This window comes from Wolffia australiana, chromosome 9 (genome assembly GCF_029677425.1).
Source record: "Wolffia australiana isolate 7733 chromosome 9, ASM2967742v1".
NCBI lineage: Eukaryota > Viridiplantae > Streptophyta > Magnoliopsida > Alismatales > Araceae > Wolffia > Wolffia australiana.
The window spans coordinates 13165143-13232487 of record NC_135843.1 but is presented as its reverse complement, the minus strand read 5'-3'; the positions used below and the strand labels follow the sequence as shown (position 1 = coordinate 13232487).

The 67345-nt window shown below is 38.8% G+C and overlaps 5 protein-coding genes across 14 annotated transcripts; 3 read left to right on the top strand and 2 right to left on the bottom strand.

Moving 5' to 3' along the window:
- The first annotated feature begins 7582 nt into the window (after positions 1 to 7582).
- Positions 7583 to 14454, top strand: LOC144707468 (putative protein phosphatase 2C 62). 4 transcript variants are annotated; one of them, XM_078580584.1, is made up of 6 exons: positions 7583 to 7694; positions 7739 to 7991; positions 8884 to 9135; positions 12347 to 12623; positions 13949 to 14103; positions 14209 to 14454. In XM_078580584.1, exons 2-6 carry the CDS (start codon positions 7953 to 7955, stop codon positions 14344 to 14346), a joined length of 861 nt encoding a protein of 286 aa, XP_078436710.1. In that variant the 5' UTR covers positions 7583 to 7694; positions 7739 to 7952; the 3' UTR covers positions 14347 to 14454. The 4 variants fall into 4 exon arrangements, with proteins under 4 accessions (XP_078436710.1, XP_078436711.1, XP_078436712.1 ...); XM_078580585.1 differs by having other exon boundaries at positions 7622 to 7694; positions 7819 to 7991; XM_078580586.1 differs by having other exon boundaries at positions 7647 to 7774; positions 7907 to 7991.
- Positions 14455 to 23007: 8553 nt separating this feature from the next.
- On the bottom strand, positions 23008 to 26864 carry LOC144707727 (putative pentatricopeptide repeat-containing protein At3g11460, mitochondrial). The gene is made up of 2 exons (XM_078580958.1): positions 26788 to 26864; positions 23008 to 26562 (listed from the first exon to the last, which is right to left on the bottom strand). The coding sequence occupies exon 2, from the start codon at positions 25916 to 25918 to the stop codon at positions 23273 to 23275; it is 2646 nt and encodes an 881-aa protein (XP_078437084.1). The 5' UTR covers positions 25919 to 26562; positions 26788 to 26864; the 3' UTR covers positions 23008 to 23272.
- A 5140-nt stretch (positions 26865 to 32004) lies between these two features.
- On the top strand, positions 32005 to 39073 carry LOC144707705 (putative beta-1,3-galactosyltransferase 2). 6 transcript variants are annotated; one of them, XM_078580920.1, is made up of 12 exons: positions 32006 to 32245; positions 32409 to 32638; positions 34292 to 34388; positions 34470 to 34537; positions 34636 to 34850; positions 35064 to 35127; positions 36108 to 36180; positions 36341 to 36461; positions 36837 to 36924; positions 37022 to 37147; positions 37228 to 37337; positions 38657 to 39073. In XM_078580920.1, the coding sequence occupies exons 2-12, from the start codon at positions 32529 to 32531 to the stop codon at positions 38806 to 38808; spliced, it is 1224 nt and encodes a 407-aa protein (XP_078437046.1). In that variant the 5' UTR covers positions 32006 to 32245; positions 32409 to 32528; the 3' UTR covers positions 38809 to 39073. The 6 variants fall into 6 exon arrangements, with proteins under 6 accessions (XP_078437049.1, XP_078437048.1, XP_078437046.1 ...); XM_078580923.1 differs by lacking the exon at positions 32409 to 32638 and having other exon boundaries at positions 32005 to 32245; positions 34473 to 34537; XM_078580922.1 differs by lacking the exon at positions 32409 to 32638 and having other exon boundaries at positions 32005 to 32245.
- LOC144707706 (RNI-like superfamily protein) lies at positions 36630 to 55235 on the bottom strand. Of its 2 annotated transcripts, XM_078580927.1 has the most exons (9): positions 55169 to 55235; positions 54483 to 54612; positions 49576 to 49688; positions 47716 to 47885; positions 42881 to 42958; positions 41439 to 41583; positions 40494 to 41013; positions 39735 to 39803; positions 36630 to 36964 (listed from the first exon to the last, which is right to left on the bottom strand). In XM_078580927.1, exons 1-7 carry the CDS (start codon positions 55211 to 55213, stop codon positions 40564 to 40566), a joined length of 1131 nt encoding a protein of 376 aa, XP_078437053.1. In that variant the 5' UTR covers positions 55214 to 55235; the 3' UTR covers positions 36630 to 36964; positions 39735 to 39803; positions 40494 to 40563. The 2 variants fall into 2 exon arrangements, with proteins under 2 accessions (XP_078437053.1, XP_078437052.1); XM_078580926.1 differs by lacking the exon at positions 36630 to 36964 and having other exon boundaries at positions 39640 to 39803.
- A 4119-nt stretch (positions 55236 to 59354) lies between these two features.
- LOC144707490 (vacuolar protein sorting-associated protein 28 homolog 1-like) lies at positions 59355 to 62451 on the top strand. Its single transcript, XM_078580619.1, has 2 exons — positions 59355 to 60643; positions 62075 to 62451. The coding sequence occupies exons 1-2, from the start codon at positions 60233 to 60235 to the stop codon at positions 62294 to 62296; spliced, it is 633 nt and encodes a 210-aa protein (XP_078436745.1). The 5' UTR covers positions 59355 to 60232; the 3' UTR covers positions 62297 to 62451.
- Positions 62452 to 67345: the final 4894 nt, after the last annotated feature.

Here is a 67345-nt window from a genome sequence, read left to right as displayed (position 1 = left end):
GAGTAACAATTCAAATAGTAAATAATAATAACGAGCAAAATTAAGTTTGAAGTTAATATTTCTGTGGCATAAAACTGTGGGTGGGATATTGAGATATAACAAAATCGAATCATGGTATTATTAAACAATATACAATGAATTTGAATTATTACTCAAGAAAATAGAAATGGTGTGCGACTTCTAGTAGAATATTGAAGAAAGCATTTTGGCTGCTTGAATGTAATGATAAAGAGAAATTAGTAATATTAATAAGAAACCAGTAATAATAATTAGAAATTAATTTAGAAACTAGTAGGTGATACGCATAAGATTTTGGCAACTAGAATATTAAAATAAAGATGAAATAAGATTTGGCTGAATAGAAGTAACTTTTTTTCTGAATGAGCTCCTGGGAATATGAAGTCGACAGAAATGAATCTTGTGTTTATCTCAAAACCCATTAATAAGTGCATAAAATAAGATAAATCAGGACTCAGTAAAGATTTTAGTAATGAATTAATTTAAGCATAAATGATGATTGTTTTTTTTGCATAACTAAAACTTAAGTTTATAAAATATATTATCTCACAAAGTCAACAATTTTTTGATGTTATTAAGTATCCTTTTCTGATGTACCCCATGTCACATTATTGATTGTGTTGTTCTTCTGGTGTTGGATATGTTTGTCATAAGTTATGGATGACAATGGCATCTTAATTCTCATCAAGCTAGAAACCACCGAAAACCTTGTTTTCTGTCTTAGTCGAAAAAAATTGGATGTAGAAAAACATAACTACGTTTTCCAGATAATTTTTTGGCACCTCCCCACAGGACTGGCCAATGTCAATGATAATATTCCTCTTAAGAGGTATATTTAACTCCTGTTCACCAAAAGTGTGTTCATATTAGCATGTTAAAGGTGAGAGCATGTTCATATTAGCATGTTAAAGGTGAGAGCATGAAATTCCATCAATACACGAGAACCAAAAATAGTAACAATGGAGATCAATGTATTCAGGGTGAATAAATGAGGAAATACACATGGTTATCCACTTCGCGGGTATTAGACATCTAACCATTTCTCGGGCATCCCAATGCTTATGGCTTCTCTACATTGTATTACCTCGATTTGAATCCAACCCAGCCTAAAATGATATTTAAAAGAATTCAATGACGGTCTTTATGTTTTAGTTTATGGGATTGATAAGTTCTGAAAATTTAAATATTCTACATTTAAATAACCATATTCATTGGTATTTAGTGGCACAGAAAATCTGACCATAAGATTTAAAGTAACAGGTTGTCCATCGGCTTTGACCTCACTGTGCTCAAAGTACACATGTTTGATTCCTTGAACCTCCTTCTGTTGATTGTGCCACTAAATACCAATGAATATGGTTATTTAAATGTAGAATATTTAAATGCACCTGACTAGGTGCTAGTATATGTCACTTTGTCCAAGAATAATTTTGGCCACCTGATCTTGCATGGCCTTCGACCACTTCCTCTTTGATGGCTTCAGTTGATTAACCTCCAGATTCATATCTATAATCAATGATGATAAGCTTTTTGTGTTATTGTACCATCAATGAATTAGAAGTTAGTTTTTAAGTTAACTTTACGATATTAATAGCATTTTGACATTTTTTAAAAGTAAAAATGGCTGAGTGATGTGGTTGTTAGGATATTATGGAGCCAAAGTAGAAGCTATGTCAACAGAAGTAGTTTGAGCCTCCATAATAGTGACATATTGAAGCTTATAAACACTGGATAATTAAGAAAATAAAATCATCAAATTGAGACGTGATGGAATGAAACATATACAGGGCAGATGAAGCCAATTTTCGCACAGCTGAAGATAATTAGCAGCACACAACCCTTGGTCTTAATCAGCAAGTCAATCATCCTTCGCAATCACAACATGTCTTTGAGTATATTAGAGTGAAAGGTGAAGCAGGGGGGTCGACACCTTGAGAGAGAATAATGTGAAATATATTTCCATGAAAATTTACAGATGGGGGGAAGGATGCACTCCAATGTCTCCAGATCTGTGTGGGACACTGCTAGGAGTATGCTTAGATGGTGCCTCATCACCATGCGCAATGCTACCAAGGGACACGCCTGCTAATGCCCCGGGCCTCCACGTGGCAGCCACACTGCAGGTGTAGATGTTGGCTACAGGGCCATGATGATTCAGGATGAAAATAAATTCATAGAGGTTTGTAATACAGACATTTTAATGTTATGTGATAATAGTCATAATTTATGAAAAACCTAGTAGAATTAGTGGCATGAACCTAAAAATTTACCTTTTCGTTTAATTTAAGTTTACTGTAAACTATATTATTTCTATGGAGCATTTCTACTGGAAATACCTTTGTTGCTTTAAATCCATCAAAAACTCATTGTAGGGGAAAAAATATTGTCATAACTACTATTCTGTGGACCAAAGTAAAATGACATCTTGATATCCTCATCAAATTTTTGGTTCGGTTTCATTGATCCAGTCTCTGGAGATAAAAATAATATGATTTCATCAATTAAGGTGGCAAAATAATTTTGACAGCAACGATGGTCCAGCAACAATGCAATAGTTTACAAATAAAAAAAAACATATCTCAAGCACATCTCATGTATATGAGTCATAGAGTTTTAACTTAATTTTGGGCATCAGTATGCTATTATATTTCATGTATACTTTTTCCTATGCTTTTATTGTACTCAGAAGCATACCTCATATTATACATGATAATGTTGATACTATGTATCATAATGTCTAAGATAAGTCATAAAAATGATTTATTTAGTGACAAAAATACTGACTCCTAGATTCCTTTAACATCATTATCTTCATTTTTAAAATAAAATAAGTAACTGCTAAAAATATTAATCATAAATTCACATAACCCGCTTTATTTCATGTACATAGGGAATCTTTATTTTATGATTTTTTTGTGTCTAGGTGATCCAAATTCTTGAACATGCATGTGTTCAATGCCATATGTGCTTCTTCCTTCATGGAGATATATATTTTTCATGTAATAATGTATTTTGTTATCATTAATGAATATAATAATGCTTACTATTTGAAAAAGGGTTTTATAATTAATCTCAATATTTTTCGTGCACCTCATTATCACAGCCTCAACAACTTTTCCTTAAGCTACATTTGTGTTCCCATGATTCTGGACTACCGCTTTTATGATTTATGATCAAGAATTTTGAGAAGACATACCAAAACCTTTATCTTAATAAGAAGTAAAGCATAAGGATGCAGATGATAGTTTATTTCACTCTGGGATGAAAATATTTCCCATTTGGGGCCTCTAATATTGGAACAAATGAAAATTTGTCTATTGTGTTAAAACAATGGACGTTTGATGCATTTTTGCAATCCATGTTTTATTCATGGGAGAGGTAAATTTTATTTTTAGTAATTTCAGGAAACATAAAGAAAGAAGCTTGACAATTTCAAATTCATTTAAATTATGCTTTTTTACTTTATTTTTAAAAATTATTTCAAGGTTTCTACTTAAGTTATTCATAATTTAAGGTTATAATGAGAGAATTATAATTAGTTACTGTATTTTATTGATTCTGAGACTAACCCCACTGGATTCTTTAGAGCGAAGTGCATTTTTCTAACATCTCATTGAAGCTTTATTTGAAATTTAGGGCTTAGGTGAATAAGATGATGAATTTTGGTTGCAAAAAAAGGAATAGAGAACCCCAAGACACGTCCTGGACCATAACAAGAAATCCGTTCTATGTCCCAGATTATAAAAGGAGGCCCAATACACAAGAAATCGCTTCTTCAAGCCCACTTAAACACAAGAATGGTGGAACTAACCTAAAATTTGAATTTGGAACATAAATTTTGAAATATGGGAAAGAAATCATGTGGATTAATTCTGGTAATCAAGTAATTCTAGTCCTTCAAAATCCTTGGAATTAAATTCAAAGGCTTGATGAGATAGGACACTCCTATTTACAATCTTCCCCCTTCACTTTGTGTATTGTCTTGGATTTCTGCTCACAACATGCTTTTGGTGTCCTAGTACATCATATTTCTTTGATCCATTCTTGTTATGCAATTTTATAGTTCAGGTTATACCAAGATTCTTAGAGAAAAAGTAAAATTAAGCCCTTGGGGGGAAGTGCAATCTCCTGCATGTTTGAATAAGTTTTTTCACCTTTTCCTCTAGGTAAAAAAATTCCAGTAAATAGCCTAGATAGTAATCTTTAAAATACATAAAATTATGCTAAAACTTCTTAGATGATGGCCAAGATGTGTGTAGGTCACCATATCATTACTTACATATGTGGAGTAAATTTTCAATCATCATATTTTATGTTATATTATATTTATAAATAATTTAAATCTGCATATTATACACTTTTATGCCTTAATCATGTCATATGAGTCCATATATGAGCATATACAAGCATAAAAATTGATATCCATATATAATATGTGAGAATATTTATATCACATTTCTCCAGTTACCTTAGATTTTCAATACATTATCTATCTATGTAAAGGGTGCTAATATGAAACCTAATTTAAATTGCTTCTATATAAAACAAATAAAAAGTGGGAAAAATATTGGAAGATTAATCAACCCTAGTAATATTTTTTCATGGTACATATCATTTGTGTGTCAGCTCTCCAAGATCTTCCAGCCTTCCACGTGAAGGTCTATCCAAAAGCTGCTCAAGATCTTGAGCTCGAAAGAGGCTTTTCCATAATTTACAAACTGGTTTGGACAAGATACATTATCTTTTTATTTACATCAATTTTTATATGAACAGCATTAATTTTCTCTCTATTGAGATTAATCAGTATTTTAATGAGATTCATTCTCTTTATTTAGGTAGTTCAATTCTTTCATTCCAATTAAAAATGGAAGTGTTCAGTATTAGTTTCTCTTCGGGACAGAGTGGAAGAAGGGATGAGATTCTTGAATGAGAAAAATTATCCAATAACTTTGAAAGAATTGAACGAGGTGCCATATGAGGTGAAAATCTCATGTATGGTTATGTAGAGTGACAGGAAGGGTGACTTATCTGTCAACTCTTCCACTATCACCCCAAAAAAACCAAACTCAGTCTTACATAAAGTTTCCCAAGTATGATTAACCTCTGGATTTGAAATCCCTGCTTATATACCTTATATTGGCCATAATTTACAAGAACATTATGTAGTATTAATAAGAGGATTTTTGGACACCTTTTTTTAGTTTTATCTGCACTATTCTGAATGTTTGAGGGTAGTCCTCTTCAACCAGATCTTAGTCAACTAGGCATGGTCAACCCAGTCTTAGTCCACTTGACCTAATTAAAGCCAATCAAACCAAGGATCTAGTAAAAATTAAAATTCAGACACCTGGTAAAATCAATCTTATTCCAGAGTTGAGTCAAATGAAATGAAAGGGTCTAGTGAAATTCAACTGACGTCAAGGATATTCTCTAAGTTAACTGAAATCGAAGTTCTTGTCAAAATTGAACTGTCTAGTCTAAGTCAACAAACGTCAGATGTCTAATCAAACTTAGACCAAGTTTATATAAACCCAAGATAAGGTCAACCAAAGTAGAATTCAACGATAGTTTGGATCAATTAGTGTAGTATGTTAGGTGACACGTCTGATTCTACATTGTTTTTTGTATTGACATCTAGAAGTAAGATGCATACTTTATTTCATATGGTGACTCTTTTTGAGCTGGAGGATCAGTGGATTGAAAATCCAGAGTCTAGAAGCACACCATGAGGACGTATGATATTTTGTAGATGATATTTTCCCAAGTTTTTCTCCCACAAACGTGATGTGTCTGGAGTGATGAACCAATTAAATGGAGCAAAAAACCACCATTGTAACCAACTAGATGGTGTGACAAACATGCAATGTTACCAGTCAGATGGATTGATGGACCACCATTTTACTGTATCGATGCTAATTCAAATTTAAAGTTATTTAGTACTATTTATTTAATGCAAATAGTTCAAAAAATAGTTACGGGAACTGGTGCTCTTATTTTCTTCTCAGGATCAGGGATTATCGCCATGTTCTTCTGAGACATATAGCTTATTTTTAATTCAATATTTTTTATAAATTAAAACACTAATTCAATTACTTCACATTGATGGGACATTTTATATTGAATTCACCTACAATATGTGAAACTAATAAAGGCTGAATCTGTTAGTTCTCAAGTTCTGAAATTTTTAATATTTTTTTTCTTTCTCTCTTAAGATCTTCTCATTTTGTGGTGTAATTAATTAAAATGAATGAATAATTGAATAGACATTATTGCCAAAACACACCCATCTATCCAAAAGATAGCCGATAAACATGAGTAGATCCAGACGAATGTCTATAGGATCAATCATACTCATCATATCACTGAGATTATAACATTAAGAACACATATTTTGACACCAGTGATCTATGTATTATGACTGGATCATAATTCACCCAGTCATTTATTCAAGAACTTCATTATTAACATTTGACTATAATAATAATGAATAAATTCTAATTTAATGGACATAAATGAGGCATGGGAGTGTGATTGGCATGAACACCACATAAATATCCATCAATTTCACCCATATACAACCACGATATGAAAAGCATAATAACTATGGCATCGAAATCTTCTTGTATCCCACTCTTTTATTCTTCAGAAACGACTGACCATCTTTTCCTTTAACGAGAGTTGGTACATGCTGTTGGCAAGACTTTCCTAATTGGTTCCTTGGGGCATAAATAACAATATCATAGAAGGAACAATTCAATTACATCTTTGGCTTAGCAGAACAACTAAAACCTTTTACCAAGTATGTGCACTTTGCCCTTGCATACATGTTGTGGGAGTCAAGAAAAGGATAAATGGTTTTTCTTTTGAAGGCAAATTATGCACATCCTATGTAATCATACAACAATTGGGATGGTGTTGTAAGGCCATTTCACTATACTTTAGAAAAGGAGATACCCCTCCTAGCATCAAATTCAAGCTACAAGGATGTCACATGCAAAGGCAACATGACACCTAATATTTCATGTACAAATTATCTGATGCTCAGATAGTGTTACTTGATTACCAATACGTTATATCAGTTTATAATCTGGAACCAAACAAATTCCATTTCCTATACTGGGTGATTCCATATAAATGGGGTAATTTAATGTTATAAACTTCTGTAACAATTTTTAGTTATGAATATAAACCATGATAATCCATTTGAGAAAAGTTCAATTCATTTAGACAATACAAATGAAGAGACCCATAAGCAAATAACTTCCCCTTTCAATAAAGTTAAGGTTTTCTGTTAAAATAAGGTAGAAGCAAAAGAAATGAGAGTGATTAATAGTTTAAACTGAAGAGTAAAAAAGCTTGGGAATTTTTACTTTTATCATATTATAATCAACAGTAAGAAGGAAGCAAATTGTACTTGTTATTGTAATGGAATCAGCCCCCATTTGTAGAAAATCCAGAGAGATTTCTTGGAGTATGGAATAGTTTATATGGAAACGCGTCAAAGATGAGCTGTTGATCACATTTCTTGGAGCTTTCGTGGACTTCAGACGCCTTCTCTGAAGCGTCGCCGGCGCGGGCCCCCGTTGAATTTGTTTCTACAACTCCCCATTATTGCGTCGCCGGTGATTATTGATCACTTTCGTCGTCGATCTTAGTTCTCAGCTCTTCAAATTGAAGTGGGTCTAAGCTCTTTGGGCAAAATTTCTGTGTTTTGTATCAGAATTCGAGATCTAAGCTCTCGTCTCTTCAAATCGAAGTGGGTCTAAGCTATTTGGGTGAAATTTTTGTGTTTTGTATCAGAATTCGAGATCTAAGCTCTCGTCTCTTCAAATCGAAGTGGGTCTAAGCTATTTGGGTGAAATTTTTGTGTTTTGTTTCTGAATTCGAGATCGAGAGAGGTCCTCTGGTTTCGTTGATTCCTTGCGCGAGGGAAAATGTCAGAGGGCGGGATATTGAGCAAGATTAAAGACAAGGTACGTTTCAATCTGATCGCTTTTTTATCATGGTTTATCCTCTTGATGTAGCTCGATCCATTTCCCCTTTGTTTTTTGGATTTTGCTGAGTATTAGCTATTTGGGAATCTTCTATTGAAGATCGTGTTTTGAAGAATTGACGAGGAAGATCACCCAGTGCGATCATCTTTGCTGGATTGAAACAAATTGTCCTCCTGACCTCTATAACGATGATGGAATTGACTTGCATGATTTTGTTCTCGAAAATTGCATGTTTTTTCTTCCGATTACATCCTGTTTTTGGGTTCCAATTAGAAGCATTCTAATCGATCATCAATTGCTTATATCAGTTCTTCTTCAAGTTCCTCATTTTTCTTCAAATATTCATGTTCTTTGACCACGATGAGAGACTTTGTCCATGTATTGCGTATTTTTCAGTGGCAGAGCAAATTTTTGTTCAAATCTCTGAGTTTCCTGCATTCTTATGTAGAAGAGTGGAATAGGCTTCGGCATTCAGGATGATGATGACAACGACTCGCCATGACTATGTCAACTCATTTTTTGTACACTGATGGGTCGAAGTCATCCTCATCATCACCATCACCATCATCATCATCGCGTTTCTTATAAAAAATCATCATCATCAGCATCATCATCATCCCTCCCATGGATTAATACCATGATGATGACGATGGATAATGAATACAATTTATGGAATTTATAGTTTTTACTAATGCTGTTATCTCTATCTAGTCTCTGTCAGATGATGAGAGAACAATTACTACTTGTCATTATCGTAGTCATTCATCTGTGTAGATTACGATGATGAATTCATCATAAACCTCCAACCCGAGTACTGAATAACATTATTCCAGTATCATCAATACATCCCTGTTATGTGTTTCTCTTTTAGGTTATGAGCGGATTTGTTTCTTCGACACCAGAAACGGGGAAAGGAAAGAGCAAGATATCTGGAAAACATATCAAGCATGGGTTTCACTTGGTGAAGGGAAAATCACACCATGACATGGAGGACTATGTTGTCGCACAATTTCGACAAGTGAATGAAGTAGAGCTGGGTCTTTTTGCCATTTTCGATGGTCATCTTGGGCATAATGTTGCGGACTACCTCCAATCTCACTTGTTTGACAATATTCTACAACAGGTAGGTGTAATCTCTCTTTCTTCTTTTGAGATCTGAATATATTCATTTTCAGTCATATTTCAGAATTGCAATGAGCGATATGGTCATGAGATCATTTTTTTTTCATATGGAGATATAATTATTTCTTTTAAATGTAATATTATGATTTTTTTTTTTAACAATAAAGAAGATCACCCAGCTTGGTGAACCTCCGTACACGTAGACGTGGAGGGGTCTAGGCCAAAAAAATGGCCCATCATTCACCCCATACCCACCGCCTCATCTAGGACCAAACCAACAAAATACAAGTGTCTCCACATCATTAATAGCCCTTTCCACCAACATTGCCGCCCCCTTGAATAAGACCTCGTTGTGGTGGGACCATATCGCCCAAAGCACCGCGAATCTCAGCCCCCGCTCCTTGTCAAACCCATGCTGACGCCGCAGCAGTGTGGCCCATAAGACCGAGCTCGACGTAATCACTGCTAGCCCCTGGCTAGACCATAGCGCCCGAGCAAGCCGACATTGGAAAAAGAGATGCTCACACTCCTCTTCCTCCTCCGTACACAAAAGGCATAATGAAGATTCAGCAGGAAAAAACTTTCGCCGTCTCTCGCGGGTCATTGTCCGCTTCCTGGCGAGCAACCATGCAAACACCCTAACCTTTAAAGGAATCTTTTGCCTCCAAATTGAGCAACATGCCCCTAAAATGATTGGGTCCTCATAGTGGTGTGTTCTCAAACTCTGGTAAACTCCTCGACTAGAGAACGCACCCGATGCCCATACCCACCCATCTGTCATCCCCTCCATTGGCCTCCAGTTGCTCAGTGTTTGCTGAAGGCTTAAAAAATCCTCCACCCGCTGACTAGATAAGACAGCCGCAAAAGTTGGACACCACACTCCATCCCAACATTCTTCCACCAAAGCATGCCGATGACGGGCTAGGGCATATAAGCAAGGGAACAGATCACGGAATTGTCCATGCGACGTCCAATTATCCTTCCAAAACCTAAAGCCGGCGCCATTCCCCAATTAGGCCCGGAAAAACTCTCTGACCAAGGGAAACACCTTCCTCATCCCTCTCCAAAAAGCCGACTCCCCCCTCACATTGTCCATCAAATTCTCCCACCCCAAATTAGAGCCGTATCTGTCCCTCACCACATCCTTAATCAAGTCATCCTCCGGTCCCACGATCGGTCTAACCCATTTCGTCAGTAGCACCACATTCAGTGTATTTAGGTCAGGTACTCCAAGTCCACCCTGTTTAGTTGGCGTGCAGATGTCATTCCATGAAACCAGCGCCATGGCACGCCCTTCCCCTGCATTTGCCCCCTTACAAAAGAATCTCCGCATGATCCCACTCAGGCGTTTCTCAACACCCACCGGAATTTAAAACACGGATAGATAAAAGGTTGGTATTGCTGATAATACAGATCACAATAGCACTAGTCTCCCCCCTCGCGACAAAACTCTCTGTTTCCATCCCTCCAAACGTCTCTCCACCTTCTCCACTACTGGTTGCCAATCTGCTTGTTGTATGTTACCGACAGATAGGGGTAGCCCCAGGTATCTCATAGGCAGTGATCCCACTGGCGTTTCAAGCGCACTGGCACACTGGGTCTCCTCATCCGTCGATAAACCAAAACCCACAAATTCCGATTTTCCTCTATTGATGTGCAGTCCCGAACAATCTGCTAACACCCGCAAAAGTGCCGCCAAATTCTTGGCCTCCTCTACCGATCCCTCGACGAAGAACAGTGTATCATCGGCATACTGTAACAGAGGGATGCCCAATGGCTGGCTCAGCGTCTGGAAACCTCTAATACAACCCCTTCCACATACCAAGGATGTACTTATGGCAAGTACATCAGCTGCCAGAACAAAAAGCATCGGTGCTGGCAGACACCCTTGTCTAATCCCTCTCTGTGGTCTGATCCACCCCGCTTCTGGGCGTCCATTTACCAACATGGCAAACAAATGAGACGTCATGCATCGCTTCACCCATTTGATCCACTCCTCCGAGAAACCCCTCCTTCGTAACGCTGCCCATAAGAACCGCCAATCCAAAGAATCATATGCCTTCGCAAAATTTACCTTCCACATGAACCCCTTGGTCCCATTCTTCTTCCACGGTGCAATAATCTCCCCTGCCAAGACTGCACAGTCAACAAGCTGTCTCCCCGGAACAAAAGCAGACTGAAACGGCCCAACCAAGTCCCCAAGCACCCCTTGTAACCGATTAGCCAGTACCTTTGCAACTATAAGATATATGGAGTTGGATAACGATATGGGCCCGTAGTCGCCTACATTTTCTGCACCTTGCCGCTTCGGTAGTAAGAAGAGGAAAGATTTATTTATCCTTTCCATATTTGCTTGAGGATTTCTCAATTCCCCCAATGTGGTTATCACATCCTCTTGAACCTCATTCCAAAACTCCTTGTAGAAAAACACCGGTATGCCGTCCGGTCCCGGGGCACCTTCGCCATTCAGCCCTACCATAGCTGCCCGAACCTCTTCCATATCAAAAGGCCGCACCAAATCATCACTCTGCCCTTGAGTTAATTGAAACGCCCCGTGGCCCGTCCCCCGCCAACTGTTCGGACCCCCCGCCGTGACATCGAACGAAAGTGCTCCACCAATGCTCCACCCAGTGCCTGCATCCCAGTAAACCTCTGCGATCCGACCATCACTGATAGAATCTGATTCACTCTCCGTTGTCCATTTGCTACAAGGTGGAAAAACCTTGTGTTGGCGTCCCCCTCCTTTAACCAGAGCTGCCGAGACCTTTGTCTCCAATCCATTTCCTCCTTCCTATCCTCCTCTCCCACCACACATCTCCACCTCTTTCGTTCCTGAATCTCCTCAACCATTAATGTCCGATTGTCCTCCAACTCATCCAGTTCTCTAATCCTTGTGAGGGCCTCGATTCTCACTCTACATCTCGCCTCCCTTATCCTCCTCCTGTAATATTATGATTATTAAAATTAGTTATGTTATAGTTTTGATGTTTACTAATATACAAGGTGTGCTTCAGATAATTCAAATCAATGCAATTTGATGTCTCACTCTGTCTTGTATTATATGAAAATGACCGATTGAAAGAAGTACTCTAATCCTCCATCTTTGCCATCTGTGTCATAGTCTTGGGGCAGAAAACCATGAAAAAGAGTAATTTTTTTTATTTCTTTATAAGAGCAAAAAATTGATAACTAATTTTTTTTATTTTTGGCAGCGAGAGTTCTGGAACGACATACGAACTGCAATCAGAAAAGCATATAAAATAACTGACAAGCACATTCTACAGAAGGCTGCAGACCTGGGACGAGGAGGTTCAACCGCAGTGACAGCTATCTTGATTGGTGGAGAGAGGCTAGTCGTGGGCAATGTTGGGGATTCAAGAGCTGTCCTCTGCAAATCGGGTGATGCAATACAACTCTCTGTTGATCATGAGCCAATCACCGAGAGGCATACCATCGAGAGAAAAGGTGGCTTTGTGACAATCCTTCCTGGTAAGATGCTCTCTCTCTACCCTTTGCGCTTCTATTTCCTCTTAAACAACTAAATAAACATAATAATAATGATATATCCTTAGTTTTTCCTATATATTAGTGGAAAATGCGTTCTGCTTCACCCAAATTATTGTTTATTTGATTTCCCTGATAGAGGATTCCATTAATTAAAGTGCCGTTGCTTCACGAAAATACAATGTAATAAAATGTAAATTTTATTCTGAAATATCAATTATATTCAATTTAATAATCGACTATATCAAATTAAGCATAATGTATCACAGGAAGAAAAGGTTTTAGAGGTCTGTTACTACTCTGGAAAGATGTCTTAAGTTATATGGAGGTGACTAGGAGTCCATAAATGTTCAGGAGGAAGATCAAAATAATAAACAAGGTCTTGACTCTTCGCAAGCAACTCAGTTAGCCTAAGATATGCAGGGTCATACTTGTCTCTTTTCTTTGATCAATTTAGCTCTTCTTACTTCCCTTATTGCCGACCAAATTTAATCTGTTTTATCTTTCCTAATTACTCTTGTCTGGCTATATGATCTGATTGAATCCCCAGCCCTTGTTGGGTTATTTCGGCCGTTTGACTCTAGGGTTGTTTCCCTTAAAATATTTGTAGCCCTCCTCTAACCATGCCAGCAGCAATTTTTATATTCCTATGTTTTCTTCTTCTTCCCTTCCAAGATCCTTCTTCAATTAAAATCTCCAAGTCTATCAAGATCCTAACAAGTTCATCGTATCCCTTATAAAATTTATATTTGAGAGCTCCGACAAGAACAGAGTAGCGTGGTCCAATATTGACAAATCACGAGATGCCAATCTAGATGACTGATAGAGTGAACTTTAAATTTTCAAATCAGAGAGCCTGTGAGGTTAATATTCCGTCCAGTTTAGATTATATTATAATTTCATCATAACTTCCAGTTTAAATTCCAGTTTAGATTATTTTAATTCAAAAAAAAATTATAATTTCATCATGTATAATCTAAGTAGGTTGAAACATGAGCTATCCTTGCCATCGAAGATTATTCTTGATGCAGAAGTTGAGGGGAAGTCTTAGGCACTGTTGTTGTGGGAACTAGAAGTTATTTAAGTGGTGCATAATAACTTGTGATGTATGCATCATAAGTCATGCATTTATCATTATATTCTCTGACAAGAGAATAACACGTCGAAAACTTTTGGGCTCACAAACGTGTTTGATACGTTATTTCTTTCACAATTTTTCTCTATTATTGCATGATATTGTGTTCTCCGAGAATTTTCCAACATTTTTCTTCATCACGAGGCTTAAATATTTATAATATTTGTCAATTCAGGCGATGTGCCACGAGTCGATGGAAGACTCGCTGTTGCCAGAGCTTTCGGGGACCGCAGCTTGAAAAGGCACCTCAGCTCAGACCCAGATGTCGTTGAAGCAATCATTGACTCTGATGCAGAATTTCTTATCCTTGCTAGTGATGGACTGTGGAAGGTTTGAACTTTGTTCATTCAAATCCTTGTCTCCTCCTGAAGTTTATTTTTTTCTCAAACTTGGTAAAGTGTTGTACTAAGTACCATTTATTTTTATTTGGTTCAGGTGGTGTCAAACCAAGAGGCCACAGATGCAATTAGACACATTAGGGACCCACAAGCTGCATCAAAGCATCTAATTGAGATGGCGCTTGCAAGGAAGAGTAAAGATGATATCTCATGTGTTGTTGTCGCCTTTCGCTGAAAACTTCTCCTGTGCTTTATTATCATTACTTGTAAATTTGAAAATAATCATTACTATTCTTTTGTAATTTGATTAATGTTATTTCAATGAAGAGTGTGAATGGCATCACATATTTTTGCACCATGCACCCTGATGAACTTCTTTGGAGAAGGATTTTAAAGTCCAACAGGGGTAAATTACCTAGTGGGTTCTTTAAAAGTATATAGTGATAGAAGTTATAAGGGAAATTACAATTGTCCGTGTTATACTTTTCACTATTCTTATGTTGTCACTGTATACCCAAATAAATGTGGTCAATTAAGTATTTTTTAATGTGGCTAATAAAATAAATGTGGTTAATAATATTTTTTAATGTTTTCCATGGGATGCCCATAAAAATGAAGTAGCTTTGTGAGTAATGTAATGCACTATGTGGCGCTTAGATATTCTTCCCCTGAGAATTGAAGGTGTTTCTTTAGCTTTAAAATCGGCAAGGTTACTGCACCAAAGTTTGGCAGTCATAGGAGATCATCAATTTCACAAATACTATCAAATGGAAATAAATTCAAAACATGTGTGTCGATTCACTTTATATGTTTCCATAAATACATTATAGTTGGACTATATAGTTTATACTTATATTCATTGATGATAAGCATTAAAAATGCAGATATCTAATTATGTCTCAATTATTGCATTGAAAGGTCGGAAAGACCGTAATTTAAACGCTTATGTGAACACAATATGAACCATCTCACCTATCTAAAATTAGAATACAAAAATCATTTCCATATTTCATTAAAACTTTATAAACTCACCGTTAGACTCTCAGTAAGTCTTTATCCTTATTTTCATTACGCAGAATAAGTTCTAACATTAATCCAAACTTAAGTCTCCAAGTTAAAGAAAAATTTATAAAACATCATCAAAATGCATATGAAAAGAATAAAATTAACATTTTTGGATCAGTGAATATTTTATTATAATATTCAAACCCTTTCTAAAATAATTAATTTGCAGATTCTCCGAATCGACTCAATCATTGTTAATCTTATGTCTACCACTCACCTTCATACATGTTGGATATTTTAATCAATAAATCAAAATATTTAATTATAATAACATAACGAAATAAATAACACTTAAGATGTGAAATCAATTTCGAATTTCTAAAACATCTTAATAAACCAATAATAACCTGATTGCATGGATCTGAAGTGAGAGACCTTAAACAAGAAATATTAGAATGTTAGTTAAAAACTCAATAAATATGAATTTTCACTGAATCTACCCTTATGAATCCCTGATTGGTGCCTAATTAATAATCAGGTTCATTCTTCTCAAGGTTATGTAAGTAATATTTAGATATGAGATACTAACGATGTCTTGGGGATGGACAGTTGTATTATGACTATGGTTGATGAGTTCCAAATTAGGGAAATACAAACAGTATTAGCTTGGATGAAGAAATAAGTATACCAAGATGATTGAGTGTTCCAGATGGGATCATCCACCATTGGTATAAGAAGATATAGTTAAAAAAATTTTAATGGAATAAATCCTTGGATGGGATAGTGTAAAAATCAGATAACACACTTTGGTTGACCGATAAGGGTTTTACAATTGACCATGTCTCAAGTAATGTTTGGAGTATCATGCAGATGAAGGATTAAAAGTACACAGAAACTAATGACAAGTAGGTTACACGAAAGAGTCAGTAGACTCTTGTGTACCTTCTAGAGCTCGTGGTGTAGCTTGTTCCCTCATGTGTTGGCAACTCGGCTTTCGTATTGTGTCAAATCACTCCATGATTAATTAATCTAATGTATTAGATATTTTTAACTAATTGGTCAATCAAATAAAGAGTCATTGATATTATTGAGTTATTAACTAGACTGATATATGGGCCTAGAGGTCTACACATATAAGGTTAATTGGACATTAGAGGATACAATTCAAATGTAGGAGTTTTACAAAAATAAATCTTGTTTAAGTATAAAAGGGAAAACCCCCCCTTTGAGAACACACCTAGGCGAGTTCCCCAAGAGGGCCCCCTTCTCCTTGTTTCTTCTTGATTGCTCTCTCACCTTCTAGTTGTTGGAATGGTGAGAGGATCTTCATGGATCTCTAACAACCTTTTTTCAAAAAAAGACGATGATATTCAACTTACTGAGTTAATTTTAGAAACATCAAAATACCGCACATATATATGCAGCTTAAGGAGACCATTACATGGAACCAATCAGCGAAAAATTCAACTCTGCACAAGCTGATTTTATCATTAGTCGGTCATTTGGTTTCCTTGTTCTCTTTAATTCATTTTATTATGTAGTATTAATTATTTCAGATCCTAGGTCAAAGCATAGAACCTTATTTATGGCATAGGTATTTTTATGTTGGTTTGACCTAACCCATCATCGTGTATTAGGTACACTTACCTAGAACCTTACTCGCTATACGACATTATTTATAGTTTTGCCATTCTAGGCCACAAGTATATCAAATGGGTAAAAATAGGTTTAGAAATTATTTGAAATAATGCATCAAATCCTTGGAGATTTATGTTCTCCAATATGTAAATCCTTGCCTCAACTTAGATGTATGTTCTTCAAGTAATTTTCCTTAAAATATTCAGTTCAATACCATTTTTAACACTTCTAAGAAAACTATTTATGGAGAGTTATTACAAATTATCAGCTAAATGTTAAATATTTTTTTATATTTGTAAGTATTGGAAACCAATTGGTATGGTATTAATATGTTTCCCTAGATACCAAGTCAATCCAAATATCCTAAAATTGGCTCGCTTCCTTATTAATATTCAACCTTTGGTTTAGATAGTATACATCAATCATTATTTCTCAAAATATTTTTATGCAATATCTCTTTAAACTATGATTGAACTCATATCACCAATATCATCAATGATTATAACATTAAAAGACTCATTAACTCCTTGATGGAGACAGATACATTCAGGAATGTGGATTCAGGGGTGTTGCATAGTTATCATTGGGTCATGTCGTAAGTTTCTTTGGTTACATCTTTTGATTTATCAGAAAGTAATCAGAACTTTATTTTTAGTTCATCCTTCGATTTAAAAATGGTACCCTTTTCCAGAAAAAGTATTTGACCCAAATTTTCCCATTTTATATTCTAGGGTTCCTCTAACTTTTGAAATTACAAGTAGGTTTATGTGACCAAATTGATATTTGGCATTTTATTCTGACACATAAAATTCCCAAAAAAAGACATGTTTCACTTTATCGTAACTACAAGAATTTATCTTATAACGTTTATCTATGTACTTTTATATAGCCAGTTACTTATTTATTCCACTAAAATGATATAAAATACTTATTCAAAAATACACTCAATATTACCTCAATTTTCTCAAAATATATCAACATCAGCCCATTAAATATCATCAACCTCCCCAGAAATATTTTTAATTTTCCTTAGTATAAAATACAAATTTAATTTTGTACCTTTAGGCTTACGGTTTCTCTACATCACTTTATTTTTATATATCTCATTTTATTTATTCATGGTGATCAGCTAGTAAGAAATAAAATTATAATATAGAACAGTTTGACATAATAAAATGTGTTGGGAATAAATATGTTGATAATTTATTGTTCTCTATACTAACCTGGTCTTCAAGTTACTATACAATATAGTAGGATACGCAATGAAATAAGGAAACTTAAAACCCCACTCATAATTTGCTTTCAAAATTTTTCTAATGAACTCAATTTTTGGGTATTAATTTTTTTCTGGCATCTTATTTCATTAATAAAATGTATAAGACAACGATTGATAAAAAAATATGATTAGATAATGATGAGAAAGTAATATAATCATTCATCACTACAGGGAATGGATATGATTATTTAATACTTTTAAAATATTAATTAGGGGATTTATTAGAGGATGAGAAAGATGTTTTATAAAATATGAAATATGATGAGATGATAAGGATGACATGTGCAGATAGAATATGTAATAATCAATGTATTTAAATATTTATAAAATGGAATAAGGGGGAATGAGAATAATGATCATGGGTAAAATAGATAATGATGGGTGACAGCTATGGACCGAGCCAAAAGGGGCCTTTAGGTATTTTTAGATTTGGGTTCGTTTTGGGCTAGACTGGATTAATTATTAGCTCCTATAATTTCCAAAATTCTAACTGAATAGAGTAATAATAAAATCCATTAAAATATTAATTATATTCATGATGAATAAATATAAGTCCATTTTCTTAATTACGCATGTACATGTTGGGAATTTAGGGGCTTTGATTGACATGATCTGACCTTGATTGTGCAGATGAATATCAAGTCAAAAATAAATCTGAAACTAAAACACAGGAAAACCACAAACATCATATTTGCACGAATTGAAGCCGTGATTTCTTTGTTCCTTGAGTGAGCATCTTCAAGCCATTCAGATGTCCAATCTTTAGGCATATCCACCCAATCTTTAGATCCCTGGGTATCCAATTATTTCCACAAACTCTGACTTTTAGAAAACTGATTTTGCACTCCATCCAGCACCCACTAGAAGCGACACTCGGGAAAGAGGAAGAGAAGAGTGAAGGGGGGCACTCAAACTAACTCGCATGGGTATCAAGTGAGGGTGTCCCCTTCTATTTATACTGTTTGGGAAAGTTTTCATGAAATTTTGTCCTCAGGAAAAATTAATCGAAGTCCCCAAACTTTGAATATATCCACCAACATCCAAAAACCATGTGAGTGTGACCCTCTAGACCCATGTATCAGTCTAGTTAATAACTTCAATGGCCTAATAACTGTTATTGGGTTGACCCTTTTAATAAACTATATCTCATAGAGATTAAATAATTAATTAATTGATGTAACCCAATCAATTGGTTAACTTTCTTGCTCGCGGGGTGTTGAGCTACACTTCGTGCCCTAGAAGAAATAAAGGAGTATGTCAACTCTTTCATGGAACATTTACCATCATCAGTTCCCAAGTATGTATAATCCCTCATCCGCACAAGAGTCCTGCATAACTTAAGGTAATGGTTAATGGTGAAACACCATTCGGTCATTCTTGCTATTACCGATGTGTGGTGAAATCACTGGAGGATGCCTTCTCCAATATTTCTAGTACCCTGGGTAGGGATTTAACTGCATCATCTTCCTTGAGTCAATATCCTCTAATCACCTTCATGGACAATCACCTTGAAGGTATAGTCACCTTCATGGACTTGTTACTACGTCTGAGATAGGACAGTTTGGAATCCCCTGATTAGATACCCATAATGCAGAGTCAAAACACAACCATCCATCCACAAGGCATCTTTGGTGTCTCAGGTCTAAGGACCACTTACACAACCTTGACATGAATCAACCTGATTAATGATAGGGGTAATACCATTCAGGGATCCATACTTATCAATTCAGAGAACTATTTCCCTAAAGAGCACCCACTATATGTCTGTAATGTATCCACACTGGTTATGGGATGGCCATACTCATCAGATGAGTAGGACTAGATAATGTTATTCTATTTGGGTATTTCAATGTCTTTCTCAAGTACCTTTTGAATATGAATATTTAAATAACATGTTTACATATTAGTGATCTCCGTATTACGATCTCATCATGAATATGTTCCCTTTGTCATTGCACGTAGTCATGGACTTCAATTATAAGCATCGCATGTGCCCAATTGTGTATTTCTAAAAGTATATTGTGTATCCATAAACCAGATGTGGAATGTGTGATTAGCTTTCAGACCACATATATGTCGAACACATGTTTCCTAGTAAAATGATATTTTTTAAATAATATTTCTATTTATATGCAGGATATCAAAAATACTGATTCCAGATATCAGTAAAGACATATATCGAATATTCATTTTTGGTATCTAGTACACCATCCATCCTAATATCGTCATCCGATATCATGCTTAGGACTGATGAACATTGGCTCATAGTTCTCTCCTCTATACTTTTAGAAATACACAAAATATCTATTGTTTATTCCTCAACTATTTACTCCAAGAACCCTAATGCTTCATTTCCTTGGCTTCCAAAAATGCCTTTTTTGGGCAAAATCTCAGATCCCAGAAAGAGTTATTGATCTTTGAATGGTCATACATAGTTCTCTCCTCAAGTCCTTTTAGAAAATACCCAAAAATATCTAATTTATCCCATTTTTTAAGAAGTCAAAAAACCCGAATGTTTGATTCCCTTGTTACCAACGTGCCCAATTGAAATTTTCTACCAATCCACACTCCCTATAGCCACTCACAATTTTTCCTCCATTTCATGTTGTCTCATGCACAACATGCACTGCATCAGTTTGCTTCCACCATGCACAAGCCTATTTTTCACATGCATTAACTCGACCATCTGCCTGCCAATCATTTGACAACTCCAATGCAATTTTCACAATTCTCCCTTACCGCTTGCATCTTTACACTATTTCTTTTAAACTGTTTCTTTCCTATTGTTATTATAAATATATTAGGAAATAATTTCCAGTACCATCTATGCATTGAGTCTTACTTTCTCTATAGTCAATATAGAGCATCTATGGTAAATTCTATATAAAAATATTAAGCCTACATTAAAATAAAAACTAAATATATTTTATTTTGGATTAGTCAATCGCCAAAGTTATCACCCAAAAATGAGCTTTCTCAAAGAACAAAATAAACCAAAAAGAAAAATATGAATCTATTGGTTAAAGAAATGAAATAAATACATCTGGTTTATTTCAAACCTACCTAAAACGTGGTTTTTATGTCAATAATTCACAGAAACTATGTAATGTGCAGAAAATATTGCCATAGCAACAAAAGTTTTGTAGAAAATATTGGCAAAGCTTGGGGAAATTTTTGAGATGAGTGGCTCGCACATCTTTAGGGCATCAGTATCAGAATATCTCAATGGCATCCAACTATATTTTAATATTTTAAAAAGCATCATTAAAGAGAAATATGATATCCAAAGTTTCCTATAGGGAAAGGTTGTTATTGCACGATCATCTCAGAGGGCTTTTCATTTACGATATTCTCAAGTATTACTACTATATATAATGAATGATCACGAGAATACAAATTTAAAGTTTTAACTGAGAATGATGATATAGATTCCAGATGGACATCTGATCTTGGGTTACCCATTGATGCTCCCTCACCAACATAATTACAGTCCACTAGTAGCACTGTTAGTAACTGGGGTTTCTCACAAAACTTTTAATTTTCTCTAGTGTTTGGGCTTCATCAGTGATGGGTGATTTGTCATGAGGGTAATAAAGTATTAGAATGAAAATTAATTCTCCCACATGTCTAGCATTTGGTTGGATGTCTTCTAATTGCATTGTATTTTATGTGTTATTGCAATTATTGAAACAATTGTACCAAAGGTTTTCCTTTGGATCAGACCTATTTCTTGTCTTATAAATTTATAACATGGAAGCTTTCAAGAGTTAAAATTCCCTTCCCAATCTTTTCTATATGGAATTTGTATAATGATGAGATGCCCAATACTCCTTTGGAGCATTTCGAACAACTTCTTTCGTGAATTTTCATGAATTGGTTTTTTCCTTGAAAAAAATGTTTCTTCGTGAATAACTGAAAAATGGTATGATAAAATATTTTATTTCATTTAAAAAATTATACTGATAATTTTTTAACTTAAAACATCATCTCTTCAGTAATTTCTATACACAAACTGCGGACTGTAATTCTGTCAATAAAGTAGACTGTGTAGGTCATCTATTTTGAAATACACTATGTTGGTGATATGGGTGTACTTCCTTCCATATTGCACTGATAATCCTATACTTTATTATTTTAATCACATCATGGGGATTATATAATACAATGGACAGGAAGTCAGGATAGGTATCAAAAGAATTCAGGATGTCTGCAGTATGAAGACCTGTCTGCTCTATTGTTTTGAGGAACCTTAAGGTGTAAATTCCCTTTTGAGAATATGTTTTAGGATGAGACTTTAGAGGTTTCCATACTTAGGAGTATTTAATGTGAGAAGTGTCCAAATAGAATGTTGTATCACTATCGCCCCCCTACAGAAAATTATTTTGGAGATTTTTCTGGATAGTCCAATTTAATCTTGATTTTGTTATTTATTATACAGCATTACTTAATACACAGTTGATATTCTTCACTTATTTCATGATGATCCATTCTGGAAATTATCGCGCTTAGTAACTTTTCAGCATTTGATTGCTTGCAAAACATTACTTCCAAAATCTGACATGTCTACTTGTGCATGTAAGAAAGCAGTCTCTATGTTTAAAGCAGAAAGAGGATACCGTGTTAAGTGGCAGTCTCAGTTGAACCTAAATAATACATTTTATTTTCAGGAAGGGAATAGTCTTCCTTCTTGAGCAAACTTTGATACATCTCATCTCAGAAAATGCAGATAAACACTTAATTTTGGCTTTAATAAGACAAACATTTGCAGATACATGGAGGCAGATCAAGAATGAATAAGTTTTTTTTTAATTGATGAGCTGCTTCCAGAGCATATTGAATTACCACTAGAAACTTGGGATCATATGATGATGCCACCAGAAATGCCAAAACCAAGGGGAAGGGACGCATAAAATTAGAAAACGCAGAAGAAACTAAACAATTTGATATGGTACTACATAATAAAATTAAATGGTGCAATAAATAAGATGTCTAAAATCTAAAAATGTTTTCATACACTTACACTATAAGAATGTCTTTCCCAAGAAAAGAGGCAATTTCAGTTTAGAAGCAAAGGGAACTTCATCCTGAAATAGATATCACCTTTAAGAAATTTGTTTAAAAATAGTAATTGTATCTCTGGACATGTCCGTCTAAAAAGAAATTTACAAGAAGACATTTCTCAAACGGGTAAATTTATATCTTTACAAAGTTGAAATCAGTGTTTGATTACTTTTGTTGCTTTTCAGATCTCTACAACACTCAATCCATGCATATTCCGCTCCCCCATAACCCTGATTTTCTCCCTAATTTGAAATGCATCAGCCCACCTCCCTGATTCAGATAAAATTCCAGCAAGTAAAGTGTTATAGCCATAGTGGAAAGGATCAATCTGAGACAACTTATCAGCTGCCGCTAGAGCCACATCTATGTTTTCCTTTGCACGACAAGCACCCAAGACGGAGCCCCAAGCGGTCTTTCCCGGAGGCTGTGGCATTTTCTCTAAAATCTCCAAAGCCTCCTCTATCAATCCTCTTCGTGCAAGTAGGTCCACAATGCAGGAGTAGTGCTCCCGCTTAGGAGATAAAGAATAAACACGGGTCATCACATCATAATAGTTCAGGCCTTTCTTGACTTGACCAGCATGGCCACAAGAAGAAATCAGCACAAGAAACGTGGTCAGATCAGGTTCGACTCCCGATGCCGCCATTTTGTCAAAAAGTTTCCCTGCTTCTTCGTGGTCACCACTCATTCCATAAGCCCCGATAATGCAATTCCAAGTGGCTGTCGTCTTATGCTTTATGTTGTCAAATATACGTCTGGCAGCAGCGAGCTTCCCACATTTGGCATATGCATCTGACAGCGAGGTTGCCACGAAGACATCGTCATCGCATCCAGTCTTAATTATGTTTGCATGGGCCCATTGGGCACAGTTTGAGGAAGCCAGCTTTGGGATTGCTGCAAGAACTGCAAGAAGGCTGATCTTATCAGGGGTCATGCCACAGAATTTCATTGACTGAAAAAGAGATACTGTCACTTCAGCAGAAACATGATTAGAGTACTCTGCCATCATTAAATTCCACGTAGATTGATAGCACCCAGATCCTTCATCAAAAACTTCATGTGCCTTCTTAAGATCCCCGAGTTTCCTGTGCATCGATATCAAGGCGTTGATAACAAACTCATTACCTAGTAAACCCTCGTTGATAGCATAATTATGAATGTAATCTCCTTCCTTTTTGCAACCCCTCAGAGAAATGGCCTCAATAACTCCCACTATAGTAGTTGCATCCACTTCACAGTTACCCAGCTGTGGCATCATATGGAATAGAAACAATCCAGCTGCCGGAACCCCATTAAGCGTGCACCCAAATATCATTCCGTTACATGCAGCAGCAGTGACCGATGGCGTTCTCAGGAATAGCCGCCATGCTTTGCTTATCAGTAGACACCTGCAGTAAAATTCCAGCAATGATGAACTGACAAAGGGATTCCCTTCAAACTTGTTCCGAAGCGCATATCCATGAACTGCTTGACCAAGCCTTGTATCTCGTAGACGAGCACAGATGGAGAGTGCATAGACCAGGGTGACAGCATCTGCCTTGGCATGATAATCACTCTGCATCAGATGAAGTAAGTCCACTGACATTGACAGATGACCAGAAAAAAGGCAAACAGAGAGAAGTGTGTTCAATGGAACTGGAGAACCACCTCCATGGGAAATATATTCCATACATCTAATGGCATCAGTAGCATCCATACACTCACCATAAGCAGAGATGAGTGAGCTAATCACAAAGTCATCAGAGGTAAACCCAGAGATCAAGACCAGACCGTGGCAACAGGACACAGAATGAGGAGGGCATGGGTTTAACTGCTTGACGGCTTGGAGGGCACCAACCACTAACTCCGAGCTTAACTTTGACAAAGACGAATGAGCACATCTGAAGAGTGCCACTGCACTCTCAGGGAGACACTTCTGCACAAATCCATTCATAAGGATGTTCCAAGAAACAACATTCTTGACCGCTATCGTGTTGAAAAGACGCTGAGCAATCTGCAGCAGACCCCACTTACAGTACATGAGGAGGACAGAATTATCCATGTAGATATCAGGAGAAAACCCCATCTTGAACAGAAGCGCATGCATCAACTTCCCGGCATGGATCGTCTCATCATCATCAACACAAGCACAAGCATGGACAGCGGTCTCAAGGGTGACCTCATCTGGCCGCAGTCCTTCCCGGTTCAAGCGACGAAATATCTCCAAGGCTTTCATTGGGCTATTGTTAAGAGTGTAGCCAGACATCATGGCATTCCAAGAGACAATGTTCCTTCTGCCCATTTCCTCGAACAGGCTCTCGGCAATGTCGACCCGACCAAGTTTCTGGTAGAAGACAATAAGAGAATTACACAAGAAGGTGTCGGCAAGGCCCGGACGACGCCATGAGTAGCTGTGGACACACCTTCCCAGGGATGTGTATTCATACTTGGAACAGAGATTGAGCAAGATAGATAGTGTCACTGAATTTGGGTTCATTTCTGATGAGAACATTAACTTAATCAAGGTTATTGCCTCATGTATATCGCCATTGTAGTCGTACACTGATAACATTGCGTTCCAAGCTGGAAGATCTCTGTTATTCATTTCGTCAAACAGTTTGCGGGCACTTCCTAGATCTGAAGATCTTCCCAGAGAATTGATCATGGCGGTTGCGGAGAGTAGATTCAGATGGCCTGTCTTCAAGATATGGCAATGGATGGCATGTATATGGAACAAAGAGGAAGAAGAAGCTGGTAAGGATTTTAGAATAGAGTTGAGAAGATGAATGTGAATTGGTTCGGTGAAGGATCGCCATGAAATCCTTGAAACAATGGAGTTAGATAACATCAAACTTCTAAATGCCAGCAAAGTTTGAAATAGTGGAGTTAGATGACATCAAACTTCGAAATGCCAACTAAGTTAGTTTGGAAAATAATGGGTTCTGAGTTGACAACACCTATTTGAAACAAAGGAGTTCGATTACATCAAAATTCAAAAATGCAGCTAAAAGAGTAAGGAAAAAACCGGTTTTATAAGTTCATGAGCCCTAATGTTGGAACAAAGGAGTTGTATACCACCAAACTTCGAAATGGCAGCTGATAGAGTTCAGGAAACGAGGCATTTTTTGAGTTCATAAGCCCTAATACTGAAACATTTATACCATTAAACTTCGAAATGTCAGATTAGATAGCTAGGAAAATAAGGGATTTTTTGAGTTTATGGACTCTAACTTTGAAAAAATGGGTTTCTTCAAAAAAAACTTGGAAACAAAGGAGTTAGAGAACATCAAACTTGGAAATGGCGGCTTGGAGAATTTGGGAAAAAGAGGGATTTTCTGAGCCCGTGAGTCCAAATCTTGAAACAATGGGATTACAGAACATCAATTTTGGTACTGGCAGCTAATAGAGTTTGGAAATAAAACCCTAATATTTTCAGTTTGGCCGTCCATTTCCATTCATTCAACCAGGGACGCTTTCCACTCATGAAAGTACCTGCAACATGAAACCAGAATTAGAATCACGTCACCTATAACGACGACGAAGACAGCCAACCAACTTCATTTCCAATATCCGCAACAATTCAAGGAAAATCTTCAATTTATACGCAATATGGTACTGTTTGCGAAGTGATTGACTTCCTTCTCACAGAACAAATATGAAGATTATACCAAACTGAAAGAAGATTCTATTCAGAGAAAAAGGGAAGATCGGGATTACCATATGTCAGAATGAATCCAAATCCTTGGCTGATCTCATAGAACTGCATTTGTCTTTTGCCTGAACAAATAATGTTCGTCTTTCTCTTTTATTTGAAGCTAATAACAGAAAATATCATTTCTTTTTATTATTGTATAAGTACTCTAAATTTGATCAGTTTAGACTAGGGAACGGCACGTCCAAGACATGACGGGACGGATGATGGGTGGTGACAGATGGGAACGTGACGAACTGCTCTTCACTTCTCCGTTCCCGTCACACGTCTGAGGATTTTGAAAATATCCGTCACATACCCATAACGCATCGTCGCAAACCATCGTCCTATCTTCGTCCCGTCCTCGTCTCGTCACCAGACGGCATCACCGTCACACATGACGGAAATATATGATCTGAAATTAAATAATACGATATAATATATTTTAAAATAATTTAATAATTTTTGAATTTTTAAATTTCCGATTTCTTCATGCTTTAAATTTTTTGTCACAAACGTCATTAGTGACGTCCGTCCCATCATGTCACATGTCCGAGACCTTCCATCACCGTCACGTCGCCCGTCAAAGGTATTCCGTCACTGTGACCGTCAACGGGGCAAAAAAAGTCATCTGCCACAGTCACATCATTCGTCACAGATCTGTCACCATGACGAATGACGTGATGGATGATGTTTGCCGTCCCCTAGTTTAGACAAAGAATGAGGGACAAAATTATGACATCACCTTTTGAGGTTGTTTATGGCAAATAATTCAATGGTCATTTATGTCTATAACTTTGGTAAATAACTATAATGTGGGGTCAAATTTTGATACAGAAAGGAAGAGGGACTATTTGGGAATGAATCATGTCCCAATGGATGAATGTGATTTCATCTTGTCATGTTGCTTACAGAAAATAACAGCAAGAATTTTTATTTTTAATTATATAATTGGGTTGTAATTATTTGGAATAGGGATAGACTGTAAGATAGAAAGACGGATAGACTTTTGAGAATAGGGATGGTCGCGCGGTGCGGTATGGTGCGGCTCATGAGACTATAGTCGCGTGGAAGAGTACTATTAAATCTGTGCCGATGACAAAAAAATTCACTATGTTTATGCCAAAAAATACTGTTTAACCAGGGTGTGAATTTGCAATCTGTTTACAGATCACCCAGATGAGTCATTTATTTAATTTACAAATTTTAGATAGAAATAACTGATGTAAAAATGCTCGTTCCTCCCCTCGCCGCAGGCGGTGCAAAGGATGGTTCAAAAATTCAATTGCGCAACTGCCCAACACCCATGATCAGACCATCCTTTTTGTGAATTTATCAAATGGTGATGATTAATCATGATGTCATGTTTTGTTAATGTTAACATTCAATGACAATAAAGGGCTCTTATTTTGAGAAATGTAGTAACACTCTCATCTGGCAATTGCTAACAGCTATATGGACTCAATCTAGGAAGAAAGAGGGACTTTTTGTAAATATATCATCTGGCAATGACCACATCTTTTTAACTGTAGTAAAACCCTCAGTTTCACTTGTGGTGATATTCTCATGTGGAATCAAAATGAAAGGACGAAAAAGAGGGACTTTTGTGGAATTTATCACATGGCAATGACTACATCTTTTATGTCCTTAGGAGTACCCTTGGTCTAATAACTGAACTGATATTCTCACGTGGCAATAAAGAAAGATAACCTTATCACGTGGCAAATGGCAATGGATAGCCCTTTATTTTTATAATTATAGGTATAATTTATATGGAGTTAAAATTAGAAAGAGGGAGAGGAAAAAACAGAGAGAGAAAGAAAGAGAGAGAAATAGAGATAAAGAGAGAAATAAAGAGAGATAATGAGAGAATAAAGAGAGAGATAGAGAGAAATAGAGAGAAATAGAGAGGGAGAGAGTGAGAAATAAAGAGAGAGAAAGAGCTATAGAGAGAGGTTACTTTCGAAGAAAAAAATAGAGAGAGAAGAAGAGGTAGAGAAGAGAAATAAAGAGAGAAATAGAGAGAAACAGAGTGAAAAACTGAGAGAGAAACAGAGAGAAATAAATACAAATAGAGAGGGAAATTGAGATAAATGGAGAGATAAAGAGATAGAAATAGAGAGAAAATTAAAGAGAGAGAAACACAGAAAACAGAAAGAAAGAGAGGAAAAGAGAGAAATTAAGATAAATGGAGAGAGAAAGAGATAGAAATAGAGAGAAAAATAAAGAGAGAAAATAAAGAGAGAGAAATAGAGAGAAAAATAAAGAGGAAAATAAAGAAATAGAGATAGAGAGAAAAATAATGAGAGAAACAGAGAGAAAGTGATATAAACAGAGAGAGAAAGAGCGAAATAGAGGGGACTCGAGAGAGAAATTGAGAGAAAGACAGCGAAAGAGAGACAAATAGAGAGAGAAAGGGAGAGAAATAGAGAGAGGAAGAGAGAGATAGAGAGAAAAAGAGAGATAGAGAGAGAAATAGGAAGAAATAGAAAGAAATAGAGAGAGAAAGAGAGAGAGATCTTGCCATTAGATTATTCTTCAAATCGGTGATTGCTTCAATTGCCTTCTTCCTTGCTGTCGACAAGAACATGGACGTTAATTAAAGGATGCCGTCTGGTCCACCTTCTACAGTACTTAGGACCACGCAACGTGGGCGTAGAAGAGGAGATAGAGTCAGTGCTCAATGGAGAAGATGAGAGAGAGTGAGCAGAGTTTAGAGAGAGATAGAGACATACACAAGAGAAATGAACTGAGAGAACACTAAAGGATGAAACGCAAGAGAGAGAGAGTAGGCAGAGGGAAGAGACAAAACCAGAAGAGAGGATGAGAGAGAGAGAAAAGGAGACGAATAAAGACCCAGAAGAGAGAGTGGGTCTGGAAAAGAGACACGTTCGCACACCCTGAAGAGAGAGAATGAGATTGAGATAGAGAGAGATGGGGGAGAGAATTACGAGTAACAAGTAAAAAAGGATATGAGAGAGAATATTAGAAAATTGGAAGCGAGATGATGAGAGAGAGAGTGGTGGGAAATAAAAATAAGGACCCAGGAGACAGAGGATAAGTGAGATAGAGAGAGATTCAGCAGAGAAAGAGACAGCCAGAAAGAGAGGGGGGAGAAGAATAAGGAGCCGGAGAGAGAGAGAGAGGGAGGGAAGAAGGAAGAGAGAGAGAGGGAAGAGGGAAGAGAGAGAGGGAAGGGAAGAGAAGAGGCAGAGGATGAGATTAAAATGTAGAGAGATAGAGGAAAGATGAGGAGAAAACAATAGGGGAGAGGATGAGAGACAGATAGGAACAGAGAAGAGCAGAGAATTGTAAGGGAGTTGGTGTCTGGTGAGAGAGGATGAAAGAGGTAAATAAAGACCGGCAGATAGAGGATAAGCGAGATATAGAGAGAGAAAGGTTAATTAGAGAGAAGTTACAGAACTAGAAGATAGAGAGAGAGAGACAGGCGACTTACATGTCATGTTTGGTGACTCAATCAATCGCATGAATCATCGCATAAGATGTTTAAGAAAAAGACAGCCCAGAGGAGAGAGAAAGTGAGATTTAGAGAGAGAAGACTAGAGAATGACAAGAGAGAGGATGAGAAAGACTAGTTATAGGGAAGAGACAGAACCAGAAGAGAGAGGATGAGATTGACATAGAGGAAGAGATCGAAGAGAGACTATTTAAAACTGAGGGGAGAGAAGAGAGAGAGAGAGAGAGATAGAGAAGGAAAGTAGAGAGTAGAGAAAGAAAGGAGAGGATGAGAGGGAGAGATGGAGAAAAGAAAATTCCAGAAGTCAGAGGATGGGTGAGGTAGTGAGAAAAAGAGAGAGGTGTGGGAGAGAGAAGAGACAGAACCAGAAGAGAGAGAATAAGAGAGAGAAAGTGAAGAAGCCTTAAATGCCATGTTGGGTATCTCAATCAACGGCTGAATCAGCGCATAAGATGATAAAAAATTGGACCCAGAAGAGAAGAGAGTGAGATATTGAGAGAGAATAGAGAATGATAAGAGAGAGATTAGGCTGAGGGTCTTGAGACAGAACCAGGAGAGAGAATGAGAGAGATTAGAGAAGAGAATTAAAAGGGACAGGATGAGAGAGACGGAAAAAAGACCCAAAAGTCCGAACTTGGGAGAGATGGAGAAAGAGAGAGAAACTGGGCGGAGAAAAGAGGGAGAACCGGAAGATAGAGAATGAGAGAGAGAAAGAGAAAGGGACATCGTAAGTGCCATGTTTGGTGTCCCAATCAACTGCATGAATCAACGCTTCGCTCGCAAAAGTCCACCCATCTCTTTCTCTCCTCTCTCTCTCTCTTTGTTTGTCTTTTTTTCTCTCTCCCTCTATCTCCCTCTCTCTATCTCTCTCTCTATCTATCTCTTTCTATCGCTCTCACTCTATCTATCTCTCTCTCTACCTATCTATCTATCTATCTCTCACTCTATCTATATCTCTCTCTATCTATCTATCTATCTTTCTATATCTCTCTCACTCTATCTATCTCTCTATCAATCTATCTATCTATTTCTCTATCTATCTATCTATCTATCGATCTCTCTCTCTCTCGCTTTCCCGAAGTTGCTCGCGGGGAAAGAATGGAGAGTGGAGCGACGGTCCATTCTCAGGCCGTGAAGGAAAGACTCGGGCATTAATGTGGGCAATAGTAGATGAAAGAAGTCATGTAGGAGAGAGAGGCTGAGAGAGACAGAGAAAAGGAGAGGGAACGATATAGAGGCAAAGAGAGAAAGAGAGACAGAAAACGAGAGGGAAAGAGAGAGAGAGAAAGGGAGAAAGAGAGGCAGAGGTAAAATAGAAACAGAGAGAGATAGAGAGAAAGAGAGAAAGAGAGAGAGAGAGAGAGAGAGAGAGGAACAGAGAAAGAGAGAGAGAGAGAGAGAGAGAGGAACAGAGAAAGAAAGGAAGAAAGAGAGGCAGTGATAAAATAGAAACAGAGAGAGAAAGAGAGAGAGGTAGAAAAGGAGAAAGAGAGGCAGAGATAAAAAAAGAAACAAAGAGAGATAGAGAGAAAGAGAGAGAGAGAGAGAGGAACAGAGAAAGAAAGGGAGAAAGAGAGGCGGTGATAAAATAAAAACAGAGAGAGATAGAGAGAAAGAGAGAGAGAGAGAAAGAGAGAGAGAGAGAAGAACAGAGAAAGAAAGGGAGAAACAGAGGCAGTGATAAAATAGAAACAGAGAGAGAAAGAGAGAGAGGGAGAAAGGGAGAAAGAGAGGCAGAGATAAAAAGAAACAGAGGGAGATAGAGAGAAAGAGAGAGAGAGAGAGGAACAGAGAAGAAAGGGAGAAAGAGAGGCGGTGATACAATAGAAACAGAGAGAGAGAGATATAGAGAGAGAGAGAGAGAGAGAAGAACAGAGAAAGAAAGAGATCAAGAGAGGGAGAACGAGAGGAAGAGAGAGAGAGAGAGAGAGAGAGAGAGAGGGGCTCGCGGCATGCCGGGTTAATAAAAACCCGGGGAGGCGGCTTTTCTTCGCCATGTTCATCGGGTAAGAGCACACGGGAAACTCTCCCCTCTCCTTTCTTTCTCTCTCTCCTTCCTCTCCTACTTCATGGTTGACTTAATTAGCCGCTCTCTCGTCGCCACCCATCTTCTGCCAATTCCCCCCTCCCCCTCCCTTCATAGACTCTCTCTACTCTGTTGATATCCAGTTCGTTGCCGCTGCCGAGATCTATCTGTAGACTATCCACCAAAGAGAGCAGCGAAGATGAGTTAGAGAGAGAGAGAGAGAGAGAGTTTTATCTGGAAAGAGAATTTCTGCGGGGATTGGGATGATTGGGAAGGGGAGAGGAGAGTCTGCGGCGAGAACGGCGGTGCCGCGGAGATGGACGTTCTTCCTTTGTTTATGCAGCTTCGGCTGCGGTCTTCTCTTCACCAACAGGTAGATTGGTGGATTTCGTCGTCTGGCTTGTGTTTATGATTTGGCTTGTGTTTTCTTCGTGTGTCTCGTTTCTTGACGATAATTTCGCCGCTTCAGATAGGGGTTTAGTTAGAGCGAGACAATTGAGTGATAAACATACTCTCTCCGTCTCTCCGTTTCTGTCCTCGCTCTTTCTCTGTCTGTTTGTCCGTCTCTCTCGCTCTACGCGCGCTGTCTCTTTCTCGTTCTCTTTCTCTGTCTCTCCCCCTCTCCGTCTGTCTTGCTCTATCTCCTCTCTTTCTCTCTTCCTCTCTCTGTCTCTCTTTATCTCCTCTCTCTCCCTCTCTCTCTCTCTCGCTCTCTTCTCGCTCTCCTCGCTCTCTCTCCCTCCCTCTCTCCTCTCTCTCTCTCCTCTCTCTCTCCTTTCTCTCCCTCTCGCTCTCTCTCTCTCCCTCTCCTCTCTCTCTCCCTCTCTCTCCCTCTCGCTCTCTCTCTCCTCTCTCTCCCTCTCCTCTCTCTCCCTCTCGCTCTCTCTCTCTCCCTCTCTCCATCTCGCACTCTCTCTCTCCCTCTCTCTCCATCTCGCTCTCTCTCTCCTCCCTCTCCCTCTCCTCTCTCTCTCCCTCTCTCCATCTCGCTCTCTCTCTCCTCTCTCTCCGTCTCCTCTCTCTCTCCCTCTCGCTCTCTCTCTCTCCCTCTCTCCATCTCGCTCTCTCTCTCTCTCCCTTTCGCTCTCTCTCTCTCACTCACTCTCCGTATCTCGGTCTCTCTATTTGTTTCTTCCGTCCCTCCATCTCTGTCACTCTGTCTCTCGGTATCTCTCTCTCCCTCTCTCTTTCTCTCTCCCTCTCTTTTTCTCTGTCTCTCGGTCTCTCTCTCCCTCTCTCTATCTTTCTCCTTCTCTTTATCTCTCTCGGTCTCTTTCTCAGTTTCTCTATTGTCTCTATCTCTCTTCTTATCTCTATCTCTCTCTCCCTCTCACTCTCTCCCTCTTACTATATCTCTCTCATTATCTCTATCTCTCCCTCTCTCTCCTTCTCTCTGCTTCTATCTATCTGTCTCTCTCCCTCTTTCTCTCCATCTCTCTCTACCCCTGTCTCTCTCCTTATCTCTATCTCTATCTCCCTCTCTCTCTCCCTCTCTCTATCTCTCTCATTATCTCCCTCTCTCTCCCTCTGTCTATCTCTCTCTTCATTATCTCTATCTCTCACTCCCTCTCCCTCTTTACATATATATATATATATATATATATATCATTATCTCTCTCTCTCTCTATCTCTGCCTCTCTCTCTCTCTCTCTCTCTCTCTCTCTCTCTCTCTCTCTCTCTCTCTCTCTCTCTCTCTCTCTCTCTCTCTCTCTCTCTCTCTCTCTCTCTCTCTCTCTCTCTCTCTCTCTCTCTCTCTCTCTCTCTCTCTCTCTCTCTCTCTCTCTCTCTCTCTCTCTCTCTGTTTAATTCTCTGTGCATGCTTATCCCTCTATCTCTTTCTCTCTCAGTTTATCCCTCTCTTTCCATTTTCTACCACTGCCTTCAACTCTCCCACTGATCATGGGAATAAAATCCAGAAATCTAAGCCTAAGTTAACACCAACTTTTTCTCTTCTCTGGTCACATAAATGTGTTTGGTGATGATCAATGTTCATGGAAGGAGTAATATCTTTGGATTTGAATGGCAGAACATGGATCATGCCTGAGGACAGAGAGATGAACGTACAAGAAAGAGTTCAAGATCATCTAACTGATCAGCTTGACAAAGAATATGACTCTAAAAGGGTTAGTTTTTTCTCCTATGTCACTTGTAGTTCATAAAACTTGGGCATTAATGTAGACATGTAAATGATTATTCTTAATCAGCAGTCGGGTTGGAAAACAGATAAAAGAGGCATGCTTGGTGAAGTCTCCATGGCTGATGATCCTACAAAGTGAGTAATCCAATTTTTTTTCATTTATTTCTCATTTCTGTGTGAAATTTTTCTCTCTAAATTTTTACCTTTCATCTTATTTTGATGAATAAATTCAGGAATAAGTTGAATAAAACAACTTCAAAGTTAGAGTTCAAACAGGTACCATTCAGGGATCCACAGGGATCAACACTTGATAGCAGCTCTAAGAATTCACCTGAGCAAAAGGTTGCCAAAACAGAGCAGAAGAGGTATCTCATGGTGGTTGGAATCAATACTGCCTTCAGCAGTCGAAAAAGGCGAGACTCAGTTCGAGCAACGTGGATGCCCCAAGGTTCATTTTCTTTGAATTTTACACAACTTTGAACCTCCTTTTTTGAGTTTTAATACGAATGTTTGTCTAAACTTGAAGGTTAAACACTTCCTTGGTAAATTATATTAATAAATGCAATACCAACAATACCCTTACTATTAGCTATAGCTTTGAGCATAATGAGAAGCGCTTAACACTAACAATATGTTCATCATTTTGATTGGGTTGAAACAGGGGAAAAAAGGAAGAAGCTTGAGGATGAGAAAGGCATCATCATTCGATTCGTTATAGGCCACAGGTGACGGGGTCTCTATCTCTGGAACTTCACAGTTTTTTTCTTTGTTGGTTTTTGTTAGAAGTAGGGGTATTACTGCAAGTTCCTTTGTTAAGATCCCTATCCTATTGAACAGTAAATGATGCTCTAGTTACATTGAGTTAGGTTTTGTGCACTTCTCTTCAACACCCAGGGCGGTGGGTTTCGTGTCGGCGACCCTGCTCCACATTCACCTCTTTCTCCCTCTTTTCTATGAAGTTTAGAAGAGAGAGAACAAGCTAGAGGAGGAAAGAGAGCAGAGGGGAAGGGGGATGAAGACAAAACCAAACTCAATTAGACTAAGGGTTTATAGTTCCGGATCGTCCCGGATGTGGACGATGGACGGGACAGGACAAATTTTGTCCCGTCCGATGTCTGTATTCAGTGCAGGGACAAAGGAAGGGATGAATTTTTCAACCTACGGAACGAAAACCGTCCCGTCCAGTCCTCCCGAGACAAATTTTTGTTCCGTCCGAGGAGAAAATCGTCCCATCCCTGGGACGAAAAATAGCCGTTTTATATTTTAAATATACTAATATCAATTTTTCTAAGTTTTTAGGGAAATACGGAGGAGAGAGAATGCGAAGGGACATATGTACAATTATTGTTGAGCGGTGTCAGTTTGCATGCGCGTAAAGATGCAGGGACTTTGATGCAAATTATGATAACGAGGCCACGTGGCTACATCTCAATCGTTGGATGTGAATCCGGCAGTTTTTGTCCAGATTTGTCCATTCATCATCCGAGACCTCCCGACGGATATTTTTCCGTCCCACGGGACGAAAACTGTCCCGTCCGGTGGTCCCCGGGACGAATTTTCGTCCTGAATCTTGTCCAAACCCTTACAGTGATAGGGATCATAAAAAGTGGAATTACAATAAGACCCCTGCTTCAAAAAAAAACAAAAGATGAGGCTTGAATATGATTTATCACTCCCTAAAAATCTCATTTTGAATTGTTACTAGCACAACAACTGGTGGAATCCTGGACATGGCCATAGATGCAGAGAACGGCAAACATGGAGACATCATGAGGCTTGTATTGTTACTCTTCCATGCTGATCTTTGTTCCTTTTTTCTTAATATATCTTTCGTTCACTCTAAATCAGTTGCGTATTTCATTTCCTTAAAAGTATTCTATAGTTTTAGAACGGTTGTTTAAATGCCCCTTTTGATATGAACCTTAAAATGATTTGCAGAATCATGTCGAAGGATACCTCGAATTATCTGCAAAGACTAAAGTTTATTTTGCAACTGCTGTCTCTACGTGGGATGCTGACTTTTATATCAAGGTTGATGATGATGTACATGTAAATATTGGTAAGGCTGTCCCTGGTAATACAAAGAATATATTTTTTTTTTGTTTTAATTTTTCCTCAGGCGTTGGAAATTATCACCAATAGCAGCTGTCTTAAAACGTAGACGAATGTAGAAAGTTCATAATCTTGTCTAAATGGAGTAAAGCAGCAATCAATAAAATAAGCAAACTAGACACTGGAATCATTTCCAGGATCAAAGATTTTATTTCCAATCATAATGACACTGACGAAGCTGGTAATAAAAAGTACATGATAATGATACAATTGCACTTATGTGATAATTGATGTTGATGTAATATGCTTTTTTAAATGCTCATCGTAGGAACAACTGACCTTTTGGATGATTCGTTGACAACTTCAAAATCTTTTGTTTCAGGAACACTTGCACATACATTAGCGAGGTATCGGTCCAAGCCTCATGTGTACATTGGTTGCATGAAATCAGGGCCAGTTCTTTCTCAAAAGTGAGTTTCAACCAAATATCAGTTCTCTCTCATCGAATGGCTGCATTTGAGGGAAAATTAAACTTTAAGAACTCATAAATGTTATTTATCAAAATAGGGGTGTGAGATATCACGAGCCAGAACACTGGAAATTTGGAGAAGCAGGAAATAAGTATTTTCGTCATGCAACTGGTCAACTCTACGCCATTTCAAAGGACCTGGCCACTTACATATCCGTAAACGAGTAAGGCTAAGCATCCTTAACCAATTCGATGGTATTATCTTGATCGTTGATGTTAATCTGAATATATGGAATTGGGATAGGCAAGTCCTCCACAAGTTTGCAAATGAAGATGTTTCTCTTGGATCATGGCTTATCGGATTGGACGTTCAACATGTCGATGATCGGAGGCTTTGCTGTGGCACTCCACCTGGTAGGGCTTTAAAAAAAATTAAATGTGTTTCATTCATTATCCAAGTAAGGCTCATAGATGGATGACGGCCCGTCATCCGTTCCATCCCTAACTGTATTCAGTCATCCATCCTGACCTATGAGCAGGAACAGACTAAAAAAGCCTTCAAGCCATCCACTCTGTCATCAAGTGCAAGTGACTTACACTAAGTTTGCCGCCATCCTGCAACTGTTTCATTGTCCAACCCCATGGACGGAAACGGAAGAAAACTGCAGACCCTGTGACAAATGACTATATGAAATCTTCTTCCATTCTGTTCTGTCTGTCTTATACCGTAGTCTGTCATCAGTCCATGAGTCTTATACCCAAAAACTCCGACATATATTTGAAGTTTTTTGCCAAACGAATTAGGCCTCCCATTTTTCCATGCAGAGGTATAATCTCTATCCAACAGAAAGAACAAATATTTAAAAGATTATTGTTCAACAAATGATATATTTTCCTGTTCCATGTCCAACTATTGCTATTTTCCTCGTCTGGGAGACCGCCAAAACTCTGGCGTAGATCTAGTTATGAACTGTAATCCCTCTAAGGTATTTTGGTCATTTTCCCTTCTATTGTGACATCCGTTCTGGCAGGTCCCTCGGCAACTATCTTATCGCCTGCACTTTCCCTGCCTACCCTTTCCCTCTTTCTAGACTGTCAAGTTGGACGTCACCTGTTGCCATCGCCCGGTCCTCCCACAGCTGCTGGAAGATTAGGGATAAGCTCAAATGATAAGCTTACTTCAATAGGAGGGATCAATCCCCCTTATACACATGATAATGAGCCTTATGTGGTCCATTAGTCATTTAAAAGGGAAGTCTCTATAAGGCTTAATAAACCACGAATCATGGGATACAAAATATAGAAGGGGGTTACAGTGGTAAGATTTAATAAGGATGAGGTCAATCACAGGCAGACATACACCAGTCCTAAATCAAGAATCGTCTTCCTTGTTCAACCAATCAAGTTAAATCTTGACAAGATCCCCACCAGGATTCTATCAGATCTCATTTTTTTTGCCCTGGTTTTCAGTAATTTACCAGTCAAATGAAATGGTGGCCTCCATTGGTTGCCTGGTTTCTACTACTTTGGTTACACAGAGAGCTACATCCTTTATCTAACAGAAAGGATAACATTTAAAAAGTTTATTTTCTACAATGAAACTCCCATCTCCAATTATCTCTGATTAAAGAATGAATATTTCGAGGTTTGGTGTTGTACTATCATATCTATTGTCCTATTCCATGAGCAGTAATTTTCGAATCATGACACATTGACTCTTTCTTGCTATACAGATTGTGCGTGGAAGGCGTTGGCAGGCAACGTCTGTGTTGCCTCATTTGACTGGAGCTGCAGTGGGATATGCAAGTCTGCAGAGAGGATGAAAGAAGTGCATCAACGCTGTGGAGAGGTTGAGAGTGTTCTATGGGATTCTATCATCAGATAAGTCCCCCATATATTTCTGATCTCACTTCTGCCATAGTCCAAAGTCCCCAGACTATGTCCATCATTTATTGGGAGAGATAAGATGTAAAATACAAGGGAGGTTCCCCAGAGGAAAAAGTGGAGAGGATCTAGAATAATAACAGGGAGGGTTAGGAGGTTTTGTTTCTAGATATTTATCTGATTCTTTGACATGGCCCGGCCGCCATCCTGTATTATAAATTCCTGGCATTTTGATAATAAGATTCGATCCATGCAGAGATTTTCTTCTCCGGTTGAGACTTCCTTGCTAGTTCAGGGGGTCCTTTATTTACCTTGTCTTTGGTGCTCTCATAATTTTATAAAGAAAGAGAAATGAATGTGAAGTTTTCCCTCTGAACAAAATCAACTATTTTGGCATCTCCGATTGCTTTTTTCCCCAGAACCCGAGATCAATACCATGTATATATATCATTATTCTCATCTCCCCCTGAGAATTAGAGAGAGGAACGTAAATCAGAGTTCATATCAGATGTGAGGGTCATCCGTGCCATTGAGATCCCACCTGAATGAGGGTTCCCATCTAGCCATTAAAAACTTCCTAGAGATTTTCTTGTTCTATGAGCAACGATGAGACACATTGTTTCTCCGAATCCAATTGGATTGAAGTGTCGGGTTGTCCTTTCAAAAAAAATAGGAAGAAAATCGATGTGAAAAGACGTTATAAATATAATTAATCATAATATCATTGGACAAATATGATAAAGAGAGATGTGTTATAAATAGGAAGTTATAAAAATAATTCATCCGCTCGCAAGATGACAATATAATTAATCATAAGATCATTGGACAAATATGAAGCAGGAATTGAAACATAAATTATTTTCTTGATTCCAATGTCAATTTACAAAAGCGACATTTTAGCAAGGACTAGGGCAACCATCACATCACCTTCCTCAGCAGACATGGGCACGGCACAGACGACTCATTGCAAGTGTAGAGCAGTGAAGAACGAAAAACCTGCAAATTGGAAACAATAGATGAATTTACAGAAAGGAACAGAATAAAGAGAGAATGTTAACTTTAAGAGTGGAGGGGTAGGTTCTGCATCTCTATGCGATGTTGACGTGCAATGTTGGTTGACAGTTTTTTGATGACGTCATCATCATCAACGGGTGTCAATGTTGTGCACCATCAACGGGTGCCAACATCAACGGCTGGTTGATGTTGACGATGACATTGACGTTGATTGGGTGGATAACTTTTTAACTAGAGTTTTGCGAAGTTGGCGACTTTTGTTGATGGATGTCAACAGCCTGCAGCACCCTATCATTTTCAATATCAACCATCAAGGGAGACATTCTCAATGTCATTGTCCTCGTCAACCACCTCGCAAGTTGTCAACCTCAATACCATAATCAACATCAATGAGGGTTGATGACATCCATATTGACGAGTGTCGAACTTTAGAGGAGGGAGAAAGAAGGGAAGGTACGGCTGCGCCGGAAGACCCCCACGACCCTAGAACACACTCTTGGGCAAAAATCACATTTGTAATCCCCTCACATTCATTCCATTCAGCAGTTTGGAGATTACATATTTGCATAAGACACTTTACTGATTCTTTCAAAACAAATAATAAACTTTACTAAGGACTAATTTTGCATTCAAACCCTGAACTCTAGCAGAGAAGTTTAAGAGGTTACTTGCCTGATGTTCTGAAAAGCCACACCTCCTTGCTCCCGCATCTTTCAGCTCCATCTTACCATGTTTCTGCTAATCAATATTTAAGTGATGTCCTGAATTTGGAGGCCAAGACAATGGATTTAGCATCCGCATTGCTCGCAGCCCACTCCTTGTCTGCTCGCCTCTGGTGTTGCCGGAGGTTCTTCGCTCTCTTGGGAGCCAGTCGCTGATCTCTCTCTACAAAAGCGAGCCTAAATTTCTCGGCCACAGACAGCTGTGAAAGTTCCATCGGTTGCCTGTGATCTGAGCTGGAGGGGGAATGATGATCAATGCTGACATTACTGCCTTGACCATTGGCCCTCGTACAAGTTTCCCATGTCCTAGGGTTGATGCCCGCGACATAAGGCTCATCTAGTGCTCTATGTAGGTCGGCACCAGGAGGAACTTGCACCCCGCGAAGGGAGAAGGGTGATGATCGAGGGTTCACCGCAATTCTCGGACATTCAGCCACTAATCTTGCCTTTGAATCTGGGTCGATGTTTGGCTGTTAAAATAAAGACAGTACAGCGGGTTGACATCGGCAAACATTATGGATTTTTTTAAAGATATAGTCCCTTAAGCATCCATAATCAAGGTAATGGATTTCCCGCGATACTTTGAAGGTTTTAGTTGAATGTTGACTCAGTATCAAGGATAAAACAAAATGGTTAGATCAGAGGTGGTATAAAGGAGAGAAATGCGTTATTCAGCCAAAAGATGAAAAAAATCAAATGAAATTCACATTTATATTTCATTATGTTGTGTCGAATCAATGAACGGTTCTTTTAAATGTTCAGATGTATATCGTTTATTTACAACCTCTGTATTTTAGCTTTCCTTTTTCTGATGGTTTACTGAGAGGTCTTACACCATGTCTATGAGTTTGGACTTCTTTTATAAGGGGAAAATACTACTCAAAAACAAACATACCCATACAAGCCAATGCAGTGACTGTGCGCCATCAACAAGATCAGCGTCTTCAAGGTTCTCCCAAGATTCTTCTTCCACAGTGTTCAACTTTGGCATCAAGATACTCAAACATCTGCGAGCTGTTGATTCACTGCTCGGGCACCCACTGGAAAAAGGATATTATAGATCTTTCAAAAACCCACCTAAAAAATTATACATTATGAGGAGAGGTTATTCACGATTTCATGCAGAACGTATGGGAAAACATACGTTCACAAAAATTTCATACTATTAGGATCCCCAAATCCATTCACGGTATTTACCGCATTTTCCATCTGACTAGGGTTTCTCTTAGTCGGCATTTTCCCCCAAAATTAGGGACTCTGATGAAGTGTAGGTCTCTACCAGGAAATGAATTTCTTGAAGAATAGAAAGAACTAAATATTGATAGATTGAGATTAATATGAAGAACAAAATAGATACAGTGGCAATACAGGCCCAGATCAGCACCTGTACACTTTTAGGGAGCATCTCCCCCACTGCGCAGCCCTCTCATACAGATCGTCTTCTGTACCACTTGACAGCTTTTACCATCTCTCCTGCTTCCTCCCTCTTCCCCCCTTCTCACCAAATCAGCCCAGACAACTACATCTTGCATGATCCTCATAAAGGAGTTCATGTATTCATAGAGTACTACCAAAGGACAGAAGACAGAAATGCTCCTGGGAGGAGTCGGGGATCGTATCAGATGGTAGACAAGAATACGTAGTGGAATTGGCTAGGATATCGGATACCATTCAGGACAATATTGGATATTGGTTCAGATATCCAGAGGCAAACCATAAAATACTGCACCAAAACCTAGAGATAAGGTGAAGAAGAGATACATCCCAATGAAAGACTGTCCGTAAAGGGCATACAGATATCCATGTTCTTATTATTCAATATCCAGAGTCAAAGGTTATACTCCATGACCATACTGTCAAAGTCAAGATTCTTCATAGGAATAAATATATAACGTCATTTCGATCTTCATTACGAGGTTCTTTCATTGAGTCTTTACATCTTCATAGTTGATCATGACCTGACCTCTGAGGTTTACCCGAGCCGTTTGAGGCTTGATATATTTTGAACATTCATCAAAAAATTAAGGTGGGCATTTTCAACCAAATGCCTTGGACTTCAATCTTCAAAGGGTACTGAAGGCAGACTAAATAAAATGAACTCCGACAAGGATTTATTGTTTTGCAGGAGTTATGATCTCAAGAAGATGAACAAACAGATCGCACTATCAAAGAGAAGTGACATAGTCAGCAGACTGTTTACTATTTGAACACATTATTGGCCGTTAACAATCTTTAGAGGAGGGTGAAATAATCGCATGTATTCTCTGGCAAAATAAAAAGAATACTGAATCACATGCATATCACTGTCATCGTATGAAAATAATGCCAAGATGATACCCCCATCTTAAGATCTGCAAAGAACGGCACTGAGATACAACCGCAGAGACACCCAAGGCCGTAATTTTTCTGCATTTTCTGCAATACAGTATAGTAAGATTTATCAATGATGAAAATCCAATGAAGACAGACATGACACAAAATAGAATTATCCACGGATCATTCTGCTGCCCAACAATGTTGGTGGGTACGATGATCAGGCACCAAACTAACCAAAGCAACTTAGTAATAAATATGCCGATCCAAAATTTACTATTCAGAATGTTAGTTGAAATCAGACTGGCATCAGATTCAAATTGAAAAATCACTTTAAAAACACCATTAATAATCAAACCATTGAAACTAGATAGAAATATCGGACGCAGCATAGCATAATCTATGTGAAACGATTTTAAGCTCTCTTTATGACATTTTTTTAGATCCATGAGAATAAAATAGAAAACGGAAGAGACATTGGCAAAAACTATTCTATCGGATAGCCTGGCTGCCTCATGCACTTTGTGAATTATGACTCATAGTCAGTTATTTCCATCGCAGACTTAACGCCGAAACTTGATATGGCACCATGAGAAGCAAAATAGGAACTAGGGGTAGTAGTGTCCTATTGAGGTTAAGTGAGAAATCAATAAAAGTGGAAGAAGACAAGCTTATTTTGTGTACTTAGTTAAATAAAGTAACCATCGTTCTCTCTTTCTTGCCATATTTCTCTTGCTCTGAATTTCTCCTGATTCTTCCCAGATAAAACCTTTCATTTCCCAACTTAGAGCAGGAAAGGAGTATGAAGTCTGTGCTGCATGCTTAGTGGTTATAGCTTGGAATCTCAGCATAAAAAATCCAAGGCATCACTTATTACATCAATGCAAATACGCACTAAGCTTTCTGCATTAGAATTAGTATGCATTTAATTTAATGCTACGGATGTCAGAAACCATATTACGAAGATAATAGTATAAATCCACTGTTTACAGAGCCACAGTTTCAAAAAATGAGACTGATCCCTGTAGCAATCTGTTAAGGATTAATGCACTAACCATGGGCCTAAGGCCATGTAATTGTAATAGAACTGTTAGGATATTTAATAAAAGAACTAATGACCTTAGGATGCTGCTAATGGACCTCTGCAAGGCCCATTAGCAGCCCAGTAATGGCCCACTAAGGGCTCATTACACGCCCACTATGGGCCCACTAAGGGCCCACTGAATATCAGGCCCAATCAGGGCCTGATATATTCTGGGCCTGTTCTGGACAGGCCCAGCCTCCAACGGCTAGTTTTTTAACTAGCCGTTGGACCCTCCAACGGTCACTTTTCAAAAGTAACCGTTGGAGGGTTACTTGTTTAACAAGTAAGGAATTACTTGTTAAACAAGTAACTCTGTCTGAAAGGGCTTTTTGCCCTGGATTAATTCTGTATATAAGGGGAACTATGATGCAGTAATAGACATCTTTTCTTGCCCCAATCTTGTGCACTCTCTCTCTCTCTCTCTACTTTCTCTCTCTACTTTCTCTCTCCTCGGATTACCATTATCACATGGTATCAGAGCAGGCATTCTGAGCCTGTCTTTGGTGCATTCTTCTGGAGCTCAAAGGGCATCCCACGGGAGGCTTCTTCAAGCATCTAGAGTGCTGTTTCCGCTGCATCTTCTCTATTTTTGCTGAAGGTTGAAGGCATCCTGCGGGAGGCATCTTCAATCATTTTTCACAATCTAGAGGAAGAGTCTTTGGGCTGGGATCATCTACTGCTGTTCTGCACTGTACTCAAGAGTGCCTTGAGTCACTCAGGCCTTCAATTCTTCGACAGATCAGCACAATCTACATCCTAGCACCTTCAAATGGCGGCCAACAACAACTCAAGCTCGCTGACAGACAATTCAAGCTCGCTGCCAGTCTCTGTTCCAGAAATTCCAGCAGGAAGGCAGGCCATTGTCTCCTGAGACAGGTGGCTAACTTCCTTGCCAGTTCTTCCAAAGTGTGCCCTACTCAATGTGAACAACTTTCTGCTATGGTCCCAACGGGTTCAAACAGCCTTGACGCCCCGGGGTCTTCTCCATCATCTCACTGACAGCCCTCCTCCAAGGACCTCTCCAAATTTCCCTCAGTGGGTAATTGAAGAGGAAGTCGTCTACGGATGGCTACTTGATACATTATCTGGAGATTGCCAAGGAGAATACTCCTCCTTTAGCACCTCCAAGGAGCTCTGGGAGGGAGTCCAGCGAGACCTCTCCAAACAAGGGGACAAAGCGAAGATTGTGGATCTCCTCTACAAATCATTTATGATTCGACAGGGAGACAAGACAATCAAGGAGCATGCCAAAGAACTCCGAAAGATCTATACGGAGCTTGATCATATCTGGCCACTGCCCACTGAGCCTGCAGCTAGGGCCCAGTGGTCGACACTCCGTCTCTGTCAACTGCTCTTCAGCGTCAACCCGGAGTTTGAGGTCTGCAGAAGCCAATTGTATAATCAGGAGGTTGAACCAACCTTCAATGAGGCAGTCTCCAAACTTATGACAGATGAGAGCCGCATTCTCCAAGAAAAGGGAGGCTCCTCAGCACACAGCTCTTATGCCGCCAAGGGCTATACGCCTCAGCGGCATCTCCAAGTCCACGAGGCCCCCCGATCCGACAATGGACGACAATTAGTATACCACAAGCCTCGGCCAACTGACCCAGCTCATCTTTTGACTTTTAATAAGGTCTCCTCAGAATATCAGACTTTCCTCACTCATGTTCAGGAAGGATATATTCCAAAAACCCCTCACGAGGCTCTTCGCATCCCTCATTGGAAGGAAGCTATGGATGAGGAAATGAGAGTTTTGATGCTTAATGATACTTTGGGACATTGTGGATCTTCCAAAGGGAAAAAAGGCGGTTGCCTGTCGCTGGGTCCTCACCCTAAAATGCACACTTGATGTCACCAATAAGCCTAAGGCTCGGTTAGTTGCTAAAGGTTTCACCCAAACCTTTGGCATAGACTACCAGGAAACCTTTGCCCCGGTCGCTAAGATGAATACTATTTGTATCATCATCTCTTTGGCAGTACACTTTGACTGGCCCCTAAAACAATACGATATTAAGAATGCTTTTCTACATGGGGAACTGAAGGAGGAGATCTATATGACTCTCCCCCCAGGCTATGGGGACAGTACGAAGTCTGGAAAAGTCTGTTGCTTAAAAAAGGCTCTATATGGATTGAAACAATCCCCTCGGGCTTGGTTTGGCAAATTCACTAATACTATGAAAACTCTAGGCTATAATCAGTGCAATGGCGAACATACACTGTTCTTTAAACATGTTTCGTCTCTCTTAACTATCCTCTTAGTATATGTGGATGATATTATCATCACTGGTAATAATTTGCAGGAAATTTCTGAACTAGAAAACAATCTCAGTAATGTATTCCAGGTCAAGAATTTAGGTCCTTTAAAATATTTTCTTGGCATTGAGTTTGCACGCTTTGCTGACGGTATGCTTCTGACTCAGCAAAAGTATATCCTTGAGCTCCTCGAAGAAACTAAGCATAGTCAATGTCGGGTTAGTGACATACCCATTGAATCTAAAAATCATCTCCTACTAAATGAAAATGACCCCCCAGTCGACATTAACTCCTATCAAAAACTCATTGGAAAACTTCTCTACTTGTCTCACACTAGACCTGATATTTGCTATACTGTCAATGTCTTAAGTCAATTTCTGCACTCACCTCGCCATTCCCATCTTCAAGCTGCCCATCGAGTTCTCAGGTATCTCAAAAGCACCATCGGTCTCGGCATCACCTATCGACGCACAGGTAAACTCCATTTATATCTCTATACTGACTCTGATTTTGCAGGTTCCAGATTGGATTATAAGTCCACTAGCGGTTACTGCACCGTCCTCGGTGGCAACCTTATCACTTGGCGGAGTAAAAAACAGAGTGTGGTCTCTAAATCCAGCACAGAGGCTGAATTTCGAGCCATGTCGAAGGGAATTGACGAAACAACGTGGATCAAGCACTTGCTGGATGACCTCCGCATCCCCTACGAAAGACCTATCACCATCCGCTGCGACAACAAGTCCGCCATCAGTCTTGCACATGACCCCGTCTACCATGATCGGATGAAACATGTCAATATTGACAGGTTCTACATCCAGGATCACCTTGTACAAGGCATCTTGCAGACGGAGCACGTCGCCTCTGAGGAGCAATGTGCCGACATCTTCACCAAGGGCCTTCCTGGCCGGACGCTGCGACAATTTCTCTTCAAGCTTGGAATGATAGATATTCATTCCAGCGCTTGAGGGGAGTGTTAAGGATTAATGCACTAACCATGGGCCTAAGGCCATGTAATTGTAATAGAACTGTTAGGATATTTAATAAAAGAACTAATGACCTTAGGATGCTGCTAATGGACCTCTGCAAGGCCCATTAGCAGCCCAGTAATGGCCCACTAAGGGCTCATTACACGCCCACTATGGGCCCACTAAGGGCCCACTGAATATCAGGCCCAATCAGGGCCTGATATATTCTGGGCCTGTTCTGGACAGGCCCAGCCTCCAACGGCTAGTTTTTTAACTAGCCGTTGGACCCTCCAACGGTCACTTTTCAAAAGTAACCGTTGGAGGGTTACTTGTTTAACAAGTAAGGAATTACTTGTTAAACAAGTAACTCTGTCTGAAAGGGCTTTTTGCCCTGGATTAATTCTGTATATAAGGGGAACTATGATGCAGTAATAGACATCTTTTCTTGCCCCAATCTTGTGCACTCTCTCTCTCTCTCTCTACTTTCTCTCTCTACTTTCTCTCTCCTCGGATTACCATTATCACACAATCCATGAGGACAAGAGATGTCTTCATACCTGATGTCCAGAGCATACAAATTGGAGCAGATTTGAGAAACCTTAAGTAGACCAACATCAGAGACATCAGAACCAGAGATATCCAGAGTATCCCAGGATTCATCGACCAATGCGATGAGTATTCCATCATCCAATAACTTTTTCCGCCTGGCCATAGCGATAATTGCCATCTGCACATCAGCAATCGTTACAAACCTATCAAGTGCTAAGTACGAAAGAATTAAACTCATACATTTTTGTAAATTTTAAAAGCCATTCCATGTATAACAAATTTTAGGCTCCCAGATGAATAAACTTATTATCGACAACAGTAAACAGTCATCTTTTAAATGGGGAGAATTAAAATTCGGCACAATAAGTTTGCCAAAGTACTCAATTCAGACTCGATAGTTCTGAACAAGTAAAATGCCCAACAAAATGAAACCTTCACCCCGGACAAAAAGAGTTATGTTAATCTGCTTGCCATTTTATCTTCCTTCTTGTTATTGTAAAAGTGGGTTACATAGTGTAAGTGGTCCACGGAGTATTTTTTTCTTTATTTCTCTTTATTGTCTGTGTGGTCCACCACTTCCAGGTGGCCCACATGTAAGGACTTATGTAACATATTCCCAAGTGGAAATAAATAGCATAGGTTAGGTGGACCCACAGTCCACCTGAAGGTGATGCCTGTCACCTATTCCAGCTCCGAATAAGTAACCTGTGCTAAGTGGGCAATAAACCAGTCACTCAAGTAAATAGATCAGAATGTTCTTTTTGCAAACCCAAATTTCAGCAGATTCATTGGCGCTGTCAGAGAGCAGAACTAACAGTTGAGATTGCTGACTATTATGATTATAACTATGTTGAAGGAACCACTGAAGATGCCACATACGACAGAGGAAAAAATTATATAGTTGAAGAGATAACAAAGCATAAGATAAACCTGAGGCTACTTTTTGTATATGGGTAGAGAAGTGAACCAACACCCTGGTTGTGTCAATAGTCCAATGATGTTATTCTCCTTGAAATGCAATAAACTCGAGTAAAGTTCAATGTATTGCGAACATAACACAATGCAAGAGAGAGAGAATAGGAGAGGAGAGAATAAGAAAAACTGAAAATGGAAAGGAGGCAGGAGGCTAAAAGGGAGGAGAGGGAGGAGAGAGCTGACGGTCAGGAAGAGATAAGGAGGTACACCCAATTCTTCTACTGATACTTTGCTGCCCTCTTTAAGGAGGCCTATGTTAAAGACTTACCAAGGACTTACCAAAGCAAAAGGAGAGAGGCCGAGTCACGTGCCAGCCTGGACCGTGGACGCCCAACAGCATGAAGGCAGGAAATGAGAAGGTGGAATAAAAGGGAATCTCGATAGAAGGGAAGGCACTTTTTCAGAATCAGTCACAAGGGAGATTCTCTCGTCGACGGAGGGAGCCAATTTCAGCTCTCATCTTTCCTGCAAGGGGGAGGCGCTGATCCGGCGTCTCCTGAGCATAGCTATTGTCTGATCTCAGTTTGTTTTCCATTGTATTCCACGAACTCTATCTCACTCTCGCTATATCTACATTCCATTCGAGTTCTATCAACACTATTTCTGTTACACAGCATTCTCTCTACGAATTTGGTTGTTTCTATACCATGACCTTTTATGATAGAAGAGAATTTATTAGCCAGATATTCAGACCATAGTACTTTCGTGGAGTCTTAACAGGCTACAGGTGTTTAAAGATGAAAAAAACCTAAAACAAAATTTACTAAAATACCTTACCAAAGATATGTTCAGGAATAATTATGATGGGAAACACTGGACGTTATTTATAAGTGACAGTAAGAAAAATATAACTGCATTCGTCTTGGATAGAATGGAGCTTATGACCAAGATACCTTAATATTCCGTGGAAGGATCACCGAAATGTCAGCCAACTGCCCTAAAATATCTTCAAGGTGTTGCCCCAGTACTCCAAGACAGAGATCTACAAGCTTTCTAGGAATTCGAGCTGGAACAATGAGAAAAATAATAATAACAAACTCAAAATCGAATAAAAATGGAGCAAAATAGAAACACAAATGGGTAGAGACAAGAGAGGATGAAAAGAAGAGACAGACAAATGGATTAAAAATGACAAACAGTTATAGGATTAAACAGTTTATTGAACCTCCTGAAATGCAAAAGGTCTAGAATACTATTGAGCTTTTATGTAGTCATGAAACCAAAAACAATGAATTCATTTAGGGCGGATGAATAGAAGGTAAGAAACACCATTTTCTCCATCAATAGTCAAAAAAATGAATGCGAATACTAAACAAAAAAGTTAGAGAAAACTCTCCAGAGTATGTGTGACAACTACATTGTGTTGATCGTAACATAATTCATTAATGTCAAAACAAACTTCACAGGCATATACCTCTACCAAACTTATTAATAAGGTAGAGGCCTGAAAAAAGGTTCTTTCAATCAAACACTTCCAATAAGGAAATGCAGCAACACCTCAGCCAGAGAAATTAAGCATTTAACAAAATTTATATACCAGTTGAAAAAGAGGAAAACTTTGACTGCTTTGAAGGAAATAAGTCTTAGTAGTTTAGTATGGGCCAACTGTTAAAACAAAGGAATTCTAGGAAATAAGTGGTACAATCCAGAGTGGGATCTTTGAGAGGAAGACAAGCCAGTCCAGCCCGGAGATCCGGCTCACTATAAGCCAAATTAAGCCCCTCTTCAAGCAGGGGTTCAAGGGGAATTGAGACATAAGCAACCCCAGCCATCAACTCTTTTTCGACTGGTTGTGATGTCTATCTCTCTTGCTCTACAGACTTGATGATATCCTCTGGAAAGCAGCAACCCTTCCGTCAGCGATCCTTCATCATCCAGAACCATTCCTGCTCTTCTCTCTCTAACCTCCGGAACACGTACCACTCTTCTCCCTCAATCTCTCTTAATCCTGGATGTTGAACAAATATTTTTAATTGAACTGTGATTTTCATCAAACAAGCAGGCAACCTTGACAATATAGAGATACAGCCATGAGGGTTGAGTGTGATTTATGATATTCGAATTGAGTGTGATTTATCCTAAGGCTGCACCACAGGGGCAGACTGTGATACGAACCTTGATTTAGGTCTGTACAGGGGAACGGGGAAAATAAGAGGTCGAACAGAAGGGGCAGGGATCGGCTGGGGACAAGCAGCATGAAGACATAGTGAAGGTTTAATGATCGAGGGGATGGGGATTCTCTAAGGCAAGGAGAGCAAACAGGAGGGAAGGGGATCAGATTTGATGGAAGCTGGCAGAAGATCTGCAGGGCCCATTGCAGGAGCTTGGGGATCGCAGAGCGATTAAGGGGACAAGACTGAGAAGAGGGACGAAACTATGAGCCAAGTGGTAACTTACCTTGATTTCTTGACTGCCCTATTAAAGGATGGGCAACAAGTCTTTAAAGAGAAAGAAGTGAACTAACCTCAACACCATGAGACCCAAATGGCCCTAATGGGCAGATGCACCAAAGATATTGTTAGGACTCCATTAAAAGTCTACCAGAGGAAAGCCAAGTGACACAATTGGGTCCACCTCCTGCACAGGACAATGAAGAAGAGCCCAATAGGGCGGATACCGCGGAAAAGACATCCACCCTAAGCAAACGAGTCGAGGAAGGAGAAGGCAGACAAGAATCGGTAACTCTTTGACCCCCTCCCTCTTCCTCACAACTTGCTCCTCCCTGTTATGCCCTAACCTTTCTCACTTTGTCCCTTCCCTTTTCCTTCTCCCAGGCATCCCAGTGCACAGAGACCTGGTCGCGCAGGAGACGACTCCCTCAGAGTGTGTCTGTGACCCTCCCCTTTCCTATCTGAATTTCTCCTTGTCCCCCTTTCTTTGTTCTGACCCTTCAAGCGGCGACAAAGTATTTGGACCAAGTTATTTAAATCTCTACATGTTAGGGAAAGGGTGCACAGGGTTCGAACAGATATACTCCAGGGCATATGATCATATCCGACTGGAGATAATTTTTTTTCAAAAAAATTTAGACGATCGACCAAGAACAGTGATCAATCCAAGATTAATGGTACATACGAACATGAAATACACAAACAAAATGGTCCTCTCTCCAATCACTCGAGAACCAATATGTGATGAGGCTCTCCACAAAATGTAAGATGTCGTCCGTTAAGACAACCCATCTCTTAAACACAACCTCATTGTGGTGCAGCCATATTTCCCATAGTACTGCAAGGACCATTCTCCATTCCATACATCCCCTGCACACTCCTCAGATCTAGACCCAGCATGCCTCGTCAGAAGCCACGTCCACCTCCATGAGTTTTCTGCAGCTTCCAGATTGCCCGGGCAACCAAACATTTGAAACGATGAGAACAATCCTCTTCTCCCTGTGTGTACATATGACACACTGACATGGTATCCGGAAACATACACTTCCGGAGGGCTCTGGTCATAACATACATTCTTACCATTAGCCATCCAAAAATCCTTACTTTTAAGGAGATCTTTACCTTCAAAAGCAGTCGGCAAGGAAGGATGTTAGATTCCCCTTTTTAGGGCCTTCTCGAATCTTCATGTCTGGATAATAACGCTCAATGGTCATAAGTGTAACAAATCCTATTACATGCTCAACAGTTCTTGCACCTTCTGGTCTGAAAGGGTGACCTCAAAAATTGAGTTCCAGGTATCATCTCAACATTCTCTAACCAATGCTTGGGGGTTCCTTGCCATCTGGAAGAGGCATGGGAACTCCTCTCATAGCATACAGCCAACCGGCCATTCATCCATCCAATAATGTTGTTCAACTGCAGGATATTGAACACATTTTGGGAAATACAATCTTCTGGCAAAGCAGAAGAAAAAGGTAATGGCTAGGTTAGTTGCCCAGGGCATCTGTCAGTTTCTACGGAACAGAGGAATCCTTTAAGAACGCAAGATATCTCAAGAAAGACCAACTACACTACAATGTGATAGATATTGCGCACCATCCCAGTACAACAGAACAGAACAAAGCATGTTAAAAACCGAAAAAAGTATGTTGAAATCTACATTCGTTTATTGGAGAGAAACCTGATCACTCATAGCATTATTCTGATACAACCATAAGAGTGTATTAGGATGTAACAATCGACTTCCTTGAATATCAAAGTATTTGATCAGTAAAGGATAAAGGGGAGGGAGGTGGATAGGTGATTGATCCAGAGAGGGACAGGAATCGATCAAGAAAAGTGCCGGCTGGAGATCCGGTGAATACAAAACAACTGCGGGGTAGAGAGGATTGTGTAAGGTAGAGAGAGAGCTCGTGAGGCAGAGAGAAAAGACTGCAATAGATCAGAAGAGGCAGAGTGAGGAATCACCATTCAAGTTCAATATTTTTCTCTTCCCTCCAAAAGTGAGGGTTAATCATATTTAAAGGGTCACAAAAAGCCAAATACCCAGAAGTACCAAAAGTTTCACTAAGGTTGGATGGGGATTCTATCATATTCAAATTTATTTAGTACAAAACCTCAAATTGAGCTTCTGACTTGATCGCTAAAGGAGTACCAGGGGCCATATTACATAGACTATTGAACAAGTTGGGCCTGCAGAGCATCTACCAACCAACTTGAAGTGGAGTGTCAACAATTTTAATTATCATTCATATTCATGTTGTACGGTTTTTAGTATTGTAAAATCAATCTTATGCAATCCACAATATGAGGATTTCAGAAGGAACTTAAACCAAAAACCGGCGAGAGGGGTCGACCTATCAATTGGGCATATAAGGAATCTTAACTCAAGCGAAAGACAAGGATTCAAACTTTTATTATCTTAGCTCCGTGTGTGTGCCACTGAGCGTTCTGGGAGGTTGACAAGAAAAAGAAGTTCTTGACCAATAAAAGTTTGCCACTCAACCAAAATATAACAAATCTTCAAAAATAATTGCCTATGCATTTCCAAGAAAAGACCTGATCAATGAGACGTCAAACTCTCAGAATTAAATATATTATAGTCTTCCTGCAGAGTGTTCTACTGGATGGAACACATAGAAGATGAATAGGAAAAATAAGAAGTGTCCCGTGCTTACTCTCTTCCAAAAGTATGGTTTCTTAAGTTTGATTGATTACTTTCTTTCTTCATTTCTCAAAACAAAGTTAATTCAGTTAAATGAAACTGATATGATATGCCAGCGGGTGTATGTATGGAGGAAGGTCCGACAACGGCCCAATCCCCCAGCACGGGCCCAGCCCAGGACGGATCCTACTTAAAGCCCCACTCGAGGGAGCTTGAGGCAGGAAATTACACTGTAAGCTGTCTCCCCCCTCTCTCGTGAAACTATCCCTCTTCCATCTTGATTATGGCTCTTCTGTCCCTTGTACTGGCAGGTCAACGTCGCCATACCCTTGCCAAACATGCGACTGTTCATCGGCGATCCTTCATCATCCCCTCGTCTTTCCCATTCTCTCATTTCTACCCTGGGAATCTCTTCTATATCTCATCCCCTGACTCCTCCTCACATTACACTGCACCGTCATTGGATCAATTTGATTCGTTCTTGGTTGAATCTGAAGTTAATTATGGTCATCGATTCGTCTCCGACATGGGAACGTATCAGTCCCTCAAATGCTACAGTCCACAGGAGATCCCACAAGCAGACAAAAATGTTCTTAAAAAAAACAGAAAAAACTGAGAAGCAAGAGAACAACCAAGGTATCTAGAAAAAAAATTGATGACAAAGTTGAAGCCAACTAATAAAGTCCGCTAGAAAAGCAAAAAAAAAGCAAGAGCACCAAGAAAAAAAAGGAAAGAATTTTTTAACCTGAAAGAGAAGAAAATCGTTGCTTAGCTCGGGAGTTAATAGAGTTATGTGATGCAGGATCACTGTGCCCTTCATTTTCCACGACGCTCTTCTCATCTTCTACGTCAAACGCCTTCGTTCTACCTTCACCCTATTAAAGAACATAGACCCACCTTTGTCAATGAAATACGAAAGAGGAACAAAATCTAAAGAATTATCAATAAACGAAGCAAATAAGCACGCGAACAGATCTTAAAAAATCACAAAAATGAGCTTCCGGGAAGAAAAACTCCTCTAATCTTCGAATTTTCCCTTAGCAGCTCATGCCCGATGCAGATGCCTTAATCAAGCAGCGGAAGGTGAAAAAATCGAAAAAAAGATCATTAAAAAACGAATAAATGAAGCAAATAAGCCCGCGAAAATAATTTTAAAAATCACAAAAATGAGCTTCCGAGAAGAACAACTTCTCTAATCTTCCAATTTTCCCTTAGCACGGCTCCTATCAGATATTTCACTACTCATAAGCAAGAAAAATACACCCAAATACAAGCTAAACGGGTGAATCGCGAATTTCATCAGGACAGTAATCCGATCACAGCACCCTGTAATTGAACGCGAAATGAAAACAGGTCCGCAGAAAACATCGTCCGTTCACGAAATTGAACGATTGAAAGTGAAATTCAATCAAGATCAGGACAGAACATCACCTCTACTGATGTGATTATCTTCTCCTTCAGAGTACCGGCTGCCATCGATCTCCCTTCCACCGCCCTTCTCTCCACTACTACCCGTTCTTTCAGCGTTAATAAACAGAAAAAACTTGCTACGTGGACAAATCTGATTGGTTGGATGCGTCGTCGTCCCCCAGGATGACGCCGACGATGACGATGACGACTTTGCTCAGTCGTCCTGGTTATAACTTATAAGACTAGGCTTGTAGGAAGGATAACAAACCGTCATCTCCGTCATCCGTTCCGTTCAACTTCGTCATCCGTCATCATCCGGAGCGGTGGACGGATGACTGAATTAACTCTCTTCAGTCATCAGACATGACTCGTCTGTCACATATGACAATGACTGATGATGGAAATGACGGAACGGATGACGCAAAATAATAGAAAAGTACCCAAGTAGACAGAGACGATAGGGATAACGACCTTCGATGACGGGGATAACTACCATTTATGACATGGCCGAGAGATGTCGATGACAGGGACGATCAGTATCGACAACAGAATGACGAGCATAGACGACACAGAGGACCTCCGACAATGGATAGTTCAATCAATAATTCAGGATAGAACATTACCTCCACTACCTTGATTATCTTCTCATTCCGATTAACGTCTGCCATTGATCTCTCGGCCATCGCCCTTCTCTCTACTCGTCGTTCTTATAGTGTTAGTAAACAAAATTACTTGCTACATGGACAAAGCTGATTGGATGGATCGTTTGTCGTCCTTCTGGATGACGATGATGATGACTTTGTTCAGTCTTCCACATTAGACTTATGAAAGACTTTGGTCATGATATCAATGAGTTAATCAACTTTAGCTTTTATGAAAAATAAATATGAGGATTTAGATAGGAGGCTGAACAAAAAAAGCTGATGATGGACTTGAGGGAGAGTAGGGAATTTATGTGGCTTAGAAGTCAAAGGTAATTTGTGTTCTCATTCATTTTATCGTGACTTATGTTTGTTGCTATTCATGTGTGATGTTTATAATATAGAATAATGGGATGTAAACTGATGAGTGAAATATGATGAGATCGTATTATGTTGATTACTCATTCATAAGATCATAGTTTAAATATTCATTTTCATATTATATCCGATGAGGATGTCATACATTGAGATAGAGTAATAGTTCATACTCCCTCTTGATTCCATGACCATTAGTGTGGGGGTACTAACGAAGGACAATGGGTGCTTTTTTTAATAGAAAGTTTCTTCAAATGCTGAATGTTTGACATTTTTTCAGTCATTCTCAACCTAATACCTTTTTCTGTTTGTGCTAATTTACAATGAAGAGAGAACCACATAAGGTCAAATGATTGACAGTGAGAGTAAAGTTTAGATGAGAAGACTTTACTTATAACATATGCATCATAATAGTTCCCAATATTTTATATTTGATTGGAGTTTGAAATTTTGGGTGGACATAATTTGAATTATTATTTTTACTACTATTTTTCTATGCTGGGTAAGAGAATATCACGCTAAAGAGTATGAGTATTTCATAATATAATTTTTCAAAATTGATAGAAATTCCCATAGGAAGAGAACATAAAAAAAACATATGGTACAAATATTAAAGTACATTGGGGCTTTAATCGACAAAGATTCTAACTTTATTGTGCAGCAGAATATCAGATTCAAGACAAATCTGAAAAGCAAAAAACATAGAAAAAACCAAAACATCACTTTTGCACAGATTGAATCTGTGATTTCTTGGTTCGTTGAGTGAGCATCCTCAAGCCGTTCAGATGTCTGACGTATATACGTATCCACTCAATCTTCAGAGCGTTAGACCCTCTTTTTCCCATGGACAATCCTGCTATAAATATAATTTAACCTCCATACAATCCCCACTATAAGCAACAATCATGGAAGAGGTAGAGAACAAAGAGGGGACACTCAAACTGACTTGCTCGGGTATCAAATGAGGGGCCCCTTTATTCATATTGTCTATGGAAATTTTCATAAAAGTAAAAAAAGTCTCATCATCGGGAATAATAAATAAAAGTCCCCGAACATAGAGTATATCCATTAAACTCAAAAAACCTTGGTCATCTGATATTCTATGCACATGCATCTATATAATTAAAAACTTGAGTAGCCTGATAACCGTTACAATATGACATTATGGATTATTGATATCAGCATATGGATAAATTAAGCAAGGATCAATTTAACCTTATCCATTGCCTAAGTCACTGGCCCATGGAGTGCTAAGTTATATCCCATTCCCTACAAAGTCATTCCATTACCATAGAACCTTTACTCACAACAGTCATTGTGTATGTGCAATCCATTATCCGTGTAAGACTTCTCAATAACTTTTGTGGTTAGTTAATCGTCAAGCCCTAATCCATCATTTTGATGGTAAATCATTGGAGAACACCTTCTTTGATATTTCAATTACCCAAGACAAGGATTTACAACAACATCTTCCTCGAATAAGACTCTTCTAATATTGAGGCCGGAAGATCCTATCTCGATCACACAATCACCTTCCTTTGACTTGTTGCTGCATTTGAGCTAGGACTGTTTAGAATCTCATGATTAGAGACTTGTGGGTCATAGTGAAAACACAATCGTATATCCAAAAAGTATATTTTGTGTCTCAGTTCTGAAGACCATTTACACAAAGGCGACATGTATTAGCTTGATTGAGACTACGAATAATTCCTCTCAATGGTTTGTGCGGACTAATTCGATGAATTATTTCCCAAAAGAGAGCCCACTATTTGCCCTTTGTGTTTCCACACAAAGAACTATAGAATCAATCATACTCATCATATGACAAAACTAAACAATGATATTCTATCCATATATTTTTTATGTCATTCTCGAACATTCCTCTTTTAAGAATCTTAAAAAAATATGTGTAAATACTAATGACTACCATACAATGATATCATCGTGATTCACTTGGTCGTTTCAAGTATTCATGGATTTTGATTACTAGCATTGCACATGCATTATAATGAATGTATATTATATCAGTGAATATTAAACAAGATGTAGGATGTGCCATTGGCTTGTAGCCCCCACGAATCTCCAACAATTTTCACCCTCTACATTAAATCAGTCAACAATGTCAAAGAAACCTTCGCCAAGGGATTGGTAAGACTTCATTTTTTTAGGCTTCTTCACAAGCTCATGATGGAGGGAATCCACTATTCGCTTTAGGGGGGGATGTCGAAAAGAAGGTGAGCTAGAGGAACCTAGAAGTCAACATTGATTTTTAGGGAAGCAGTGAATGTTTATAGTTTTTATTTAATTCTTTCCCAAAATTGTTGGATTTGAAATATTGTACCATTTTGCTAGGGTTCCTTGAGGATCCCATGAATGAAAATATCCTCATATTCCTTTCTAGAACACGAAAGGGTTCTTTCGTTGAGCTGTTGATTGATCTCCTCTGTGCATACTATGCGGAGATTGATCTTCAAAAAGATCAAGCACCTCTCATCTACAAGGTATTGGTAAGTTCTTCTTGAATCTCATTTTTCAAAAGGCTACAAAAATGAGATGTTGGAGATATCTATTGCATTTCTCAACAATATGCATCCAAAAAAGGATTTGACCATCCCATCATAAAAGAGTGTCAATACTTGTCAAAGATGAATCACTTATGAAAGAAGGAATTCTTGCAACATTTTGCCCATGATCACATGAAAATAAATGTCGCAATCTCTTTACTTGGTAATGAAATTTGGCTAAGATTCAGGCATGAAAAGCTTGAATCCCCTTGTACTCTATTAATGACATCCACCGTTACTTCAAATTATCAACACTCCCAAAAATATGAAACCCACACATCATTCAAGGAAATCTTGCAGCTGCAGATTACGTTTTTCTATATGATAAATTAAAATTCCAGCTTCTTTCTTTCAAATAAAAAAGACTCAAAATGAGGCCCAACAAACAGTTTGAACTGCCCATTTGAATAGAAAATCAATATTTTCAAAGGAATAAGCTGTTGATAACCAATATTTTGTGCATACTGTTAAATATTTTCAATAAAATTTGAAAATAAAAATTCACCCACCTCAAAATTTTTAATAAAAAATTTGGATAAGATTCAAGCCCAAAAAAAGTCTGGGCCAGCCCCATTATGTGTATAGGCATAATAATTTATTAATATTCATGGCTTTCTTCTTCTTCCTCTTTTCTCCAGTCTCCTTCCTCGCACCTTCTCTCCCACGCTTCTCCTCTTCCCCACAGATCTTCCTCCGATCGACCCATCTCTTCCAATCCCCTGAAATTTCCTGGGTCTTCCTTCTTTCTCCATCTCTATCTCTCTCCATCTCTCTCCATCTCTCTCTCTTCCTGAGATTTTTCTCCGATCGACCCGTCTCTTCCAAACCCCTGAAATTTCCTGGTTCTTCTTTCTCTCTCTATCTCTTCCCTGCGATCTTTCTCCGATCGACCCGTCTCTTCCAAACCCCTGAAATTTCCTGGTTCTTCTTTCTCTCTCTATCTCTTCCCTGCGATCTTTCTCCGATCGACCCATCTCTTCCAATCCCCTGAAATTTCCTGGGTCTTCCTTCTTTCTCCATCTCTATCTCTCTCCATCTCTCTCTCTTCCAGACATCTTTCTCCGATCGACCCATCTCTTCCAAGCCCCTGAAATATCCTGGGTCTTCTTTCTTTCTCTCTCTATCCGCTCTATCTCTCTCAATTTCTACCTCCTCCTCTTGCTCTATCACTCTCTGAATCTCTTCTTCCTCCTCTCGCTCTATCTCTATCTCTCTCTCATTCTCCCCCCCCCTCTCGCTCTAAATCTCTCCATCTCTCTCTCCTCCCTCTATCCACATATATCTCTCTCCGTCTCAATCTCCACCTCCTCCTCTCGCTCTTTCTCTCTCTCTCTCTCTGCCAATCTCTACCTCCTCCTCCTCCTCTCTCCCTCTCTCTAGACACACATATATACATATCTCTCTCTCTCTCTCTCAATCTCTACCTCCTCCTCCGCTCTCTCTCTAGACCCATATATCTCTCTCTCTAGATATCTATATATATAGCTGAATCCGTAGAATTGGCCATGGAAGTGAAGCTGTGGGGCGACAAGCGAGAGAGGGACAGCTACGAGAACCTGGCGGAGCTGTACGCCATCATCAAGACGACGGAGAAGCTGGAGAAGGCCTTCGTCCGCGACCTCGTCCCGGCCGCCGCCTACGAGGCGGAGTGCCGCAAGCTCATCGGCCAGTTCAAGAACCTCGCCGCCGTCCTCCGCCACGTCGTCCCCTCCGTCGACGACTTCGCCGCCGCGCACCGCATGGACTGCCCCGCCGCCGTCCACCGCCTCGTCGTCGCCGCAGTGCCCGCCACCGACGAGCACCGCGTCGTCGCCGCCGCCTCCGCCGCCTCCGCCGTCGGCATGGTCGCCGAGTGCGTGCAGCACTTCATCACCGCCATGGACGTGCTCAAGCTCAACATGGTCGCCGTTGACCAGGTCCTCCTCTTCTTCCTGCTCTTTTTGCCCTTGCCCAGTTGACCGTTGACTAATTCTGTCTGGTGGATGGTTGCCTAATTGGGCTCGAATTTAGCTGAATTTTGCTTAAACGGAGCAAAATTTCGCTGGTTTTTTGCTTAAACTTGTCAACAATTCGCTGGTTTTTGCTTAAACTGCGCAAAATTTCTCTGAATTTTTCTTGAATTTAGCAAACTTTCGCTGTTGACCAGGTCCCTCTCCTCCTCTTTTTCCCTTGCCCAGTCGACCGTTGACGAGTTCTATCTGGTGGATGGTTGCTTAATTGTGCTCGAATTTAGCTAAATTTTGCTTAAAATTGGCAAAATTTCACAGACTTTTTGCTTAAACTTGTCAACAATTCGCTGATTTTTTTGCGTAAACTGAGCAAAATTTCTCTGAATTTTGCTTGAATTTAGCAAACTTTCGCTGATTTTTCTTAAATTTATCAGAATTTCGCTGTTTTTTTCTTTCACATAGCAAAATTTCGCTGATTTTTGCTCACACTTAGCAAATTTTCGCTTATTTTTTATTACACTTAGCAAAATTTCGATGATTTTTGCTTAAACTTAACAAAATTTCGCTGATTGTTGCTCAACTTTAACAAATTTTCTCTGAAATTTAATTGGATTTAGCTAACTTTCGCTGATTTTTTCTTAAATTTAGCCCAGCCTGATTTAAACTTTCAAATGCATACTAGACATGATATAATCAGTGCATATAACATGTTATCAAAATCATAATTCTCGAAAAATTGTTTTCCCTAGAAAATGACACCTTTCTATATATCTGAAGCAATAATTCAGTGACACACGCAGCACCAACTTAATATCATTGCATTATAAACTGGTTTTAATCGACCAAAAACTGTCGTGGATAAGTGTAATTATCGATTAGTATGATGACCGATGACATTATAATTGGTTAACAGCGTTGATGACTTCCAGTACAATTGATGGAAGCTCACATAGTCTCTCTGAATAGATAATTAGCATAAAATGGGATATAAACGTTGAATATTAGGGTGTGGAATGTCTGGATGATGATGCCGATGATGTTAAGGAGTGGTTGATGTTTTGTTGATGACAGCGCAATGTCAAATGTTAGCATCCTCGTCATGCATGGGCTGATTTGATAAATTCTGTCATCGACACTTGGTGATGACGATATGGAGTTTTACAAGGTTGCATTTTTTAACTAAAATTTTGAATGATGATGGTTGATGTTCCCTGTCAACCGCTGAAGATGATCCTATTAATTGTTCATCATCCAAGCTTTACTAACTTCATCGTCAACATCACGGATCAAGGGTGCTAATGATGACAATAATATCATGTTATTAACTGTACAAATTTAACTTTTATATAAGCACTAAAATATTCCATGCTCAAGCTGAACATGGTTGTTGTTGAGCAGGTCCACCCCCATCTCACCGACCTATCTTCTTCTCTGGGGAAACTGGCTGGGATCCTGCCACCGGATTTCGAAGGGAGGGCCAAAATCAAGGACTGGATTTCACGGCTGTCGAAGATGGCGGCGGCGGATGAACTCACAGATCAGCAGGCCCGCCAGCTCAGCTTTGATCTCGAGTCTTCATATAACGCGTTCATGGTGGCGCTGCCCAAGCAAAACTACTGAATTCTGGTCAGGTATCTTCTTCAGATTCGTCTTCTTCTAATGCTTTTGACTTTTCTCCTGTAAATTTTTTTATTCCAAGATGTCTATACCAAAAATCTGTCTTCATTTTGTCACAACGAGCATGCCAATATATGTTTTCAGCGTTTTGCAAAGAACAGATCTTTTACCCGAGTTTGGAGATTGAGGATAAATGACCGATATGACTGATCATTCAGATTCCTTCCATTTTCTTATTTTTTGCGGTTTCTATAATTTTTATAAGTTGAGGTTTGGCATCCTTTTACGTTCTCTAATTTTGATTATATATCTATGGTTTGTTTTATCATTTCATCTCACAAGGGGCATTTTTATGCCTGCTCGGCTTTGATCTCAAATCTTCTTGCAAGGGGTTCATGGAAGTGCTGCCCATGCAGGATTGCTTAATACTGATTCGTCACTTTGCTGCCATTTTTCATTTTCCTAATTATTTTTCTCTCATGTTCTGGTTTTCTTTCGCCGAAAATCAGGATATTGAACTTAAAATACCCTGATAAGATACCAGTTGAGATCCTATCGAGATGTACCTTGATTCTCATGAACAATGAAATGAATATCAAGAGAAAATGGGGGAAGAACATTGCCGAGGAGAACAGAATAATACTTCTCGGCTCCCCTCCAGAAGGGATGGCTGCCCTATTTATAAGAGATCATCCAGAGATGGAAAAGACAAAAATTCCCTAATGGGCAGAAATGATGGGGACTGTATCATACTGTTAGAGTCCTGATGGATAACCAATTCTTGAAAATCGTAGGGTTATAAATACCCTCTTGTAAGGTCATTCGAGAACCTTTTGATGAATGATCATTTTGTGATTTCTTGGCTCGAGTAGCTGTATTCGGCTATCTTGAGGGCAAGAACTCTCGATTCGGAGGTCCTCGAGGGTTTGTTCACCTATTGCTCTCTCTTGTTCTCTCTTACGTCTTCCATCCCTCCCATTCTCCTCTCTCCCTCGTCCCATCTCTTGATTTCGTTAGATCTCCATGGGGATCGTAACATCTACCCATAGCATCGATTGAAGTTTTCCTCATTTCGATTGAAGTTCGATTTGACGCTAAGATTTCGATATTCTGTCATCAAGTTGTCTCAATGAACATACAAAGTTAAGATTTCTACGCTTTGGAATGAGCCATTGGTCTCTTTTGGTGGTTTGACTGATCATTCAAATCCTCTCCATTTTCCCTTTTATTTGGCTTCAACGAACTTTTGACATTGTGATCTGGCGGTTGATATGTACATCGCTTTGGTTATCTAATTTGGTGAATAAATTGGTGATATGATGCTGGTTTTAGGCGGGGTTTGTTTTTTCATTTCATCCCATTAGAGCTATTTTAGTCATTTGACCCTTGTATATCTCCCAGCAAGCCTACCTGCTCAGCTTTGATCCCTAATCTTCTTGCAACTCATTCATTGTGGTGCTGTCGAAGTTTTGCTGCAATTCTATTTCTTTCTTAGTGACTGTTCTTACCTGTTGTAATGTTCTTCTATCAAAATCTCCCAAAATATTTGTTACTTAGATCTGCAAAGCTTGAATTGAAGTTTTCCTCGTTTGGATACATATTTCTTCACCTATTGATAAGTTTTTAACTGTAAATTGCTGTCCATATAGAAGTTCTGTCCCCGATCTGTGAAAATGAGCATGCCAGGTTTAAATTTTTTACGTTTTGGGAAGACCCTCTATCTCTTTTAGAGGATGAACCATGTCTTTTACCTGAGTTGGGAGATTGAAGATCTCAGCTTGGAGAACATCAGATCTCTCCTGCTGTTAAACATAGTGTTTTTCAAAGAGTGATCTCGAGATTTTTTTGTTCTCCAATTTAGAAGGAAAATGCTTAAAAACCTAAGAAAATTCTTAGAGCAAGAGTTAAAATATTAAAACATAGATTAAATTCAATAATTAACAAAATGTATATTTTCATTCAGTATTTTGACCAGGAATGAGAAACATGGACCGAATCAATTTTTAAATGGAGTAATGAGAAGCAAGTTAAACACAAGGGATCAAGATGAGTAGATCAGTATTAGGTAACATATTTGATCCTCCAAGAATAAATTCGGAAACTGTGTAATGTAAAATTATGCCAAAATTGGAGGCTCTCTTCACACGTGTAGAGGTAAAATGTATCCAAATAGCTAATGGAATTGGGGTAAAATGTATTATTTTACTATCCTGCTAATGTTGTTATTAGTACTATAATAAGCTAAAGCTAGAACCACTTAGCGGTCAAAATTTAGGTTAATAGCTGTATCAATATGCTTTGTAATATTAAGAGAATTCTCCATTGGTATGCTAATTAATGGTGATAAGTGATTTTGTGATGTTTCGTCGCAAACTTGAGCCAAAGTATGAGTTTTAGTTCAACATTTCTCTGATTCTGATGACTAAGAATCCCACATATGGAATAGTCCACAGTCCACTTTATGCTTTTTAGTTATTACATTGATTTTGTGACTCTTATAACTATATTACATTGTCATGGTCGTCTCAATTTCTCCTACTTGACAATGTAATGTGCAGGTCATGCATGTATCTCAAAATTAGGGATAATTTGGACAGATTAGTCATTTATTTCCCATTTTAGTTATTCTACTTGGCTCGCACCAATGAGCAATCAGAGCATCATTAGAACAGTGCATTGGGTATGTGCTTAGAATCTTTTTTAGTTACATTTTATTCTTTTAACTTTCTAATGAAAAAACATCAACCCAATTATTAGGCATCAGAAAACCTTAGTGAACTCATGTAATCATTAGTGGATGCAGATAGAAATATTTTCAGGTCCTTCCCCAAATCTTATTATGCAAAAATAAATCCCTCTTGTTTGTATGAATGATTATTTTGTTTCTTTGGAGCACTTTTATGAACGGTTATTTTGTTTATGATAATCATGGTTTTTCATCCTCAAATCTGATATTTTATTTAATAGTGATTGACTCTTTCGGTTTTGTCAAAATTGTTTAATCAAGATCATGGTTTGACTAGACTCTGGTCAGGATGACTAGTCAGCCAACCCAAATTTGATCTAATCCAAAATTTAGTATACCCCTTTCATGTCATATTTGCCTCAAAATATTCAACTGGGCCAAATTGAACCCAGATTGACCTGCTCATTGACATGTGTGGAATGATGGGTTAGTTGGGATCACATTTTGAAATATTTAATTTATAGTTTTAATTTTTAGATCATATTTTTTATTACTTTTCAAAGGTATAATGCGTACAATTAACTGTAAATTATTGATTACATTATGGTTTAATATACATTTATATCCGCCTTATAATATTTCCAAAAATCATCCCCTTTTAATCACACATTTTCATATATTTATTTTATGGCAAAGTACACATATTCAACTGACACTTCTGTTGACAATATTATACATCATTTGAAGTCATCATATGTTGCCTGATTCATGAATATGTTAGGAAAATCGTCCTAGTGATAGGTTGGGCTGCCTGATTCATTGTAGGTCCCTAATGGGGCATCTCATAACCTATGAGAGATAAGTACTTTGGGAGATCTTGTTTTCTTATACAAATATAGACTATGTCCCTATAATTTTTTAGAAAGTGTACATCTTTTTATTTTGAATAAGGTTTATTTGAAACATGACCATATATTTCTGTGCATCATGTGATATGGACTCACTTTTAGTAATGAACGACACAAGTTCATAAAAATGGAGCATTGATGAGTACTAAACTAATCAAATATTAGACCCGACTATGCCATTGCTAATTTTAGGAAGACCTCTGCAGTCACTTGCAATTTTTTTTTATGAACGACATAATATATATAATATTACTATATCGTATATACTGTGTATATATAAGCAGCAGGAAGAGTAAGCTCAAGTTCAGTTGGTCAAGCATGGAGTTTGTTCTATATAATACATATACTGTATACTCTAATGCATTTATAGTATATAAAATTACTATATATTGTAAATGAATTAGCGGCAGGAAGAGTAATCTCAAATTCAGTTGGTTGAGCAAGGAGTTTGTTTTATATACAACATATACTATACTATATACTCTACTACACTATATTATATTACTATGTAGTTTATACGGCCCATATATTAGCAACATGATGGGTAAGCTCAAGTTCAGTTGGTCAAACATGAAGTTTGTTCTATATACTACATATACTAAATACTCTGATACACTTATAGTATATAGTGTTATGATACACAGTATATATTGTTTAAATATAAACAAAATGAAGGGTAAGCTCTTGTTCAATTGGTCGAGCATAGATTTTGTTCTATATGTTACAAAGGCTATAAACTCTAATACACATTGCATATAATATCACTATATATATTATACACTGGTTATATATAAACAACATGAAAGATAAGCTCTAGTTCAATTTTCAAGCATGAGGTTTTTTCTATATACTACATATAATATATACTATAATGCATATATAATATATATTGGCTATATATAATCAACACGAAGGTTAAGCTCAAGTTCAGTCGGTCAAGCATGAAGTTTGTTTTACATACTACATATAAAATATGCCGTAATATTTTTATAGTGTATGCTATTACTATGTACAATTGTTAGGCCCCTAACTATGCGACTTCTCTGCCTAGAGGCATGCGTGCTTATTGGGAGGGCATGCTCACGTATGGACTCATGATGTCTAATGATTGAGTCCTATCTGGCGTGATTCTGCAACGCACTAGGGGTGGTGACACCCAACCCTGATCTTTCGGGCCATCGCCCCTGTAGTGGTAACACACTATGGATGGTGCACATGCCCGTCGACGCTCTGCGCGGCGGATCAGGGTGACCCGCGCACGTGCGTGAGCCCCAAGCGCCACGTGCACGCGTGGGACGCATAGGCCAGGTGGCTGTGCCACGGTGTGGCATGCTGAGTTGTGGGGGGAACTGCGCGATGCGCACGGGCATCGCGCGCAACAAGTGTGCAGGGCGCGAGGTGGGAGACATCTCGCCAGGAGACTAAGGCCATTGGCGCACAGTGAGCACCAAGACGGCT

Excerpts from the sequence above, each read along its gene's own strand:
- LOC144707490 (XM_078580619.1), top strand. The coding sequence starts at position 60,233 with ATGGAAGTGAAGCTGTGGGGCGACAAGCGAGAGAGGGACAGCTACGAG. Across the intron at positions 60,644-62,074 it reads ACATGGTCGCCGTTGACCAG|GTCCACCCCCATCTCACCGA; the intron begins GTCCTCCTCTTC and ends GTTGTTGAGCAG.
- LOC144707727 (XM_078580958.1), bottom strand. The coding sequence starts at position 25,918 with ATGTTATCTAACTCCATTGTTTCAAGGATTTCATGGCGATCCTTCACC.
- LOC144707468 (XM_078580584.1), top strand. The coding sequence starts at position 7,953 with ATGTCAGAGGGCGGGATATTGAGCAAGATTAAAGACAAG. Across the intron at positions 9,136-12,346 it reads TTGACAATATTCTACAACAG|CGAGAGTTCTGGAACGACAT; the intron begins GTAGGTGTAATC and ends TATTTTTGGCAG. Across the intron at positions 14,104-14,208 it reads CTAGTGATGGACTGTGGAAG|GTGGTGTCAAACCAAGAGGC; the intron begins GTTTGAACTTTG and ends TATTTGGTTCAG.
- LOC144707706 (XM_078580927.1), bottom strand. The coding sequence starts at position 55,213 with ATGGCAGCCGGTACTCTGAAGGAGAAGATAATCACATCAGTAGAG. Across the intron at positions 41,584-42,880 it reads TTGCAGATCTTAAGATGGGG|TGGGTGCCCGAGCAGTGAAT; the intron begins GTATCATCTTGG and ends TCCTTTTTCCAG. Across the intron at positions 41,014-41,438 it reads CACTGCATTGGCTTGTATGG|CCAAACATCGACCCAGATTC; the intron begins GTATGTTTGTTT and ends TTATTTTAACAG.
- LOC144707705 (XM_078580920.1), top strand. The coding sequence starts at position 32,529 with ATGATTGGGAAGGGGAGAGGAGAGTCTGCGGCGAGAACGGCGGTGCCG. Across the intron at positions 32,639-34,291 it reads GGTCTTCTCTTCACCAACAG|AACATGGATCATGCCTGAGG; the intron begins GTAGATTGGTGG and ends TTTGAATGGCAG. Across the intron at positions 37,148-37,227 it reads ACTTACATATCCGTAAACGA|GCAAGTCCTCCACAAGTTTG; the intron begins GTAAGGCTAAGC and ends GAATTGGGATAG.